Source organism: Xenopus laevis, chromosome 7L (assembly GCF_017654675.1).
Source record: "Xenopus laevis strain J_2021 chromosome 7L, Xenopus_laevis_v10.1, whole genome shotgun sequence".
NCBI classification, from domain to species: domain Eukaryota; kingdom Metazoa; phylum Chordata; class Amphibia; order Anura; family Pipidae; genus Xenopus; species Xenopus laevis.
In genome coordinates, this window is record NC_054383.1 from 16,116,920 (window position 1) to 16,189,008 (window position 72,089).

At 40.8% G+C, this 72,089-nt stretch overlaps 2 protein-coding genes and 1 long non-coding RNA gene across 7 annotated transcripts; 2 read left to right on the top strand and 1 right to left on the bottom strand.

The window, feature by feature from the left end:
- The first annotated feature begins 4,334 nt into the window (after positions 1-4,334).
- Positions 4,335-28,448, top strand: bnip3.L (BCL2/adenovirus E1B 19kDa interacting protein 3 L homeolog). 5 transcript variants are annotated; one of them, XM_041568610.1, is made up of 6 exons: positions 4,335-4,504; positions 9,278-9,458; positions 10,585-10,666; positions 10,995-11,101; positions 11,181-11,330; positions 20,364-20,415. In XM_041568610.1, exons 1-6 carry the CDS (start codon positions 4,480-4,482, stop codon positions 20,398-20,400), a joined length of 582 nt encoding a protein of 193 aa, XP_041424544.1. In that variant the 5' UTR covers positions 4,335-4,479; the 3' UTR covers positions 20,401-20,415. The 5 variants fall into 5 exon arrangements, with proteins under 5 accessions (XP_041424544.1, XP_041424545.1, XP_018080654.1 ...); XM_041568611.1 differs by lacking the exon at positions 20,364-20,415 and adding an exon at positions 28,333-28,448 and having other exon boundaries at positions 4,338-4,504; XM_018225163.2 differs by lacking the exon at positions 20,364-20,415 and adding an exon at positions 17,029-20,334 and having other exon boundaries at positions 4,346-4,504.
- LOC108696111 (serine/threonine-protein phosphatase 2A 55 kDa regulatory subunit B delta isoform) lies at positions 25,124-50,074 on the bottom strand. Its single transcript, XM_018225166.2, has 10 exons — positions 49,818-50,074; positions 48,439-48,513; positions 37,415-37,512; positions 35,802-35,967; positions 32,853-32,965; positions 31,063-31,240; positions 29,544-29,708; positions 28,368-28,537; positions 28,173-28,264; positions 25,124-26,002 (listed from the first exon to the last, which is right to left on the bottom strand). The coding sequence occupies exons 1-10, from the start codon at positions 49,822-49,824 to the stop codon at positions 25,723-25,725; spliced, it is 1,344 nt and encodes a 447-aa protein (XP_018080655.1). The 5' UTR covers positions 49,825-50,074; the 3' UTR covers positions 25,124-25,722.
- Positions 50,075-50,139: 65 nt separating this feature from the next.
- Positions 50,140-56,961, top strand: LOC108696113. The gene is made up of 2 exons (XR_001932189.2): positions 50,140-50,272; positions 54,250-56,961. It is a non-coding gene; the product is annotated as an uncharacterized LOC108696113 (long non-coding RNA).
- The last annotated feature ends 15,128 nt before the right edge of the window (positions 56,962-72,089 follow it).

A 72,089-nucleotide genomic window follows, 5' to 3' on the forward strand; every position in this document is an offset into this window, starting at 1 on the left:
GGTCTGGGCCAGTGTGCCCCAAAAGAGTCAAGGCCCACTACGTTTTTTTCCCTATGTCCTGCCGGCCCAGTCCAACCCTGAGCCAGCACAACTGTTTCAGTTTTTGCACTTTAAACTGAAACCTTCTTTCTTCTAATCTCAGTGAATGCTGTCATGTCTGGTGGGAAGATCTGTGGGTGATTAAAGTATTATTTATACTTAGTTATATCTTCCTATAGGCAGCTTCCATACTCTCATCTTAGTTGCTCTTCCCTGGGCTTAATACATTTCATTAATATTCTTTTTGAGACCTGGAGACTAAACCTACCAAACTTGCTGACACTCAACAAAAATCTCCAGGTATACAGACTGAAAGTCAAAAAAGCACAAAAATGTTTTTATTTCTATAACATTTGCAAAAGAGAGCCTTACGCATTTTGTGCTCATGTGGCCCTTTAGTATTAGGCATCATATAGAACCTGCCTGCCATGCAAATCCAGTAGGTGTGACATGAGAAAGCTGCACAGGATGGTTAACCTGGGGGCTATGGTGCCATTAAAAACGAGTCTCTGAAGACAACGGTCAGACTGGACCAACGGGACACCAGGAAAAAACCCTGTGGGCCCTGCACCATTTACCCCACCACTTCTTGGTATCAGTTTAAATAGAAGGAAACCAAGTGGAAAGGGACAGCAGTACAGAACCAAAAAAAAGTTGTGCGGTTTAAAAAAAGTCTCAGCAAAAATTGCTTGTTGACTTCAATGCACTTTGCAAATTTTAGTCATTTTAGAAATTTTTATGCAAAGCAAAATGGGTCAGATTCTCCCCTCACTAATTATATGTAATACTGTGAGCTCTGCTAGGACAGTAAATGAGGAACAATATCAGAATTCCAGCTGGTTATAAACAGCCTGTGAACTAGAGGAAAGTGCTGGATCCCACGTGATCCTTATATGATACATGATCTTTGGCACAATGTTCCCATCTTCCAACTTCACCCTTGCTAACATTTAATTGTGAAATAAGATAACAAATGTATTGGTTTAGGGCAAAAGGAGAGTAACACATTTCTGTAATTTGCCCTGATAGGAGTTAGTAAAACCTATTTATTGAAGCCTCTGAGCCTAAGGCAAGATCTACAACAACTTTTCTAACATTGATTATATCACTCTTTATTAACAATACAAGCCATTCTGTCCATGAAGGATGATACTGGCAAGGCTGGATGTTGTTTTAGCACTTGGAGATTAACTATAGAATTATATAACATTAAATTTGACGTGCCATCTAGTGGTGAAGGTAAAACACAGTGATGACAGCATTTCTGCCACTGTACAAGTCTTTCCCAGCAGCCTCCCTGACAGATATCTGGAAGAAGTCGACATAAATTTGGGCATGTTTGAAAATCCTGTAGGATGAGGACCACATCGGCATGCTACCCCTGTTATGATCTGATTGAATTGCACCTGAAATATAAAAAAAAAAAATTGTGCATGCATGTGTCTAATACTTGGGGGTGGAATCACTTGTTATGCAGCTTTAAATTGACATTTGTGACTGTGCTATAAACCTCTCACTGAGCCAATAGAATAGAGCCAAGCACAATGATATTTCATTTAAGAATTACATTTCTTCCATTAAGATCTGTCATTGTAAGTCATACTATATAAACAGTGTGTAGCATGCACAATGTTTCATGGGGCTCCTATCTTATGTATGTAATGTATGTATATATAGTTATATTTGTAAAAACTATAATAAGTACAAATAAGTATAAAAATACAATACACATAAATATAGTTACAATACATTTTAAGTGCGTATTGTCAAGAAGACAAAAGGGTGGAGGCCCTTTCCCCAAGGGGCTTGAAGTCTAACAGGGTAACATACAGACACAAATCTGTAGGTTACAGTGGGTGACACTGCCATATAAGTGTCAGTTCCCAGGTCACTTGTTCTGCTAGTGCTCCAAGTGGTAGTCTTTGAGTTTAGATCTGGCAGGCATTGAGGGAGGATTCTCCATTCCTCAGCTTTATATCCATGTTGAGGATGGCAATAGTTCCAGGGTTCCCCAGCATCAATAAGTGCTTAGTGCAACCAGGGTAGCTCCTGCCATGAGGCTGTGAGCGGCCAGTTATCAGGGGCAGTAAAAAGTCACCTCTGATAACTTTAAAGAGATACTGACACCAGAAAATAACCTTTTTTTTTTTTTACATCTATCATAATATTGTCTTTGTATACTATTTATAATTTTGTCATAAAAGTATTCAGGTTTATGAACTTCAACTAACAGTTACTTACAAAAGCAGAACTATCAGTGAAAAACGATCAACATGACCTATAGGTAACTTTTAATGTACATTCATATTTTGAAAAGATTTTTTTTAGCATCAGTATCACTTTAAGAGCCAAATACTTTTTTAAAAACCAGTGCAGAAAGTGCAATAGTGATGCACCTCCCCTTGACCCGCTCTGACATGGAAACTAACACTACCCCTACCTCCCGCCGGGCCCCAAGAAGAAGAAATAAGAATAGTGCTGGTGGTAGTGGAGAGGCGTTATGATTGGGCCAGGGGGGTCTTGGAGCTGGAGCAGGGGCCCAGGGGGTTGTTGCTGGGGGCCCAGGGCAATGTGGGGGCCTTAGGGTTGCCACCTTTCCAGTTTACAGAAGGGGTAGGGTTGCTACCTGGCGGTATTTTACTGGCCTGGCCGGTAAAAATTATGGATGATCCCAATGTTATTAATAGGGAAAAAACATAAATACTGTATAGAGGAAGGCCGGTATTTTTTTCCAGAAAAGGTGGCAACCCTACCTCAGACGTCAGTGATATCAGAGGCAGGCCTGATGATGGCGGAGGAGAAGCTGATGATGTCAGAGCAGGGACTGATGACATTGCAATCAGTGATTGGCTGATCGCCATGTCATTAACGTCAATGTCCTGTCCGGATTCCTAATTTGGAATGCCTTCCAAAAATCTGGATAGGTGGCAACCCTAGAGGGCCTGTCTGATGTGGCAGCCCTGGTGGGCCCCAGAACCCCCTCAGCCTGACGCTGACTACTTCTATACCTGGGCCTAATGCCACCTGATGGTAGGGTTGCCACCTTTTCTGGAAAAAAATACCGGCCTTCCTATATAGTTATCTTTTTTCCCTATTAATAACATTGGGGTCAACCATAATTTTTACTGGCCAGGCCGGTAAAATACCGGCCAGGTGGCAACCTTACCTGATAGTGGTGTCAGATGATAGTGTCAGAGTTCCCTAGAGGGTTGTGTCAATAAGACAAACACAACTGCATACCTCCCAACATTTTGGAAGTAAAAAGAGGGACGAAATTTTTTTTTTTTCACGTGTAGTGCAGCATTTTTTGACCACACCCCTTTCTGTGGCCACACCCCCTAATTACCATGTTTGTTTTACAAAATTTGGCAGGTTATGAAAGTTTGAAAATATTTCTCCTTATCTAAACTGTGTTTTTGTGTCTCAAAATTATTACAAAGTATCTTATTTGCACCTGTTAGCTATTCTGGGCTCTCTGCTAAAAGCCAATTAAGTGAGAAACGTTGTTTCTATTTCTGGCTGTTCAGTGCAGAGAAAAGAGGGACTTTCCAGTACAAATGAGGGACTGCAGGTTGAGCTGTCAAAAGAGGGACTGTCCCTCTGAAAAAGGGACAGTTGGGAGGTATGCAACTGGGCCCAATTTGATTTGGATCTGCAGCAACTTATGTTGTGGTTGCAATGACGCTGCCATTAATTAAGGGCATCCATATGAGCCCTAGTATAATGTTTATTATGTACCCCTTTCTCAGAGTTATATTGCTGAGGTAAAAGATTATTTTGTACAATCAGAGTCTTCGCTACAGACACATTATATAGCAGAAGCAACAAGGGGCAGTTTAAGGTAAAGCTGAGCTCAGGAGCCCTGGGCAGTGGAGTCATTCCTGTTCCCATAAAAAGAATTTTCCATGGTGAGTAAATAATAGGGATCACTTAATCCTCCCCTGTGACTCACCCACTGACAATAGTCAACACAAACTGTCCACCCCCCTATTTTTAGGCTCCATGTGACTACACACAACACTGGTGAGACTTTTATTTTCTTTCTTTAAAAAACAATTTGCGGGTCAAGTTTCCCTTTTTAAAACATGGAGCACACTGGCAACGCCACATAAAACGCAGGCGGCCAATGGCGCGCTTTCTAGCAACAGCCTATCAGCGTTAGGATGACATCATGTTTACACGGCGGGGGGGGGGAAAGCGCTGAGCTGGCTTCACTCAAAGGATGGGCGTAGTGTGCGGGCGCTTATTGGAACGCTGCCTTGGAAGGTGGACCTCCTCCTGGCCAATCAGAAGGCGGCTACGTGTGTAACGTCACGGAGCTGCGTGAGCTAGATGCATAACAATAACAAGGCCAGCGAGAGAGGCAGCTGGAGCTGCGGTGCGCAGGGCAGAGCGGAACCCACAGAGGCTACTGAGCGAATACAAGGGTGAAACACCACCATGTCCCAGGATGAACATTTGCAGGGTAAGAATTAAGTCTCAGTCCCCATCTCCCCAAGTCTCTGTGTCCCCAGATGGTACAGGACTACAGCTCCCAGCATGCACTGTATAACAGTTTAGCAATCACTGGAATGATTGAATATTAACAGGCAGCCAGGGCTCAGGGGTTATGATGATCAAACAGTACATGGCTGATGGGGAGTTATTTCTGCTCGATCCCTGGCAGCCTAAAGCTTCTGGGAGTTGAAATTGAGCGACAGCTACAGGTTCCCTATAAGGTACAGCTCTTGTGCTCTCTGAATATTCTTTGTCTGAGCTGCCAGTGATGGGTCTAGGGGTGACTATCTCTGCTATTATATGGGCTGACTGGGGGTACGGAGAAAGATTTGGGGGTATGTGATTGTGATCCCCCATTTTTGAGACTATGGTGTTAGACCCAGCTTGGCATTGCCCCCTGTCCTACACTGACCCTGTCGAGTGGGTTTGTTCAGGCATAAGAAGGGTCTCATTTCCAAGGTGCCGGGAGTTATGAGGCTTTGTTTACAGTCCCAGGAATGGAGTCTTCCCTTGTGTTTGTTCTTCCTCATCAGCAGATCCCTCACATCAAGAGCGACGTCAGCTCTGCCAGAGATTAGTCTGTACCCGACTCACCAACGGCACATCCCTGCCCGGCAGTTTGCCAACTGCCACCTCATTCTCATCACTGTCGGGAATCCTGGCTCCTCGTATGAACTGCACATCTCATTCCCGTATTTGCCCTTTGTCTGTAATGTTCAGTATTTCTGTATGCTTATATTTAGGGATGCACCGAATCCAGGATTCGGTTTGGGATTCGGCCAGATTCAGCAGATTTGGATTCGTCCGAATCCTTCTGCCTGGCCGAACCGAATCCTAATTTGCATTTGCAAATTAGGGGCAGGAGGGAAATTGCGTGACTTTTTGTCACAGAACAAGGAAGTAAACAGTTTTTCCCCTTTCTAGCCCTAATTTGCATATGCTAATTCGGATTTGGTTCAGTATTCGGCCGAATCTTTCACAAAGGATTCCGGGGTTCGGCCGAATCCAAAATAGTGGATTTGGTGCATCCCTATTTATATTAGGGATGCACCGAATACAGAATTCATCCATTTTCAGCAGGATTCAGCCGGCCGAACCCAATCTGAATTTGCATATGCAAATTAGGGGCAGGGAGGGAAATCGTGTGACTTTTTGTCACAAAACAAGTAAAAAATGTTTTCCCTTCCCACCCCTCATTTGCATATGCAAATTAGAATTCCTTTCGGTATTCGCCATATCTTTCAAAAAGTATTCAGGGGTTCGGCCGAATCCAAAATAGTGGATTCAGTGCATTGCTAATACATATATTATACATAATACAGCGTTTATCATTTCCTTGGACTGTAGGTGATGGGAGTTGTGCAGTTGTAGGTTGGACGGTTCTAGTTTCCATACTGAAGCATCAAGCTGAAAGTTATGTTCATCTGTCACTGGCGTTGAGGCTACAGGGTATTATTACATTTCTGTAAATCCAAAAGAATTTTATATATATATACAGTAGATCCCCCATTTTTACGTTTTTCAGGGAACCAGGAAGAAAATTATGTAAAATCCGGGAAAATGTAAAATCAGGGAAATGCGTTAAAGTAACTTTTTCTTCAAGTACTGAAAATATATAAGCACAGGAGTCTGTTTTACTTTGAGATACAATATTTACTGTGTTAATAACAGGTTAAGCATTGTTAAAGGGGTTGTTCACCTTTAAATTAACTTTAGTATGATGTAGAGAGTGATATTCTCAGACAAATTACAATTGGTTTTTATTTTTTATTATTTGTGGCTTTCAAGTTATTTAGCTTTTTATTAAGTAGCTCTTCAGTTTACAATTTCAGCCGTCTGGTTGCTAGGCGCCAAATAATCGTAGCAACCATCTATTGATTTAAATGAGAGACTGGAATATGAATAGGAGAGGGTCTGAATACAAAGATGAGTAATAAAAAGTAACAGTAATAATATGTAGCCTTTCAGAGCATTTGTTTTTAGATGGGGTCAGTGACCCCCATTTGAAAGCTGGAGAGAGGCAAATTAGGGGCTGGGAGTGAAATCGCGTGACTTTTTGTCACAAAACAAGGACGTAAAACAATTTGCATTTGGTTTTCGTTTTTTATTATATGTAGTAGGGATGCACCGAATCCAGGATTCGGTTCGGGATTCGGCCAGGATTCGGCCTTTTTCAGCAGGATTCGGCCGAATCCTCCTGCCGGCCGAACCAAATCCGAATCCTAATTTGCATATGCAAATTAGGAGCGTGAGGGAAATTGCTTGACTTTTTGTCACAAAACAAGGAAGCATATGCAAATTAGGGTTCGGATTTGGTTCGGTATTCGGCCGAATCTTTCACGAAGGATTTGGGGGTTCGGCCGAATCCAAAAAAGTGGATTGGGTGCATCCCTAATTTGTAGTTTTTGAGTTATTTAGCTTTTTATTCAGCAGCTCTCCAGTTTGCAATTTCAGCAGTCTGATTGCTAGGGTCCAAGTTACCCTAGCAACCATGCATTGGTTTGTATAAGAGACTGGACTATGAATGGGAGAGGGCCTAAATAAAAAGATGAGTAATTATAAGTAAAAATAACAATACATTTGTAGCCTTACGGAGCAGTTGTTTTTCAGATGGGGTCAGTGACCCCCATTTGAAAGCTGCAAAGAGTTAGAAGAAGAAGGAAAATAATTAAAAAATGAAGGGAGTGGGTCACCAAGATCCAAAGAGATTTTTTTTCCTACTAGGGAACTGAAAACTCAAATACTGCTTTGAGGTTTAAACGTCCCTGTACCTTTAACTCCTGCTCTCTCTGAATATTGTTTGGCTGTCGGATGCCAAGTTATTGCAATTAACAGATGTTTGCCGATTGGGCAACGGGCTTTGTTAGTGTTAGTGAAGCTTTGATTGTGTAACACTTCCACCATCGTCTCATTTCTGTGCCCAGTGTGGGTTTCAGTATCCGCCGTCCCCACTTTGTACTATTGATATCCACCGCTTTGTTCCACCAACATTTCCCAGTAATCTGCCGCCCGGTGCCGGGCGTATCGGGTTTCTATTTTTAACTGAACTTTAGAACCGGGGCCGCAGTGTGAGCTGAAAACAAAAGTCATATGACTGCCAGTCACTAGATTGCAACACACGCTCGGCAATGACAAGAAAGGTGGAACAAAGTGCCTTGTGCTCCGGGCGGATATTCCTTCTTTATAAGGGAAAATCTCTATGTATTGCCTGGTTAATGTTTGGGTAATTACTTATTATTGATCGTATACAGGTATAGTATCTGGAAAACCGTTATCCAGAAAGCTCAGAATTACAGAGACTCCATATTATCAAATAATCCAAATTTTTAAAAACGGTTTATTTTTTCTCTGTAATAATAAAACAGTAGCTTGTACTTGATCCCAACTAAGATATAATTAATCCTTATTGGAAGCAGAACAATCCTACTGAGTTTAACTCATGTTTAGAACTTATTTAAGTAGACTTAAAGGAGAACTAATCCCCCCCAATAAAAAAAACCCTACTACTACTACCCCAGATAGTCCCCCTCCCTACTTCCCCCCCGCATAGTTCATTACCCCTAGTTGCATCAGCCTGATTTTGTCAAACTGGTCACCTTATTAATATATATTTTTAAACACAATTCGCTGCCATAAAGTAAGATAGAGTCCTGCACGGAATCAATTTGTTAAACCCGAACCGCACCCGGACCCGCAAACTTACCAGCTTGAACCAACTATCCGACCCACAAGTACCTTATCCGCAAACCGTGACCCGCTGACCATCAAGAAACAGGAAGTGCTGTCATTATAAAAAAAAAAGGAGTAAAACTCGCTATTGAGAAGACCCGGAGAACCGCCGACCCGCATCTATACACGGTCCCGAAACTTCTACCTGTAACCCGCAGGGTACTGCAGATTTTTGCGGGTACCTAATCCGCTGTAGGACTCTAAAGGGAAGTAAAAAGAGACAATAGTACACATATAATGAAATACACTGACCTTTTAAAGGACAACTAAAGTCTGTTTAATACCTTGACCCCCCCCTCCAGAGCCCTCATTCTCTCTTCCCAAACTGAACCACTGGTGAGCCCTAATCATGCCCATTTACTGGACCTGACCCCAGCTGCACATAACTCTGTGACTGACCAAAATGGTGCCCGCCAACCCTGCTGCCGTACTTTGCTTTTCCAGTTCAGTCGGAAGGGTTGGGCTCTAAGGGCAGGGGCACATGAAGCTACTGGGGGAGATTAGTCACCCAGCAACAAATCGTTTATTCTTTGAGAACTGCCTCCCCGCCAGCTAGAATCTAAATCGACCGGCGGTATGGCACTCGGAACTCTTCGTTTTCCAAAGTTGCCTCACGAGGGAACTTAGGGCAACTTCGGAAAACGAAGTGCTCAGAGTGTTATTCCGCCGCCAGTGATTTAGATTGTAGCCGGTGGGAAGGCAATTCGGGGAGATTAGTCGTCTGAAGAAGAGTCGATTTGTTGCCGGGCGTCTAATCTCCCCGAATCTCCACATGTGTCTCTGCCCTAAAAGGGAAGTGCATCTAATGGTATTTACTTTGGCGTTTACTTTAGTTCTTCTTTAAACACAATAAAGCCTTTATCAGTGTATGAAATATAAATACACATTTATAAGTTCCTTCTTTTACACAGTGTTTGTTATGAGACATTATTGTGTCTCCCATTTATTGGAGGCAAGGGCACTACTGACTTTCTACAAAGCTTATGACGTTCTTATTTTGGTTTTTGGCCAGCAGGTTCCTGGGTAGAGCTGCACTTCAGTAACAATGGAAACCTTGCAACGACGCAGCTGCTGGGCCAGGACCAAGGGCCGGCCTCCCTATCTATTCACAACGGCGACATGGAAAAGATTCTACTGGACGCCCAACATGAGTCTGGCCGCAGCAGCTCCAGGGAAAGTTCACACTGTGACAGGTATCTGTTAATGGCAACAGCTCCATTACAATCTCTCTCCCTCTCTCTCTGCCCTCCTCACGGTGAGGGGACGTCACTGGATCACTTGGAAAAATGGGGACACGCCGAACAGATGCAAGTTACTGGGCAGCTCTAATTACAAACTAATGGCATGTACATGAAATACAGAGTTAAGGCTTTCGAGCTGGGTTTGTACCATGATGTGGCTTCTACTAGTGGTCAGATTAATTATGGGATTAGGACACAAATTTGCTATGTTTAAAGGGATACTGTCATGGTATTTATGTTGTAGTTTATATTTCTAAAGGACACTGTTTACACTGCAAATAATTCCCTATAAAATTTTATTCCTGAACCAAGTGTATTATATTGGTGTCTAGGCGCCATCTCAGGTCATTGTGCCTGATCCTGTGCTTTCAGAAAGAACCAGAACTGCACTATGGAACTGCTTTCTGATAAGTGATTCTTTCTCCTACTTGAAGTAAAGGTGGCCTTACACGGGCAGATAAAGCTGCCGATATCGGTCGTTTGGACCAATTTGACAGCTTATCTGCTCGTGTACAGGGGCTTCCAATGGGTCTTCCTGATCGATATCTGGCCACGATATCGACCGGGAAGGTTTGATTTTTAACCGAACGACCCGTCGGAGCCCCTTGGCGTATCGTAATTCGATTGTTCGCCAAACGGCCGAACGTTCGGATTACCCCCGATATAGCCATGTCGTTAGTGGCGTCGCCAAACGAGCGGATCTTTGAGTCTATGGCCATCTTAACTGAAGAAGTCAAAGGATTTTTACTATTGGGTGCTGTTCTCATATTGGCAGCTGTTATCTTGTGTTAGGAAGCTGCTATCTTGTTATCTTCCCATTGTTCTGCTGCTGGGCTCTAACTTGCAGTAAAGAGTCTATCAGAAGATAAGTCACATGACTGAGGGCACCTGTTTGCTCTTTTGAAAAACGGATTTCAGTGCAGAATTCTGCTGGAGCAGCACTATTAACTGACGTGTTTTGTAAAAAGACATGTTTTCGCTTGGCAGAATCCCTCTAATGTACTGGCGACTCGCTGTAGAGTTGATTGGTGCCTAAGGTTGTACTAATCCTTTCTTTGTTGTTGGTTTACATATGAAGCCCACCTCGCTCTCAGACCCCGAGTATCCAGAGATGCAGTGAAAGCGATACTGTGGGGAGCAAGGAAAAGAGCAGCTCACAGGTAGGGGGACTCGCCCAGTGCTGTATAGCACCCTATGCAAGCTGTCCTCTCCGTGCTACCTGGGTGCAACTGACCCTTCTTCCTTTCCTCTTGCTTTTCTTTTTTTTTTTCGTTTTCTTTTCCTCTTCCTTCTCTCTGTGCTGGCAGAATTCCATTATCAGTTACCCCAACCCAAGGCTGAATTGCATTCTCTCTATAAAAGCACATACATTTTGTATTGAAATTGCCCTCAGCAGTCTTTAGGACAGAGGGGTGATCACTGAACTGTGAATACAAATGGGGACCAGTGAAGTAAACGGACATTGCCTGCTATTTTGCCTCTTTGCAGTCAGAAGAAGATTACATCGAGCGGAGGAAAGAGTTGGAAAACCTGCTGAAGAAAAATTCCGACTGGATATGGGACTGGTCTAGCCGGCCTGAAAACATCCCACCAAAGTAAGAGCAGTGGCAGGTGTAGGTGATACAGAGCCAGTGGAGGGATATCAGTGGAAACCCCTTATTGTTTGTTTTTCAGAGAGTTCCTTTTCAAGCACCCAAAGCGCAGTGCCGCTCTCAGTATGAGGAACACCAGTGTCATGAAGAAAGGGGGGATCTTCTCCGCTGAATTTTTAAAAGTTTTCCTCCCGTCACTGCTGCTTTCTCACTTGCTCGCCATTGGACTGGGGTGAGTGCTCGCCATTGGACTGCTTCTTCATTATTACAGGTATGGGACCTGTTATCCGGAAACCCGTTATCCAGAAAGCTCCGTATTACAGAAAGGCCACCTCCTATAGATTCTATCTAAATAATCCAAATTTTTAAAAATGATTTCCTTTTTCTCAACAGTAACTTGCATTTGATCCCAACTAAGATATAATTAATCCTTATTGGAGGCAAAACCAGCCTATTGGGTTTATTTAATGTTTACGTGATTTTCTAATAGACTTAAGGTATGAAGATCCAAATTATGGAAAGTTCCGTTATTCGTAAAACTCCCGGTCCCCATTCTGGATAACCGGTCCTATACCTATACTAGTAAAATAACTTTAAGTGTATGTTGAACTGTATCCCTATAATCGTTACGTTGTGATGTCATAGAGCGATGAGATGAGCATGTAGAGCTGGGCCCAGTGGGATTTTTTCTGGTATCCCGGTGGGTCTACATTGGTATTTATAAAGTGCCAATATATTATTCAGGATGGCACTTGTCATGTTAAAGGAACAGTTCAGTGTAAAAATAAAACCGAAGTAAATAGATAGGGTGGGCAAAATAAATAATGTTTCTAATATAGTTATTTAGGCAAAAATGTAATGTATAAAGACTGGAGTGACTGGATGTCTAACATAATAGCCACAACACTACTTCCTACTTTTCAACTCTCTAACTCTGAGTTACTTAGTGACTATAAGGGTGGCCACATGGGACATATCTGTTCAGTAAGTTTGCAATTGATCCTCAGCATTCAGCTCAGATTCAAAAGCAAACAATTATGACCCATGTGGCCTCCCCTCAAGTCACTGATTGGCTACTGCCTGGTAACCAATCAGTGGAAACCAAGAGAGCTGCAAAGTAGGAAGTAGTGTTCTGGCTATTATGTTACACATCCAGTCACTCCAGCCTTTATACATTACATGTTTGGCTAACTAACTATATTAGAAACATTTTATATTTTGCACAGACTATGTATTTACCCAATTTTTATTTTTATACTGTTAATTTTTTTAAGTCTCTAGCTTAGTACAATAGTGTGAAGAACAATGCCCATCACAGGTGTAACTTAGCCTGTGGATATATAGCCTAGCAAGAGAGGGAAAGCGGTTTGCTGACAAAATATTCTTGTTTAGCCAACCCGAGTCTAGGCCTAATTTTACCTAAGAAAACATATTGACTTGAGTATAAGCCTAGGATGAGAAATGCTCTGCTAGGAAGAACTCACCTCTTACTCAATGATCTGAAGAGGCTCCGGTGACAGCTCCGTGCTGCCCATACTTGCTGTTGTAATCTCCCCCCTCGTGGCTTGGTCCTCCCTCCTTAGCTTATACTGATACTGAAGGAAAAGCTCTGCTCTTGGTTGCAAGTAGGAGTTTGATTTCTGGCTCTTGCTGGGAATTGATGAAGTAGGCGGGAAGGGCAGGTCACTGGGGGGGGGTTTACTGCCGAATGACTCCATTCTGTGCGGGCGTGCATGACAGAGAAACCGATGCATTTCCCTGACCTCAAGCAAGTTTGTTTTAGGCTTACAGAGCATACTTTATCATGTATGGGTGCAGAATATATCCTTATTCACTTAGAGCAGTTCCATGTTACCGTAAATGCACAGTGGGTTCCGCCTGCAATTTCTTTCAGCTGTGTAAACCTGTACCTTGTATTGATTTAGTATGTCGCCTCCCACAATCATTGTCCACAGCAATGTGACGCGACTAATGGTGCAAATAAGGAGCCATCTGTACATTTGCGTCGATCATACATATACACAGGTATGCTGTCGCTGCTGCTCTCCCATTGCTGCTGCATCAGAGCTAAAGCAGCTCCCCTACTGTGTGACTCGAGTATAAGCCAAGGTAGACTTTTTCAGCACATTTTGGGTGCTGAAAAAAATCGGCTTATACGCGAGTATATACAGTATAAATCCAGGATACTTCTGCCGGAGGAGTCCGTCGGTTAAATCTGACAGAATTATTCATGCAGTTGTTTACCCATCAGCGCCTCTGTGAGTATCATTAAAGTGTATGATGCTGATGGAGCGGTCATAACAGGACAGGCTTCCGCATCACTGAATGAAAGCGCCGGGGGCTGGATTGGAAAAATGAAGTTGCAGACCAGTTTCCATTCAGATGTAGGCTATAAATCATATTGTACTACAGAGTAATGGGGCAACCAGATCTAGCAATGTGACTGAGGAACTGTGCCACTTGCTATGGGGCAAAGGAGGGAATCGCTTGGAGCATAAACAGGATCTACAAAACCCTCTCTACTCATATCCATTAAAAGCTGATTGGTCTCACTGTCCCTATTAAAGCTAGCTCCTTGTCATGTCCCAGAAAGACTTTTTGTGGCCTCTAGAATAATTCATTTTTAAATTGTTAAAAATGATTTACTGATTGTCTGTAATAATAAAACAGTACCTTGTTCTTAAAGGAGAACTAATCCCTAAAAATGAATATGGCTTTAAATTACTTACTTTATTGCACTAGCCTAAAGTTTCAGCTTGTCAATAGCAGCAATGATCCACGACTTCAAACTTGTCACAGGGGGTCACCATCTTGGAAAGTGTCTGTGACACTCACATGCTCAGTGGGCTCTGAGCAGCTGATGAGAAGCTAAGCTTAGGGGTCGTCACTAATTATCCATCAGAAAATGAGCTTCCCCTGTAATATAAGCTGATGCTACAGGGCTAATTATTAAATTCTGATGCTAATTACACTGGTTTCTGTGCTGCCATGTAGTAATTATCTGTATTAATTACTAATCAGCCTTATATTGTGACATTTCTATTCTATGTGTACTGTATATTGTGAGTGGGTCCCTAAGCTCAGTAAGTGACAGCAGCACAGAGCATGTGCAGTGAATCAGCAGAAAAGAGGATGGGGAGCTACTGGGGCATCTTTGGAGACACAGATCTTTACTGCTAAAGGGCTGTGGTTGCCTTGGGCTGGTACAGAAGCACAAACCATAATATACAACATTTCTAGCTACTTCTTTAGTTCTCCTTTAATCCCCTGACTAAGGTACAGTTAATCCTTATTGGAGGCAAAACCAGCCTATGGGTTTAATTTGTTTGGTATGGAAATCGAGATTAGGGAAAATGCCCTTATCCATAAATCCCCAGGTCCCAAGCATTCTGGATAACCGGTCTCATAGCTGTACTTACAGACAAGAGTGCTAAGGAATCTAATTAGGGGTGCCCCGAATCCACTATTTTGGATTCGGCCGAACCCCCGAATCCTTTGCGGAAGATTCGTCCGAATACCGAACCAAATCCTAATTTGGGAAGGGGAAATCATTTTTTACTTCCTTGTTTTGTGACAAAAAGTCATGTGATTTCCCTCTCTCCCTAATTTGCATATGCAAATTAGGATGCAAATTTGGTTCGGCCAGGCAGGAGGATTCGGCCAAATCTGAATCCTGACCGAATTCCGAACCGCATCCTTTTCTGTTGAAATGCAAGGCTTTCTCAGTGAGAGTTTAATCAACGTATCTCATAAAATGTTTTTCTGGCAGTTTTGGAAATATCAAGCACACCTTTTTAACGAGTTGCCCTGTCCTTGTGTGAACTTTAAAACACAGGGTGAGAATGGCATGGGTTATTAACTGCCAGTACATTGTCTACATAACCTGAGCTGTGCCCAGAGCAGTGATTGATATGTATACACAGCTGCACTCCTATAAAAGTCATTCAGCTGTTATGAGTGTTGATGGCTGCTCACAATCTGCCTGTGGCGTACGATGAAACGATGGATAGATGGATTGGGTGAGACCAGTGGCGGGTGAAGGGGGATATAAAAACATTTTAAAACACTTAATTTAAGTGGTAGCAAGCACAATATTTCTTGGGATTACTCCTCTCTTATTTAGTTGCAGCTGTGCTTATGAATAACGGTATCGACCCAGGCATGGTGTTCTGTTCTTTGACCTGTAGTCAGTCTACACATGGAGCTCTGTTCTGTTTGACCTGCTGATCTGCACGTGGAGCTCTGTTCAATTCTACATGTTGTTTGTCTACATGTGGAGTTCTGTTCTGGTTAACCTGATGTTGGTCTGCAAACGGAGCTCTGTTCTGATCTACATGTTGTTTGTCTACATGTGGAGTTCTGTTCTGGTTAACCTGATGTTGGTCTGCAAACGGAGCTCTGTTCTGTTTTACCTGTTGGTCTGCACGTGGATATCTGTTATGTTTGACCTGATGTTGGTCTACCAGTGGAGTTCTGTTTAACCTGTTGTTGGACTACACATAGAGCTCTGCTCTGTTTAACCTGTTGGTCTGCACATGGGGATCTGTTCTGCTTGCCCTGGTGTTGGTCTGCACATGGAGCTCTGGTCTGTTTTACCTGTTGGTCTGCACATGGAGATCTGTTCTGTTTGACCTGATGTTGATCTAACAATGGAGTTCCGTTTAACCTGTTGTTGGACTGCACATGGAGATCTGGTCTGTTTGACCTGTTGATCTGCAGATGGAGCTCTGTTCTATTTGTGCTGTTGTTGGTCTGCATGTGGAGTTCTGTTTTGGTTGACCTGATGTTGGTCTACACGTGGAGCTCTGTTCTGTTTCAAATGTTGGTCTGCACGTGCAGATCTGTTCTGTTTGACTTGTCGGTCTGCATGTGGAGATCTGTACTGTTTGACTTGTCGGTCTGCATGTGGAGATCTGTACTGTTTGACCTGATGTTGGTCTACACATGGAATTCTGTTTGACCTGATGTTGGTCTGCTCTTGGAGCTCTATTCTGTTGTCTGACTTGTTGATGAAGCTCCATTCTGTTCAATCTGTTGTGATGCAGATGGAGCTCTGTTCTGTTGATCTGTAGTTGGAGCTCTGTTCTGTTGATCTGTAGTTGGAGCTCTGTTCTGTTAAAGCTGCACATGGTGCTCTGTTCCTTTGAACTGTTTGTGCAGCTCTTTTCTGTTGTTTGACCTATACTTCTGCATGTGGAGCTCTCTTCTGCTGTTTGGAGTTCTGTTCCATTTAGTTCTTTTTGCTAAGGCTATAGAATAGAGCAGGCAGTGGCCAAAGATTTCAGTACTAATGCCTCAGTCCAGTGTTAAGATGGTCATACCGGTACTGATATAATCAGGATTATTATGTGATTAGCCCAACCTGCCACGGGTCAAGGGAATACTATGCATTATCCAGTGACTGCAGCACTCTGATAATTGTAGTGATATTTCAGCGTTGTAATTCTATTGGCTCGTTAGCTCATGTAGACAAAAAAGTGGCAACGTTTCGGTCCTCACAGGGCCCTTTATCAAGCCCCCTAATAAACCATGGAAGCAAAAGTGGCAGGTAACTTGGAGGATTCAGCCTGCTTCTTAGTCCTGAGGAACATGGCAGCTGAGAGATGGCTCAGTTACTATGGGATTACCTAGGACATGAGTTATGACTTTCTTGGAGGTTGTCCTTTAAGCCACCTCTGTGAGATCTGAGATCATGCCTAAAGAACTTTACTTGGGTGATCCCACTGAACCTTCTGTTTGATTACATCAGTGTCACACAAGACTCAAGATAAGTGCCTTTATGTACTAAATTCTGCCTCAAGTCCTAGGCCTCGGGGGCAGTACTTGTTGGTAGACCCTTTGCTTAGTGATCCAACTGTGTTCCAGAAAATAACAGTAATACCTTTAAGTTTGTGCACCATATTAATTTTCTATTCTTTTTCTTTCCAAAGTGTTTACATCGGCAGACGCTTGACCACCTCCACCGGCACCTTTTAAAGGAGAAACTCGCATGAGATAACGTTGAACACCCAAGGGCGCGACTCTTGCACTCAATATACGTTTTAGCCTTTTTTTTTGTTTTGCTCTGTAAATGAATGTTGCTTGTTATGCCTAACATATCAGCAGAAAAGGGGCCGATGGTCCCTGAAACTGAGGTGACATTTTCGTTCCGAATCAACGGGCATGTTTTAACGTAAATATTAATCTACTGTGAACCGTAATGGCTTCTTGCAATCGTGCGAGGTTCCATAAAATACAGACGTGTCATATTCTTGTGCCTACTCCACCTGGAAAGGAATGTCCTTTTAAAGCCCCCCATATGCACCAACCCTTTTATTGTCTCCGCACAGGAGAATTCAGGTTTAAGGAAATGAGATTATATAGAAGCCAATGTAGGTTAGTCCTATGTGGTTCCAAAATAGTATCTCCGTTTTAGTGGGATGTTGGTCATTGGTGCTCCTTTAATCAATTAGGCGTAGTATCAGGTTGCTGGGAATAAAGCTCCCCATAGACGCTAAGATTTCGCTTGGCGTACGTCTGATTTTAGCGAAGTCCGACCAATCCTTCGAAATTATCGTGCAGTTAGTGGGATTGAAACGTTGAAACGATCAAACATCTTACGATTTTTTGCCCGACATCTGTCAGGAAATTGATTGGCCAGGTTAAAAACTCTTTGTCGGCCCCAGTGCAATCTATCTATGTTTGTAGGGCCAAGCAGACAGCTCCCCTTTGTTTTCCTGGCAAATTGGTCTTTTTAGTTGATGGACAATTCGTACGATCGTTCCGAGATAATTGTGGTCTCACGATGAGGATCGGATCTTTTAAAAATCTCAACATCGATGGCCAGCTTTACTGTGTTGTGGTATGAGGTTGCTGGGAATAACTGTGCGTCTCTTCCCACTAACTTAAATGGGTAGCTCTTGACTGCAGGATGAAAGATATCACCTGTTGGAGCCTCTGGGAAGTGCGTTATTCTGATGCCCAACATTTTGTCTTTGCTCCTTTTTCTTGGTAGCTGTGATGGAACCTTCCAATAGCCCATACTTATTGGGATAACATAGCCAAAGAACAGAAAATCTAAAGGCCTGAACATCCAAATTGATATGCTGAATGGAGTTAGAGGGAGCACACCCAAATTAACACGCATCGTGCACATCTACAGGAGGCTACCCATTAATGTCTTCAAAGACAACAATCTCAATAAAGAAAGGAGGTTTGCACCCTCTATCCAAAATAGAAACATTTTTCAAAACATCAGTGAGTGTTTCGCCCACTAGGTGGTCTTTATCAGGGGTAAAAATGTACAGCAACAATATATTTATAACAAAAAGACTATTTTTGCTTTTCGTTGTTTATTTTTTTCCCTGTTGAAGGCCACCTAGTGGTCGAAAGAATAGGTGCATATTGTAGTATGATATTTTTCACATAAACACACGTTTTACTATTTTGGATAGAGTGTGAAGTCCCAATTGATATCTCTGTACAGTGGATATCGGTTGGTTTGTTGATGGTGTACCGACAGATGACATTTTCAGACCTAGCCCAAGTTGGCCAATGTATGGTCCATTGGTGGATGGGGAAATGAAGAGGAATTTGCATTTCCTCTTCACTTACTGATGTTCCGATTGTTTGGGCTGTTGGTCCACGGCAACATAACTAAAGGAATACGACCATACCACGTCAATGGCTCCTCCCGCAGTAGCCTTCTGTTTGGTCCATGGGCCGATCAGCTGGGTATTGTACAGGACTGGCCAATTTATGGCCAACTTTAGATACTATGCATAGTAAGAAAGAGTCAAAGGAGTGGGACAACTTAAACTTGGAACAGAATCCCTCTTCATATACTTGGGCCCCCAAAGCTAAATGTCTATATGTGGAGAAGACATTACTCGGGGGCAGAAGTGGGGCAGGGAAAGGTGAATGGTGTATTCAGTACGCCACATGTCCTTGTAAGTGACCCAGACTGTGAATTCGTCTAGAAAACGAGACATCTAGGCAAATAGAAACACCTACATATCTGGCCGATTTGTAGCAATGGGTGAAGGGATATTTGCCCTTTAATAACTATTGGCAGTGAAGGTGACTGTAATCTATAACAAAATAGAATTTTAATTTATATATATATATATTTTAACAGAGTTTTAAATGTACCAAAATATCTATTATTTTAACCCCAGTTCCTAGAAGTAAAGCTTCTTTAATGTGTTTAAAAATGTCCCAGCACCTTAAGAGGGGAATGTTCTATAGGGTGAGCTGTAATAGATCGAAAACTTAATAGGGTGAGCTGTAATGGATCGACAACTCAATAGGGCGAGCTGTAATGGATCGACAATTCAATAGGGCGAGTTATAATGGATGGATAACTTAATAGGGCGAGCTATAATGGATCTACAAACCAATAGGTTGAGCTTATAGCTGTATTAAACATACAACTCCCAGCATCCCTTATCAGGGGATCGGACATCCCTGTTTGAAGATAAAATGCTCTGTAGGAAACTAAATGTGAAGTTATTTTTTAAGAAAACCTTCTTTAGCCAGTGATCGGTGTAAATACACGGAGATTCATTACTGATTAGGTTAATTTTTAAGCCAAAGTTGATTTTTTTAAAGGGAACATAAATATCTACATAACTTAGTGTAAAATTGGTCAGAGTGCCTAAGTCGCACTTATGCAATGTACATTTTTTTTTTTTTACAGCATTCGCACACTAAGTATATTACTAATATCATGACTGTGTAACGGGAGCGCCCCCTGCTGTTTTGAATGGATGCAAAAGGCTGAAATTACAGATCCAGGAAGCGTCTCCTGACGTTTTTCTGCTGCAGAACTGCCTAAGTAACTGTCGGGTCAGCACATAACAGCAGGGGGCGCCCCCCGCACTCTCGACATGATGAAAACAATAACAAATAATATAAATGACAAAAATTCTCAGAAGAGCAATGTGACATGAAGTTGCATGAGTTTAGGTATATGTCCCCCTTGAGCATCCTTACTTCTACCCCTTGTACTTAGGGATTTATTCACTGTAATATGTTTGTACTGTTTCCCCTTTGTTAGGATGCCGATTTATAATAAGGCGGGTTCCTCTCATCTGCTTTATGGCCATTGTTGGTGCCATAAGTCACTCCTTTGAGTATTGTCGTCAGCCTGCCCTTCCCTCATCCAAACTTTGTATATTTCATAGCCACACAATGAATGTTAATGCAAGTGATTCTGTGAAAAAATAAATAAATAAAGGTTTGTGTTTTAAAAATGATTTTTTTTTATTTTCTACCTCGGCTTTAGCGACAGATTCCTACCTCTACGGGAAATGGTGTTTTAACATTATTAAAGTGGACCTGTCACCCAGATACAAAAATCTGTATAATAAAAGTCCTTTTCAAATTAAAAATGAAATCCAATTTCTATTTTTTATTAAAGCATTCATAGCTGTTGTAAACTCATTTAAAAATCTCAGCTGTCAATCAAATATTGTCTGCCCCTCCTCCATGCACTGGGTATAGAGGCGGGGCAGACAATTACTTTCACTTTCCATTCAGCACTTCCTAGATGTAACTGCTCTCCCCACATTCCCCCAGTTCTCTTCACCATTTAATTGTGTAACCAGGACATGGGGATGGACATCAGGTCCCCCATTCTGGTGCACAAACAAGATTCTGAGATGATACAAGACTTGTCTTAATAACAATGTCCACAAAATGGCTCCTGCCTGCTTGTTATAATTATGAATTCCCAGACTGAAGGAAACAAGATTTAAATAATTGATATAATGTAATTAAAGTTCATTTTGCTTGACTCGTGTGATAAAATATGATTTTGAATAATTTTTGGTGATGGGTCCCCTTTAAACAAACCAAGAATGGTCAGTACAGTTATGGGATCTGGAAACCTGATCCCGCGCCCGACTTCCGGGTTTCTTTTATAGATCGACCCCGCCGATGACATCACAAAAGGGGCGGGCAGATGCAGCATCTATAAAAGAAGAACCCGGAAATCAGAAGACGGCATTTGACCCACAAAGGAGAGTGCAAGGTCCGCCCGCACCTTCATGCACCCGTTACATGAAATTGAAAGTGCATAAAAGAGCACTCTAACTACACGGACATTGTGATATAGCAGAGTATACTTCCCCTTTAATACCCAAGATAACTTTGTTCTCAGTGTCAAAGATCTAGAGACACGGGAACGATCATGAAAATGTTATATAAGCTTCAATCAATTAAAAATGTTGTAATGTTTCTGAAATAATCAAGTTTATCTTCACTATGTCTCTCTCAGCATCTGTTTCTCTTCTTTCATTCATCATGCAGCAGTTGGGTGTCAGATATTTACTGACAGTTATATCCAATAGATATTTTAGTGAGGGAGGGGCTTCCTTTCCTAGCAGATGCATTAGAGCTCACTCAAATAATCGACTCCAGCACAAACAACATCTAATAAAATATCTGACTGGCACAAGCCCTGGATGTAGGGAAACAAGATGTATTTAAAGGGGAAGTAAAGTCTAAAATAGAATAAGGCTAGAAATGCTGTATTTTGTATACTAAACATAAACTTACTTCCACGTCCATTATGTATGATTTGTCTTTTGGTTTTTTGTTGTGTATGTCTATGTGTTTGTGCTGTGTTGTTAAAAACTGCAAAAATAAAAACTTTTAAAAAAAAAAAACAAACTTACTGCTCCACAAGCCTAATGGAATAAATGATTTATGCTTTCAAAGTTGGCCACAGGGGGTCACCATCTTGTAACTTTGTTAAACATCTTTGCACGACCAAGACTGTGCACATGCTCAGTGTGGTCTGGGCTGCTTAGGGATCGTCATAAATTATAAAAACAGCACAAGTCAAATAATATCTGCCAGAAGCCGATACAACAAGACTAATTAATAATCAGAATATACAGACTGCACTGGGTCCTGTGTTGTCATGTAATCTGATGTGGATTTTATAGTTTTTGTATTGTTTAATACAAACTTTCTCCAACTCTACAGAACCAGTGGCTGCAGCAAAATAATCCTCCAAATAGAATCCCAGTTTATCTGTTTAAATCTGGCTCCATAAACTTTGTCCCTGCAGCTGGAGTACTGGAAACAGTAAAGGCAAAAATAAAATCCAATACAAATCTCTACACAGTCGCCGACTGCTCTACAGGGAAAAAAACAAAGCTGCTTGAGTTCTGCATGGCTGGGATGTAAGTCGGGGGCTCCCCCTGTTCATAAGTAAATTGTTTCCCTGCAGAGCAGTTAGGGACCATCTGACAATTCCTATCCACAGCAGTAAATGAAGGGAGAATTTCACTGCATACAGTCAGGTTTCTTATAAAAACGATACACATTTTTTTAATTAAAGTATATTGGAGATAGGTTTCTTTTTTATTGAAGAAAGTAAAAATGGGATTTTATATATATATTTTTTTGAATTTACATGCCCTTTAAGAGTGAGCTCTAAGGTTGGGGGACACGCTAGGATTGCGGGGAGATAAGTTGCCCAGCGACAAATCTCCTCTTCTTTGGGCGATTAATCTCCCAGTCAGCTAGAATGTAAATCGGTGGCGGGATGGCACTCAGAGTGCTTCATTTTCCGTAGTTTCCCCGTGAGGCAACTTCGGGCGTCTTCAGAAAGTGAAGGGTTCCAAGTGCCATCCTGCCGCGATTTACATTCTGGCCTGCGAGGGGGGGGGCAGTTCGGGGACATTAGTCGCCCGAAGAGGCAGTTTGTCGCTGGGCAACGAATATCAACAGAATCTAAGCATGTGTCACCACCACCCTAAAACATCTTCTAGGCAAAATGAGCCCCCCCCCAAAAGGCTATATTAGACTTAACGGTCATTCAAAATCAGAATCCCAACTCCTGCAAGACAGAAAAAAGAGAAACGGATGCTGAGAGGAGGAGAGAAGATTAACATGAATATTTCAGCAACAGGTCAGAATTTTTAATTGATTATATTTAGAGCATTTCTCATTTTAGTATGCTGAAGCTTATATTAAATTTATCATTTTCGCAATAGTTCCCCTTTAAATAATAATGCTGCACATGCTAAAGGGTTTGTTCACCTTTAAATTCACTTTAATGTGTAGAATAATATTGAGACAACTTGCAATTGGTTTTCCTTTTTTATTATGTGTGGTTTTTGAGTTATTTTTAGCTTTTTATTCAGCAGCTCTCCAGTTTGCAATTTCAGCAATCTGGTTGCTAGGGTCCAAGTGACCCTAGCAACCATGCATTGATTTGAATAAGACACAAATATGAATAGGAGAGGCCTGAATAGAATGAGGAGTAATAAAAATTAGCAGTAACCTTTTTAGCTTTACAGAGCATTTAAAGGCTCGCAGTGTCATGACTTCGCAAATAACACACTTCCAAATCAGGTAAACATTTAAAATTTATTAAACTTTTTGGTCAAAATAATTGAACAAATATATACAATCCCGTTTGATAGCTCAGTTTGATTTTTTTTTTTTTTTTTTTAAGTTTTTACGACTCTATGAATGTGGTCGGATTCTCAGTTTTTTTTTTCTTTTCTTAAAATGGCCTTCAAGTTCCACATGTGGAATTAGTGTCACAACCCATATACAGTATAGTCAGATATTCTGCTCTTTTGTGGTTTTATTTGCAGCTAGGCCTAATGCCGAGGGTGGCGCTTGATATAGACAGAAATTAGGGGCCGAGGTACATATTTTGTTCTTGCATATTAACGGCCGGATTTATAATTGACCATCGAGTTCTAGTTAAGACAGGAGCGGGGGGGTGTTGGGTTTCCGCTTGGCACGGGTCTCATGGGAATACCAGACTTTTAGTGTCAAGCAGATGCACAAAAGTTCAATCTATTTGTTCATTGTATGTTCTTCCAACGCTAGGTTTGGCATAATGGAATTTTAAAGGGGAACTATTGGGAAAATTAAAATTTAATATAAAGCATCATACTGAAATAATAAATGTTCTAAATACAATCAATTCAATATTCTGCATCGTTTCTAAAATAATAAAGTTTGTTCACTATCCCTCTCTCAGCATCTGTTTCTCTTCATTCTGTCTTCTTCATTCAGCAGTTGGGTGTCAGATGAATGATCCAATATATCTTATAGGGGAGCTCCTTTTGCCTCGAAGATGTATTAGAGCTCATTCAGTTAAAATCACCAGACATCATGTCTCTCTACATGCAGGATTTGTGCAAAAGGCAGTTATTTTGTTAGATTTTGTTTGTATTGGAATCAGTTATTTGAGTGAGCTCTAATTCATCTTCGAGCCTCTATTAGTGATGTACGGGCCGGCCAGATACCCACAGGTTCGGGCCGACCCAAACTCTTCTGGGTGGGTGCTGGTTCAGCTCTTCTCCTGCTCTCTCCGGCCACCACCGTCAAATGCCGGTTTCCAACTTCCAGGTTAGTCCTTTAAAGGTCTGCGCGGGTCTATAAAGACAACCCGGAAGTCGGATGCGGGCTTGCGCAGCCCAAGGTTTGGGTCGGGGATATCCCAACCCGCACATTATTAGCCTCCCTATAAGATATATTGGATTGTTGGACACCCAACTGCTGCATGAAGAGAGAATGAAGAGAAACAGATGCTGAGAGAGGGATAGTGAAGATAAACTTGATTATTTCAGAAACGATGCAGAATATTTAATTCATTGTATTTAGAAAGTTTCTTATTTCAGTATGCTGAAGCTAATATTCACGATAGATCCCCTTTAAGGATAGATCTTGGGGGGGGGGGTTGAAGTGCAATGGCGGATGGCATGCAAAATGGAGAAAAGGAAAAAAAAAAAAGTCAATAGTAAAAAAAAAAATATATAATGCACATAAGGTATAGTCCGTAAGTTATGTAGCTAAAATATTCCATAATACTGTGCAAAATCCCTGTAGGTTTGAAGCTGAACGAGGCCAACTTCCTATTTCACAGAACCGTAAAATATCCAATTTCATTTCGAGCAACGGACGGAACATTTGATCTCGGTTATCGTTTTCTACGATCGCTCGGCTCAATAACATGCAGTAAGATCATTTGGGGCAAATTCCAATGCGTTTTGGTCAGATCTAAAAAAACACTTTGTTTTTTAAATGTTTTATTTAGCGGTTCCACCACAGGTGGCACTGTCATGAGTACAGCCAGTACAGATACATGGGGGGGGGGGGGGGGGGGGAAACCGACTTGAGTTCTAGCTAAGTGCTTGGATTATAGAAATAAACATTTTGCCAAATAAAGGCCAGAGGAGGAATGTTACAGGCATAACACAGTGTATGTTCTCAAAGGCCCAAATAGAACAGCAGAAAGAAAAATGTGTCAAATTCAATAAAAAAAAAAAAATCACAATCACATTTTTCTGTTTTTTTTTTTGGTCAATGATGTGGAAAGGAAGGCTCAGATTTAAATGGCGGCTTTTTAAGGAGATGTCCGTCACTTCTGCTTCTGGCGGGTGTGCGTTTTTGGGGAGCCTTAACTCCCCCCCCCCCCCGTTTCCTGGAGGACAAACCATGAAATCCTCTTTGTGTGTTTCTATTAAGGGAAGTGCATCCATGTTGTTTCTGGGAGGAGGACAACGAGGCCTGATCTCTTACAGATAAACAACTAGGCTTAACTATGCAAGAACAAGACTCTGTCCTCAAAAACAAAACAAAAAACAAAGTAATAATGCCAATTTTTTTTTTTAGTTAACTTTGTCCTGGAATATATACAAGTTATTGGTGGCGGCGACAGTGATGATGTTGTCTGTAGGGTGCCACGCTGTATGGAGGATCTTTTTGTTGAAGTCTAAGCTGTCAACGTTGATTTCATCTTTCTTCCTTTTGCCGCCTGTACAGACTTTGCGCGGCTTTAGGATGGCACGGGGTTTGCTGCTTTCCCTAGAAGCTTCCAGTGTGATGTCCCGACGTGTGTTGCGGTCGAACATCCGGAAGAAGTTGTTGTAGGAACCGGTCATGATTGCACTGCGGAGGAATCATATACATCAACATATACATTGTTTTTAGATTGACCTATACTAGATGAATGAATGAAAATCTTCATAGTCACATATACATCAAGTTTTATAGATTAACATGGATTCATAGCACCAACATACTCCACAGTGCTGCACAACTGCATGCTGTATACTTACATGAGAGACTGAATAGAAAGAGAGATAGAAAATAAAGAGAGACAGAGATGATAGAGAGAGATGGATGGATAGATAATAAATAGAGAGAGAGACTGAATAGAAAGAGGTATATTAAAAATTAGCAACAACGAAAGAGAGAGAGAGAGAGAGAGAGAGAGAGAGAGAGAGAGAGATGATAAGAGATCGATGGATGGATAGATAAGAGAGAGAGAGACATGATAGATAGATAATAGAGAGAGAGACAGAGAGATAGAGATAGATAGATAGGATAGATAATAGAGAGAGAGACTGAATAGAAAGAGGTATATTTAAAATTAGCAACAATATGAGAGAGAGAGAGAGAGAGAGAGAGAGAGAGAGAGAGAGAGAGAGAGAGAGAGAGAGAGAGAGCGCGCTGAATAGACAGGAATATTAAAAAAATTGCAACAATAATACATTTGAAGCCCTACAGAGCATTTGATTTTTAAATGGGGTAAGTGACCCCCATTTGAAAGCTGAAAGAGTCAAAAGAACAGGGAAATCATTCAAATAATATTTGAAAAGTTGCTTAGAATTTGACATTCATACTAGAAGTTAACTTAAAGGTGAACCACCTCTTTAAATCTCATAGGCAGCCTATGATTAAGCATCCAATCAATACAAAACGCGTTGGGCTGTATCCTAGTAGTGCATTGAAATAAAAATACTTGTTAACTGACAACTCTGCCTGGTAGATTGGTCTTTGGAAGTGCCTGCTCATCTTTTCTATACGGTTATTATCAGCTCCTTCAGCGATATCACTCCAACTTGCAGTACAGCAGTAAAGAGTGACTGAAGTTTATCAGAGCACAAGTCACATGACTGGTGGCAGCTGGGAAACTGACTATGTCTAGCCCCATGTTAATTTCAAAATTAAATATAAAAAACATTTGTTTGCTCTTTTAAAAATGGATTTCAGTGCAGAATTCTGCTGTAGCAGCACTATTAACTGATGTGTTTTGGAGAAAAAAAAAAAATTCCCATGACAGTATCCCTTTAAATCCCAGAATTCATCATTTCCACATGGAACAAGGCAGGGGGTTCATTGACTGCCAGCCCATTAGAGTTGATGCACATGATACAAAATCTGGATGACACTCAGTATCTCATGCAACTGCCATATAGAGCATCCCAGGCTCAGTGCTCCTTGGGCAAATCATTCAGTGTGCAATTTTCTCCCCAGGATTTCCCCTGCTGTCCGGCTCACCCACAGGCACATACTTTTTTTTCAGACTAGCCCAGTCCTACCAGCTTGTGCAAAAACAGAGCTAATATTATGGAAGATATCACGCCTACCCAGTTTTTCCCTGCCCCCCCCCCACTTTATTTCTGGGAAGAACACTGGTATGTGTGCCCCAGCATGGCTGCCTCCACTGGCAGTAGGAATTCAGCACAAGCCGCATTTTTATACATATACAGATCCAGAGTGCTGGCCTCCATCAGTCTGATGGGGTAAACACATTCTCAGTGATAGATGCCCTTTTAAAGTAGAAGGAAAGCTCCGGAGGCATTTAATTGCCAATAGATTAGCTGCAATAGTGCAAGCTATTTAGTGCAGATATTTATTCTGTAGTTTTACCATACCTGAGTAAAAAGCTCTAGAAGCTCTGTTTGTTTAGGATAGCAGCTGCCATATTAGCTTGGTGTGACCACTTCCTGCCCGAGTCTCTCTCTGCTCACTAATAGCTCTTGGCTCAGATTACAGCAGGGAGGGGAGGAGCAAACTGAGCATGCTCAAGCCCTGGAGGTTTAAGCTGAAGACAGGAAGTCTGATACAGAAGCCCATGAGTACACAATAGAAGGAAAGAAATGCTGTGTTTCTTTTGACAGAGGACTCAGAGCAGCATTACTTTGAGGGTTTACTGATACATTTATATAGACCTTTCTGATAAAGCTTACTTGGTTTTAGCCTTTCCTGCTCCTTTAAATCCCCATAACAAAAAATGATCTAATCAGATATTTGGTGACTGAATAACTCTTACCTGTCTGATCCATTCCAACAGCATTCAAACTTGTCAAAAATGCAGTCGTTTTCATACAGTGAGCACAGCTTGCTTCGCAGGTATTCATGAACCTGACGTTCCAACAGGAGGAAAAAAAATATATACAATTCAAAATAAGTTCATTTTTTTTTTTTTTTAGAGGTTAAAAAGAAACTACACTAAACTACTACTGACCTGATAGGTTTCCACTGGCCGGCTTTCCATATTGAGGTCCCACACCTTTACAGATAAGTAATCTCTAGTCATCATGTATCGGCCGCTATGGCTGAACTTGACGTCGGATATTGAGGAGATTATTTCAGAGAAAAACGACCTGCTGCTGGGGTCTTCGGGTTCTTCAAAAACTAAAAAGGACATTTGTTTACTTTTGTGCAGGGACAAAGGGTCATAAAAGGGTGTTGTTTATAAACCTTTATCCAATCTGCAACATTAAAGGGATTGTTCACCTTTAATTGAACTTTTAGTTTGCTGTAGTCATATTGTGAGACAATTTGCAGTTTATTATTTGTGGTTTTTGAGTTATTTAGCTTTTTATCCAGCAGCTCTGCAGTTTGCTATGTCAGCTGTCTGGTTGCTATGTTCAAATTAACCTAGCAACCATGCATTAATTTAAATGAGACACTGGAATATGAATAGGAGAGGCCTGAATAGAAGGATCAGTAAAAAAAAGTAACAACAATACATTTGTAGCCTTACAGAGCATTTGTTTTTTTTAGAGGTCAGTGACCCCCATTTTAAAGCTGGAAAAAGGCAAATAATTTAAAAAAAAACTATAAAATATAAATAATGAAGACCAATTGAAACAATGCTAAGAATTAGCCGTTCTATAACACTTAAAGTTAACTTCAAGGTGAACCATTGGTTTTAATTTTTTATTATTTGTAGTTTTTGAGTTATTTAGCTTTTTATTCAGCAGCTCTCCAGTTTGCAATTTCAGCATTCTGGATGCTAGGGCCCAAATTCCCCTAGCAAACATGCATGGAATCCAGGATTCGGCCGTTTTCAGGACTCGGCAGAATCCTTCTGCTCGGCTGAACCAAATCCAAATCTTTATTTGCATATCAAGTCTGTAGCAATATGTTACAATAATAATTGCTTTTAAGTGCCTTGCTTTTAAAAATTTTTTTTGTGCAAATGTGTTAATGATTTGTTAAATGAGTATAATTTTTAATGGGTATATGATCTACACTCTACAGTGAACTCTTGGGTCTTAAGAAAATACTAAATTTTTATTGTAGAATCACAATAATAATTTTACAAAGGCTGAGACACAGCAGAAACTTTAGCGATTCTACAATAAAAATTTCACAAGCAACAAACGCATCTGTTTTTATGAATTCTGGAACTTACATTTTGAATGTCTATCACAAAGTGCAGCATCTCGCATGTCACAGAGTCTAATTGTTCCTTTGCTACTGCTGTAGACAAACACATTACAATGATGAGGATGGAATTCCGCAGCCGTTATGACTTCTGTCAGCTCCTCCATGTTAGCAGGCTTAATATCTACAATGTCTGGAAATGCAGTTAAGGCGTCTCCAACGATCAAAAGTGAATCAGAAACAAAAGACCAAGAATTACATCCTGTTGGCAAAGGCTATAGCCTCTCCTTTAACAATATTTTGTATAGTACAGGTATTTTATCCAGAATGCTCGGGATGGAGAAGGGATTTTTCCATAATTTGGATCTCCGTACTGTACCTCAAGTCTACGAAAAAAGAAGTCAAATACTAAAACCTAGTAGAATTGTTTTGCCTCCAATAAGGATTAAGTATATCTTAGTTTGGATCAAGTAAACATTACTGTTTTATTATTATATGGGATCTGTTATCCAAAATGTTTGGACATGGGGTTTTCTGGATAATGGCTCTTTCGGTAATTTGGTTCTTCATACCTTAAGTCTACTAGAAAATAATACAAACATTAAATAAACCCAATAGTCTGGTTTTATTTCCAATAAGGGATAATTATATCTTAGTTGGGATCAAGTACAAGCTACTGTTTTATTATTACAGAGAAAAAGGAAGAATTCTTTTCAAAATGTAATTTGAGTCTATGGGAGATGGCTTTGCCTTAATTCGGAGATTTGTGAATAATGGATCCCATCGTTCTACAGATTGTTTTCTAGAACCAGTTATTCAGAAAGCTCCGAATTACGGAAAGGTCGTCTCCCATAGACTACATTTTATCCAAATAATGCACATTTTAAAACAGTATCTTGTACTTGATCCCAAATAAGATATAATTAATCCTTATTGGAGGCATTATTGTTTAAATGTTTTTTTTTTTATTTTTTAGCAGACATAAGGTGCGGAGATCCAAATTAGAGAAAAATCACTTATCTGGAAAACCCCAGGTCCCAAGCATTCTGGATAACAGATCCCATACCTATACCCTATACTAGTACACTGCCTTGCTACAACACATCCAGGATCCCCTGGGGGAATCCTGGATTTGGTGCATCCCTAAAAAGAATTAAATTATGCTTGAATAGAGTACAGTTATGGGATCAGTTATCCTGAAACGTGTTATCCAGAAAGCTCTGGATTAGGGAAAGGTTGTCTTCCATAAACTACATTTTATTCAAATACCTGTAATCCAAATGTTTAAAACCTGATAATAAAACAGTAGCTTGTACTTGACCCCAATTAAGATATAACTAATCCTTATTGGAGGCAAAACCAGCCTATTGGGTTTATTTAATGTTCACATGATTTGCTGGTAGAATTAAGGTATGAAGATCCAAATTACGGAAAGATCCCTTTATCTGGAAAACCCCAGGTCCCGAGTATACTGGATTACAGGTCCCATACATGTACTAGGCTTATATCACACAACACAGTATTTCCAGATATGAATCAAAGGATACTAAAACTTCTATCTGTAATTTCTAAATGCCATAAATTAACTCTCAGATCGTCTGCTGAAAGGTAAGTTTCATGATCGCTATTTACGGAAATTGAGTTTATATGATATGTGTGCGCATTTGCAAATATCCTTCGTGGACTTGCTTCAACCATTAGGTCCATGGGTTTCAATATCGGCACCTGAAATGAGAAGTAAATGCAAAATGATTAAAAGGGGTTGTTCACCTTTAAATTAACTTTTAGCATGATGTAGGGAGTGATATTCTGTGACAATTTGCAATTTGTTTAATTTTTTATTATTTGTGACTTTTGAGTTATTTGGCATTTTATTCAGCGGCTTTCCCGGTTTGCCATTTCAGTAATCTTGTTGCTAAGGCCCAAATTCCATAGCAACCATGCATTTATTTGAATGAGAGACTGGAATATGAATAGGACCCGAGTAGAAGGAAGAGTAATAAAAAGTAGCAATAACAATATTGCCTTATTTGTAGCCTTACAGAGCTTTTGTTTTTTTAGATGGGGTCAATGACCCCTGTTGGAGTCATAATACTATTAAAAAATTAAGGCCAACTGAAATGTTGCTTAGGGTTAATGTTTAGTATGTTATAGAATTGCTAACTTAAAGGGGAACTATAGCGAAAATGAAAATTTAATATAAGCTTCATCATACTGAAATAATACTGTTTCTTCGTCAGGGGCCTGTATGCTCCAAAAGCTTGCAATTGTTACTTATTCGGTTAGCCAATAAAAGATATCACCAAACTTTACATTTGCTGCATTTTTTTCAAATGGCTAACACGGTACTACAAGTACTGTTTCTGAAATAATCAAATTTATCTTCACTATTCCTCTCTCAGCATCTGTTTCTCTTCATTCAGGAGTTGGGTGTCAGATATTCATTGACAGTTAGATCCAATATAATTTATAGGGGGGCTCCTTTTACCTAGAAGATGTATTAGAGCTCACACTATTAAAATCACCAGACATCATGTCTCTCTACATGCAGAATTTGTGCAATAGGCAGTTAAATTGGAATCAACTGACACCCAACTGCTGCATGAAGAAAAATGAAGAGAAACAGATGCTGAAAGAGAGATAGTGAACATAATCTTGATAAATTCAGAAACGATGAAGAATATTTAAGTGATTGTATTTAGAAAGTTTCTTATTTCAGTATGATGAAGCTTATATTAAATTTTCATTTTCGAGATAGTTCCCCTTTAAAGGTGAACTACCTTCTTTAAAGGCAGCATTGGAAATAACACATACAACAGACAATTGCTCCAGCACATCTTGTAGTGCTCATCAAGGTTTGTGTTGGTATTTATTACGGTCACTACTAGGGATGCACCGAATCTACTATTTTGGATTCGGCTGAACCCCCTAATCTTCCCGAAAGCTTCAGCCGAATACCGAACCAAATTAACATATGCAAATTAGGGGTGGAAAGAGGGAAAACATTTTTACTTTCTTGTTTTGTGACAAAAAGTCACACGATTTCCCTCCCCGCCCCTAATTTGCAAATGCAAATTAGGAATCGGTTTGGCCTGATGAAAAAGGCAGAATCCTGGATTCAGTGCATCCCTAGTCACTACACATAGGGTTCTAGTACCGGTACTCAGTATCAACACCCTTCAACTTCAGATTGTACTCAAGAGCTTACCCCCCAGAATAGCCTATGCCCATTGAGAAGGTAAGTGCTACACCCCAATAGAATTACCCTCCGTCATAATGCAACACTTTCCCCCAAATATAATTCAACACAGCTGAAAAAAACAAAAAAAACACATACCCGTAAAGAAGTGATTCTAAATGGATCTCGCATTCTGCCATCGTCGTCCTTTAAGTTGTAGCCTTCAACTCGTTTGTCTCGCTCGCTTATTTTCCACAGTTTTATAGTTTTGTCTGCAGGGAAGATATATTCCTTTTAGCTCATTGAAAGGGGAACTCCACACAAACATAACAAGCTCTTTGAAAAGTAAACAGAATTTCAAGCAACTTTGCAATATACACCAATTAAAATATATGCAGACTCTTCATGATTTTTAATGGTTTCTGACAGTTTCCTAAGCCTAGTCCCCTTGCTCATCTGTCTGACTACTTTGCTGAACTGACTATTGTTACTTTGTATCAACAGCCATCTGTCGTCAGTCTGCATCCTCCAAACCCCACAATTCCCTGCACCTGTGATTTCAATAAGGAACGGAACATCACAGTGCAATGCATTGTGGGTTATGTAGTTCTTGTATGTGAATCACTCATATATTTAAATGGGAACTCCACACAAACATAACTTAGGCCTTTTGAAAAGTAAACATAATTTCAAGCAACTTTGCAATATGCATCAATTAAAAAATATGCAGACTTTTCATGATTTTTAATTGTTTGGAAAAGTTCCCTAAGCCTAGCCCCCCTGCTCTCCTGCTGATCTGTCTGACTACTTTGCTGAGCTGTCTGACTACTATCAGCAGCCATCTGTCCTCCAAACCCCAAAATTCCCTGCACACATGATTTCAATAAGGAAAGGAACATCACTTATGCAATGCATTGTGGGTTCTGTTGTTCCTGCATGCCGTCTGTAAACTGTGGAGAAGTTGTTACAATTTGTAACATCAGTATTTAGTCCCTCCTTCCCTGCCAGGATTTCAAATGATGCAGAAAGAGAAGAACCGTTAAACAGCTGGATTTCAGCATAGAAAATGGCATTTATTCATACGTTTTGAAGAAACTGTGATGGGTACATTAGGGGTTTCTGTGTTATGTGGGCCTCTTATGTTGGAACCCAGAGTTCCCCTTTAAGTAACACAAAGGCACCACTTTAAGGAACTCAAGAAAATAAGATTGATAATTTTCTCATCCCACGGCCGACGTGTATTTAGTAACAAACTAATTGGCAGAGAATAAGATATTGTATCAATATCAGGCCTATCAGAATGCATATTGGAATTTCCATGTTCCTCACCTGCAAAGGTTCCTACTAGTGGTGTTTCACTTACTGGAAATCTGTGCACAAAAACATGTCCCTAAACCTACTGGGAATGATACACAAGGCTTAGGGACTTGTTTTGATTCTATTTGAAAGCAGAGAAAACCCCAGGGAGAGCTAAGAGTATACAGAGTACTTTCTCTCTCTCTCGCTCTGAAGTTGCAACTGGATTTTCATCTCTAAAGACAAGAGAAATTCTACTTGCTTAAATCTTCCTTTGGGACCTTGTGCCTAAACGTTCAATAGAATCAGCCAATGCTTGTTGCCAAAATGCTCGATTTAGCAGTTCAGCCACTGGTGTATGAATACCTATAGAGGTAAGGGATCCAATCCAGAAACCAGTTATCCAAAAAGCTCAACTCGCAGACTCCATTTTATCCAAACATTCCAAGTTTTTAAAAATGATTTCCTTTTTCTCTGTGATAATAAAACAGTCGCTTGTACTTGATCCAAACTAAGATATAATTAATCCTTATTGGAAGCAAAACCAGCCTATTGGGTTTATTTAATGTTTACATGGTTTCCTAGTAGACAGGAAATCAGTAAGGCCAAAAAAATTAAGTGTTTTAAAGTAATGAAAATATAATGCAGTGTTGCCCTGCATTTAATACAACTGGTGTGTTTGCTTCAGAAACTCTACTATAGTTTATATAAAAAAGCTGCTGTGTAGCCATGGGGACAGCCATTCAAGCACAGGATACACAGTAGATAACAGATAAGTACTACTATAGTTTATATAAACAAGCTGCTGTGTAGCCATGGGGGCAGCCATTCAAAGCTGAAAAATAAGAAAAGGCACACGATATACAGTAGTATACAATGGGATTCTTCAAAACGTATCAGTTATCCATTGTGTATCTTGTGCTTTAATGGCTGCCCCCATGGCACAGCTTGTTTATATAAACTATAGTAGTGTTTCTGAAGCAAAAACAGAAGTTTTACCATTGCAGGGCAACACTACATCATATTTTAATTTAATAACTTTCAGTTTTTTTGGTGTTACGGTTCCTTTAATGTAATGAGATCCAAATTACGGAAAGATCCTTTGTCTGGAAAATTACAGGCATGGGCATTCTAGATAACAGGTCCCAAGCATTCTGGATAACAGGTCCCATACATGTACTTTGCTAAAACGTAAAATGGGGCCCAAGTAATGACCTGCGTGGGGTCATTAGACAGGTACAGCACAAACACATAGTACAGGTATGGGGTCCATTATATGGAAAGCTGTGAATTACAGAAAAGCCGTCTCCCATAGACTCCATTTTATTGAAATAATCACTATTTCCCTTTTCTCTGTAATAATAAAACAGTTGCTTGTACTTGATCCCAACTAAGATAAAAGTAATCCTTATTGGAAGCAAAACCAACCTATTGGGTTTATTTAATGTTTACATGATTTTCTTGTACATTTATGGTATGAAGATCCAAATTACGGAAAGATTCATTATCCGGAAAACTTCAGGTCCCAAGCATTCTGGATAACAGGTCCCATACCTGTACTGTGTAGTCAAACAGGACTATTTTCTGACACATAAGCTGACTAGTCAGATATCCGTGAGCTCTACATTAGGTGTGGCTAATGCAGTAAATCAGTGCACAAATTTCTGTGAGCAGGGAAAGCAGTTCACACCTAAACAAATTATACTGCAGACTATCTGACACGCACAATATGTCCTGTTAATAGAAATTCATGCAAATCATGTTCTGAATGCAAACCATTGGGAGGGAGCCAAATGTATAAAAGGTACGTACCGTTGGTAGAGAGTAAAAAATTAGCAGCATTCTGCTGTGGCAACCACCTAATTTTGTTAATTTTTTCTTCGATTTCTAGACTTTTTAAGTAGTCAAATTCGGGTTCATGGCTTTGAAAAGTGCTGTAAACATTATATTCACCCCTCGAATGAGGACGACCCTTATTCTGGGAAATAAAAGCAGAAAACGTTAAATGCTAAAGCGAAATAGGTAAAGACATTTGCAAACCTTTAGGGGGGGAAAAAAAAAAAGTGACAAGAAAGGTTATAAGTAAAGCTACTCTTATTAAAGGGGTGGTTCACCTTTAAGTCAGCTTATAGTATGTTATAGAATGGGCAGTAGTGATGTGTGGGTCGGGGTTTTCCTGACCCGCACCCAACCCTACCGGGTTCCTTTTATAGACCTGCCGACGATGTCACAAAGTAGGCGGGGCGAGCAGGAGCCGGAAGTCAGCATTTGAAGGTGGCGGGTGGGGAGACCAGGAGAAGAAGCTCAATCCGCAACTGCCTGCAAAGAGGAGTGCGGGGTCGGCCCGAACCCGCCGGTAAACCCATGGGTATTAGGCCGGCCCACACATCACTAATGGGCAAGTCTAAGCAGCTTTTCAATTGGTCTTCATTGTTATTTTTTTTTATAGTTTTTTTTTTTTTTAATTATTTGCCTTTTTCTTGATACTTTCAGCTTTCAAGCGAGGGGGGGTTCACTGACCCCATGTAAAAAAAATAAAAGCTCTGTACGGCTTACAAAATGTGTTGTTACTGCTTCTTATTACTCATCTTTCTATTCTACTTTTCTCCAAACACCATTTCATATTCTAGTCTCTTACTCAATTCAATGCATGGCTGCTAGGCTCATTTTGACCCTAGCAACCAGATGGCTGAAATTGCAAGCTGGAGAGCTGCTGAATAAAAAGCTAAATAACTCAAAAACAACAATTAGAAAAAGAAAAACAATTGCAAATTGTCTCAGAATATCCCTCTCTACTACATCATACTAAAAGTTAATTTAAAAGTGAACAACCTTTGTTTCAAGAAAGGGTCAGATGCATTTTATGGGAAGTGAAAAAATACAATCAAATGCATCTGCAATGATCATATCCCCTTAACCATTATAAACAATCCCAACTCGGCCAGCCATTCTTTTCATATCGGAGACCTTTCAGATCAGCTTCATCGCTTCTCTGTTTCAATAATGTCATTTCTAAGCAGTTCCCAAACTGGAGGAGGCCCAGGGTAGTGCTTTGTTCCACCCCCCAATCAATGCTTGATTAAAGGCACATTCTGCTACCATCTACTCCCAAAATCACCTGCAGCTAAAATTAAATTTTTTTTTAAAAAAAAAAATACGCCCAAAATACAGCCTTTTAATATAGCTCCTAATACAATTCTGGCTGTAGTTGCTACTTGTAGCCTGCTAAAATAGATTTCTTTGTTTCCTATAGTAAATAATTCTTACATAGGATGTTTGTTACCCTTGAAACAGGATTAGGAGCCAACTACATGTAGCAGCCAAAAATCTCTGTTCATTTAGACTTAGACAGACAGATAAAAGAGAAGTGATCTGGCTCCGGTAATAGATCAATACTCATATTTTTATTTAAATCCAATACTGACCTCTTGTTCCCTTTGGAATATAACGACTCTCCCGCCTTTGTCGCCTGTAGCTAGCAAATCTCCAGAACAATTGAATTCGACGGTTGAAATAATATCAGCTGTTAAAAGAAAAAAACAAACATCACTTGCGATATAAATTCACATGTATCTTTAGATTTGATGTACAAATGATAAAATACTACATTTTATTTCTTGCGCTAGTTGATACATATCTAGTTTGGGGTGGTAGAACTATACTCCAAAATGGGACCCGGTAACTAGAATTTAGAGCCTAAAGATGGGCTGAGAAAAGTGGCCAAAAAAAGTCAGTACAGGTATGGGACATGTTATCCAAAATGCTTGGGACCTGAGGTTTTACGGATAATGGATGTTTCCATAATTTGGATCTTTATACCTTAAGTCTACTAGGGAATAATGTAAACATTAAATAAACCCAATAAGCTGGTTTTATTTCCAATAAGGATTAATTATATCTTAGTTTGGATCTAGTACAAGATACTAGTTTATTATTACAGAGAAAAAGGAAATGTTGAAAAATTCGGATTATTTTATTATAATGGAGTCTATGGGAGACAGCCTATCCGTAATTCGGAGCATTCTGGTTAATGGGTTTATGGATAAGGGATCCATGGGGCCCTCCGATGGGCTTCCACAATAGATATCTGGCCAAACATTGGCCAGACAATTATCGAGCAACAGGCTTAAAATTCCAGTTGGATTGAGTTGGGCATATCAGTGAAAGATCTGCTTATTTGGCAACCTCTCCAGATCTGCCTTTGTATGGCCACCTTTAAAGGTATATCTTAAAGCAACAGTAACACCAAAAAAAAAAAAAAAATGAAAGTGTTTTAAAGTAATTAAAATATAATGTATTCACTGTATTGGTGTGTTTGCTTCAGAAAATACAATAGCTTATATAAACATGGTGCTGTGTAGCTATTGGCACTGTGTAGAATACAATTGTATTTTGTTACAGAGCTTATCTGTTATCTGCTAAGTATCCTGTGCCTTTTCTCCTTTTTCAGCTTAAATGGCTGCCCCCATGGCTACACAGCAGCCCATTTGAATAAACTATAGCAGCCTTTCCAAAGCAAGCACATAACTTTTGCCAGAGTTTTTGCATGGCCCCTTTATATATTTATAGATGGCGATCATCTCCTTATGGATCTTACCACCAATGAAAATAATCTTGGCCAACCTTTCTTTCATATCCAATAGCTTCCAAACCCTTTGAGTGTCATGGCTTTTATGTGGACCACATGGTTTCTTAAATGTGGGTCCGATACTTCTAGAGGGGTCAGACTGAAGGCCAGTTAAGGTGGCCATAGACGCACCAATATCATACAAAACAAATTTCCATACAATATTCGCTGTGTGTATGGCAAGAGATGAGCCAACCGATATCGGCATAAGACTAGGATATTGGTTGACTATCGGGCCGGCCGGAAAATTTTGATCAGGCGCCTTTGAAGGCAGATACAGGTAGAATTCTATTGTTTCTGTCAATTCAGCTCTACACATGTGTATTGAAATGAACAATCTTTCTTGGAAAGACCTTATCTGGGGAAAGATCCACCAAACTAGCGGAACTTATCGCGTATGGCCACTGTAAACTGTGCATTTTCTCCTTTTTTTTCCAGCTTGAATGGCTGCCCCCATGGCTACACAGCAGCTTGTTTATATAAACTATAGTAGTACTTATCTGTTATCTACTGTGTATCCTGTGCTTGAATGGCTGCCCCCATGGCTACACAGCAGCTTGTTTATATAAACTATAGTAGTGTTTCTGAAGCAAACACGCAGCTTATACCAATACATGCTAACAGTATATTATGTGTTAATTACTCTTTCATTTTTTGGTGTTTTTTAATGTATTTTACATCTTGATTGAAAAAAGTTAAGTACACAACAAAGCTCAAGAATATAAACCACATCCTTTGGTTATTCTAAACCAAAATCAAAGTTACAACTACATAAACCAAACAATTAGAAAACCCAAAACAACCTTTATATTAATTGAGACTGGCACATAGATGTAGAATAGCAGTAGAAAACAATGCAACATTAACTAAAGTATTGTTCTTAAGGTATGGCACCTGAAAAGATCCTCTCGTTTGGCAATTTCGCCAAACAAGCAGATCTCTCTACAATGTGCTCACACTGAGGTTGGCAATATTGGGCTGATCCGATTGTGGGCCCTAGGGCCCAACGATCGGATCATAATGCAGCCAATACGGGTGGGCGGATCGCGGGACCGCATCAACGAACAGATGCGGGTGTGATCCAACGGGATTTTTAATCCTGCCCAACTTTCGCCCAGATATCGATAGAGGAAGCACTTCTGAGGGCCCCATACACAGGCCAATAAGCTGCCGACACAGTCTGTTTTTTGCTTTTATCGGCACGTGTATGGCTGGCTCAAAGGAGAATTCAACCCGTAGTTTAAAAAAACCCTCCCCCTACCCTGTGTAGACTCCCTCTACCTCCTGCCTCCCACCCCGGCAAATGCCCCTAATTTTTTTTCACACCCCCCTCCGTGCAGATTCTGGCCTCGGAGTTCATGGCAGCCATCTTCTTTCTTCGTCTTTTTCGGAAGTTGGAGTGAATTTCCGGTCCCGAACAACTGCGCATGCACCGAAAGTCAGGAAAATTTACGAATTTCCGTGACTTTCGGTACATGCGCAGTTGTTAGTGACTCCATTTACTCCAACTGCGATTGCGCCGAAAATGCCGTCAATACAAGAAGAAGTTGGCTGCCGTGAACTCTGAGGCTAGAATCTGCATGGAGGGGTGTGTAAAAATTTAGGAGCATTTGCCCGGGGGAGGGTTTTTTTCAAACTACGGGTTGAATTCTCCTTTAAGAAACAGAATTGCTTCTGCCAGATCTTCCTTCATAGAAGCTCTTTGATCTGATTTGATTATTTTGACAGATACCCAGATACTCCAGTTACCCAAAATTGCCCCGGACTCCACAGCTGTGAAGGAAAACACACTTGGCACAAGATAAGAGGGTAACACTACAGAGATAACATGAGCTGTATAAAAGTAACCAATTTATACATCACAAGAAGCATTTGTGAACATAGATCAAGCGGGTGGCAGTGGCCCTAAATGAGAGTAGTGGAATGCATTTACTAGACATATTCTAGGTTCACTCTAAGGCATGAACAAACATAGAAGGGTGTGCCGTGCTTATGCCTGCCATCTGCCATTACCTTAGCTCTGGGACTCGGCCCACTGTGACATTCTGGGACATATAGTTCGACAGTTCCCCTTGTTTCCATATACACAAGAGGGTATCATTACCTGTGCAACTGAATCACGGATATCATCAGAACAAACTGAGCCATGAACTCGGAGTCAACAGGGAGAAGCCGGGAATGAAGCACAAATCTCCATAGCAACAGGGAAATCACGGGAAAAAGGGGGCCTACTCCCCAAAAATATGGCTCAGAATTCCACAAGACAAATTCGTTTTTAAGAAGCACAGCATAGCCCAGACACAATGCTCTTTGGGCACCAAAAGATGGAGGGACTATGTAATTTACCGAATGCCACAATCTGCATGTCCAACAGGGATACCGTGTTGAATACCCTGGTGTCGATTGTCTAACATAAATCAGATATTTCCGCAACAGGGTATAAACAGTTAAATTGAAAGTACTTTCAAGTTTCCTGGAGCAGCTATGTAAGGGAAAGGCAGTCAAATTATGTCCCAGTAAAAACTCTGTGCTAAATTCTTCCTTATTTGTAAACCTGAGTGACCAGCGGCACATGCACTAAAATGCAGCAGAGATACAGTATAATCCATATGCAAACTAGTTCCTGCTAGTAATTTAAAGAAAACATACCTGACCTAGAACAAAGATTGCAGAAGAAGAAATGCTCATAAAAAAGATTATGTTTTTATGGCTGTAGGCTGCCCATCCCTGCACTAATCATGCAATCGATGGGCCATGGAGTAGAGCTGTGACGCCATTTAGGATATGCTACTTTAAGCAATCTCTGCACTGCTGCTACCGAATGCATACTCCAGGCTCGTAGCTGATCCCTGTGTGGGAAAGCAGTTACCTACAATACAACACCACAAAGTCACATCACTGGGACACACAAAAAAGAGAAGCAGCCGGGGGTGGAGCCAAGATGTACCCATTGCACCCATTCATTGCCGTAATCCTACAAGCACCCAACACACTGGATATTCCTTAGATATGCAAGGACTGCAGCCCTATTACTGTATAATCCAAGCCTTTATAATGAGTAACATCAGCTGCTTGTGTTGTCAGGCCATTGTTTGAGTGCCACTGACCCTGCACATGCTCAGTGTGTTCAGGGCTGTTGTGGAGAAACTACGTTACCAGAATCGTCAAAATATTAATAAAGGTTAAAAGGTCTCATAGCAACTGATGCCTGAGGGCTGACTGTAACCGCTTTCTGATGCACAACACACTGGTTTCTATGCTGCCATGTGATATGACTAGGAAGTACTAATCTGCCCTGTATCATGACTTTTATATTGTATATAAAGTCCATCATTAAAGTTTAGGGAACCAACAACAGTCGAGAGCACATTGTGAATAAAAAAAATGCACAGAGGGGGTACTGGGGTGTCTTCAGAGACACAGATCTTCACTAAGGCAAAAAGAGGTTTTATTACCTAAAGGGATGCACCGAATCCAGGATTCGGTTCGGGATTCTGCCTTTTTTTTTAGCAGGATTTGGCCGAATCCTAATTTGCGTATGCAAATTAGGGGCTGGGAGGGAAGTTGCATGACTTTTTGTCACAAAACAAGGAAGTAAAAAAGTTTCCCCTTCCCACCCATAATTTGCATATGCAAAATAGGATTCGGTTCAGCATTTGGGCAAATCTTTCGCAAAGGATTCGGGGGTTCGGCCGAATCCAAAATAGTGGATTCAGTGCATCCCTAATTGACTATAAGGGCAGAGACACGCTCAAATTCGGGGAGATTAGTCGCCCGGCAACAAGTCTCTTCTTCAGGGCGACTAATCTCCCCGGACTGCCTTTCCCTGCCTTCGTTTCCGAAGTCACCCAAAGTATCCTCGTGAAGCAACTTCGGAAAATGAAGCGCTCCGAGTGCCATCCCACCGGCGGTTTATATTCTAGCCGACGGGAAGGCAGTTCGGGGAGATTAGTCTCCTCAAAGAAGAGAAGATTTGTTGCCGGACGACTAATCTCCCGAATCTGAGCATCTCTGCTCTAAGGGCAAATAGTTTGTTGGCCGATAGTTGGCTGGAAAGCAAATCACACAAATAAATACACACAATGTTATAAATGATACAAGGTTCACCAAAAAGGTAAAAGAGGAAAAATCAGCCAAATAAAATTTCAGCACATTAATCAGCTGGAAGTCGTATAAACAAACCCTGAACATGGCAATGGATATTCCTCGTTTTAATTCATCAGGCAGGACAGATATCTGGACTCATTTGGGCCTACAAAGCAAGTGGGACACGTGGATTTTTCATTCGTGATTCAGCATTATTTACCGGAATTCAGTAAAGTAGCACATTACTTGCACAGGATTTACCCCAAGCATTGTGTTTTTATCAAGGTAACATTTGTAATTGCTTCTCTGATATTTCACCTTCAGTTTTTTTCAGTTCAGTTGTTTCAGATAAAAATAGACATTTCAGTTATTATCTATTTGTGCCTGTTTATGCAATATTGAAGTTTTAAAGAGATCATTCACCTCTAGGTTAACTTTTAGTATGTTATAGAATGGCTAATTCTAAGCAACTATTCATTTGGTCTTCATTATTTGCATAGGTTTTTTTTAATCATTTGCCTTCTTCTAACTCTTTCCAGTGTTAAAATGGGGGTCACTGACCCCATCTAAAAAGAAATGCTCTTTAAGGACTCTTTGTAAATTTGTATTACTCCTCTTTCTTTTCAGGCCTCACCTATTCATATTCCAGTCTCTCAATCAAATGAATGCATGGTTGCTAGGGTAATTTGGACCCTAGATACAATAGTTGCTAATATCCTACAGATGCAAACTGTAACAGTTCAGAATCTGCACCTGGATCACTGAGCTGCCAGACAAACACCAGAGGCAGGAACACTAAACTAACATTTTGGAAAAATTATCAAATGTAAAACATGGAAAGTGGTAGAAAAAATAGTATATTTCTGGTGAAAAATCCCTAGAATCGTTGTGCCTTGTACTTTGTAGGTATAGTAGTGAATCTGAAGAACTTTTGTGATGAGTACAAACAGATCCAATTTTGCTCTGTTATGCCCCTGTATTTGTAACTAAGCCCTACTCTGTTCAATTCTTAAAGGACCAGCAACATAAATTTTTTTTAAAAAATTTTTTTTTACTTAACGAAAAAAAAAAAAACCAAGACACAACTTTAAATTCGCAGTCTTTATTAAGAAATAAATTACTGATTCTCCGCTTGCGATCCTCTTTAGAAACTGCAACAGGGCGACGATCCATCGTGCGGAGCTCAATTTCTCCTCCCTGGCTATTTCCTATAGAAGGCAGGGAGAATAAATCGAGTCCCGCACCATGAATCGACGACGTTTCTGAAGAGGAACGCAAGTGGAGAATCTGTAACGTATTTCTTAATAAAGACTTTGCAAATTTAAAGTTAAAAGTGTCTTGGTGTTTTTTTTTTAAGTAGAAATTCATTTTTTTAAAAAAAAAATGTTTTTGTTACTGGTCCTTTAAGCTGAGCATAAACACACAGATCCACTGCTTTGACAAGGACACAAATAAGAGTATGTTTGCCCAAATTGCCACCAATGTAGTAGGCCAAATTAGACTCATTCAACCCCCAATGAACGGATTTTAACAGGTGGGCAAGAAAGGCTGTTGGGAGAGTAGAGGTATGGGACCTGTTATCCAGAATAATCGGGACCTGGAGTTTTCCGAAAAACGGATCTTTCCTTAAATTCGATCTTTACACCTTAAAGGGCATGTAAAGTCTAAAATAGAATAAGGCTAGAAATGCTGTATTTTGTATACTAAATATAGACATGAACTTACTGCACCACAAGCCTAATCAAACAAATGATTTATGCTTTCAAAGTTGGCTACAGGGGGTCACCATCTTGTAACTTTGTTAAACATCTTTGCAAGACCAAGACAACGCACATGCTCAGCGTGGTCTGGGCTTCTTCTTAGGGATCGTCATAAACAAAGCAGCATTTTGGATTAAAATGGAGTTTATGGCCTTTCTGTAATTTGGAGCCTGATTCAGTCCTCGCCAAACCTGCTCAACAAATATTTTCCCCATTCCTGGACGGATATTGGTCGGGCAGGCTGTCGGATAACAGGCATCCATGGGTCAATAAACTACAAAGTGGGCAGAAAGTATCAGCCTTTGTATGGTCAGCTTTAGGTTTTTATCTCTACAAGCTACAGACAGCTTTTTCCTTCAAACAGAAAAAACAAAGAAAAGATATACAGTGAAAACTCAATTTTACATAACCTGATTTTGTTTTTCCTCATTTAACATTGTTGTTTTGTGGTCCCTACTATATATTATGCAGAATACGTTCTTTATTTTACACCATTTTTTTTCTGGTCCCCTGGAAAACATAAAATAGTACTGTACTACTGTGTTATTACGTAAGCACACCTGAATGAGGGGGGGGGGGGAGATATATTTTCCAACAACAGTGGCTAGGAGAGCAATGGAATGAATTTCAATGAATATTTAGGGGCACCAGGCATGAAACCCTTACCTCTCTCTTCTGAGGAAAAATGCAATGCAAGTCTCTTTCCAACAGAGACTAATTAAGAGTGAACGTCATTGGTGTTCTAGGGAGAAAGCTTTGCCAAAAATAAACGAGTGTAGCTGTTTTTCATGCGTAGGAAAGTCATAGCAGGATTACCTTAAATAAGCTCTCCCAAGCAAGTAGTGTACTTCACCCAGCACTTCACTACCTTCCCCTGAGTAACGATCTTTGTTCTTCAAGCTTGCACTTCTGTATACTTCTGTATGCTTTATAACAATCTTAATTATTAGAAACCCACTCTCCCAATGCAAATTTTATGTATTTAAAATTAAACCGAACATTAGGTCACTATGTAAAACACCTCTGCACACTAGATTTTATATATAGGATAAATGAAAAAACCCTAATTCTATAGGCAATTATGAGTATCATATGGTGTTGCTTTTACATGGGGCTATAAATTAATATAATCTTTAAAAATAGCCCCTTTATTGGAGCTCCCTATAGATGTTCACAGGTCCCTGTTTCAAATGAGGGGTGGGCGTGTCCTAACGTTCCTGCCAGAAGCACAGTAGGAGGGGGGCAGCCAATCACAGCCCTGCAGTCACTCAAGCAGACAGGTTTCAGTTCCCTATCAGGTCCTGCTTGCTGCTGATTGGTTCCTGTCCTACAGTAGTGAGCGGAGTTCCCCTGCACAGCCTGGGAATTAGAGTTTTTGCAGAAATATTCAATAAATAAACCTGAAACACTACTATTTTAAGCACAATTCTTCTATATCTAAATAAGTATAACACACTGGTACGTTATTATTAGACGAAATGTCTCCTTTAACAGCCGGTGAACTGTGCCAATATAATTCCATAACTGAAGAAAGTGGAGACATGAAGCTCTCCTGCGATGATGAATCATCCAGGTAGCATAATTTGTGCCTAAAAAAACAGGCATCCCCCAGTGACTGGACCTTTTCTTACCCTTTAAAACCCACTACATTGCAATTAAGGGATCCACTATCCAGAAAGCTCCAAATTATGAAAAGGTCGTCTCCCATAGATTCCATTTTATCCCTTTTCTCTGTAATAATAAAACAGTAGCTTGTACTTGATCCCAACTATGATATAATTAATCCTTATTGGAAGAAAACCAATTCTATTGGGTTTATTTAATGTTTATGTGATTTTCTAGTAGACTTAAGATCCACATTACGGAAAACCCCCAGGTCCCGAGAATTCTGGATAACAGGTTCCATACCTGTATAAATGTAATGCAAAGGCAGCAGAAATTCACCGTGTTCAACAACATCCATCAACACAGAACAAAACTACACGGGCTTCATCTAAAAGCCAACAAACTTGATCTGCCTCTGAACTGACTAGTACCAAAGCCAATTATAAACAAGGAGACTGACATGCTACAATCCCAGACATACCATGGTAATTATAAAAACCCCAACCTCTGGTTTGCCATGGTACAGGTATGAACCGGTTATCCAGAATGCTCGGGACCTTGGGTTTTCCAGATAACAGATCTTTCCGTAATTCAGATCTTCATGCCCTAAGTCTACTAGAAAATCATGTAAACATTAAATAAACCCAATAGACTGGTTTTGCTTCTAATAAGGATTAATTATATTTTAGTTGGGATCAAGTACAAGCTACTGTTTTAATATTACAGAGAAAAAGGAAATGGAGTCTATGCAAGACGACCTTTCCGTAAATTGGAGCTATCTGGATAACGGGTTTCCAGATCCTATCTATCTATCTATCTATCTATCTATCTATCTATCTAGTCATATGTTACCAATGTGCAGTTGCTTTCAGTCTAGCAGGCCGATAACATGACACAATTCAATAATCCATTGAAACATTATCATACATAGAAGTCTTTAGGCCACTTGGGCATTCTGCAAGCCTACAAATCACATGCAGGGCTACAGCTTCACTATTGTGAATACATCACTACTTTATATATGGGAAAGTGAAGGTGCTGTCCAAATAGAAGCCTGGCGCACATGCATCCCAAGGGATATGTTTGACATACACCTTATATCTAAGGTTCTTTGGAGAAGTTGCATGACATTTTTCTAGAACTGCCCCAACAATTAAGTTTACTACAAAAGAAAAATGCTTACACTTGTCTGTTATAGGACATTCATGAATATCAAGTAGAAGCTGCTGAAGAGTTAAAGGGATGGTTCACCTATAAGTTTCCCATGGTTGCCACTGCTGTATGTCTATGTGCTGCACATTTATTGTTATTGCTACTTTTTATTACTCATCTTTCTATTCAGGTCCTCTCCTATTCATATTCCAGTCTCTTATTCAAATCAATGCATGGTTGCTAGGGGAATTTGGAGCCTGTTGAAATAGCAAACTGGAGTAGCTGAATAAAAAGCTAAATAACTCAAAACCATAAATAATAAAAACCAATTGCAAATTCTCAGAATATCACTCTCTATATCATACTAAAAGTTAACTCAAATATGAACAACCCCTTTAACATCCATGGCTGTCCACGTGGAGACACATGGGCTGGATGTGACTTTCCAGTAGACCTTTATGACCCCATTCTGCTCAAGGGCTCCATAAACTTTTTTGTTTGGCATTATAATTTTACTATACATCCATGCGTTAAAAGTATTGTATGGCAAATAATCAGCCCACCACATGGACAAATCACTGCCCTTAGGTAATGGATAATTTACAATACAAGACAAACGGTCAACTAGCAGTTGAACTATAAACATTCCCATAGCGAAATGTGGAGGATACAGAAAGTCCTTGTTCAACTAAAACTGGGGCACAGTGGATATTAGGGATTCACCGAATCAACTATTTTGGATTCGGCCGAATCCTTTGTGAAAGATTCTGCCGAATACCGAACTAAATCCTAATTTACAATATGCAAATTAGAGGTGAGAAGGCGGAAAACTTTTTTTACTTCCTTGTTTTGTGACAAAAAGACACACAATTTCCCTCCGTCCCTAATTTGCATATGCAAATTAGGATTTGGTTCGGCCCGGGCAGAAGGATTCGGCCGAATCCAAATCCTGCTGAAAGAGGCAGAATCCCCAACCGAATCCTGGATTCGGTGCATCCCTAGTGGATATACACAGCTTATTGCCTTCTACTTCTGTGTAGGAAGAATATATTTCTTTGTATAAACACATTTATTTTACAGCGCTGCGCAATATGTTGGCACTTTAAAAATATTCTAATAATAATAATAAATTCCTCCTCAGCCCCTAATGGATTTTTAGCAGTGTTGCCCTATCCAAGCCGTGACTCCCGACACCCTTAACCATCGGCGCTGTACAAACCTTCCGCCACATCCTCGTCAATGGCACCTTTCACTTGAGAGAAACACCACTGGAAATCATTCCCTCCGCCCACTCCTGCAAGAGAGAAGCCGAAAAGTGAGAAAAGCACCTTGCCACCTTCTGCTCCATTTACCATCCTTGGCATCACCAGTGGCAAACCACCCAAACCTGTGCCCCCTCCTCCTCCTAAAATGTTGATCTGCTTGATGGCCATGGAGTCTGGGTGTTATATGTAACGTCAGCTCTGTGCCCCTCTCACCCATATAATGTATAGGGCTGAGTGTAAAGGTGGCCATAGACGTAACAATTACGATCTTTCTTGGAAAAGATCTTTCCAATTAAGATTGTTCCTTTCAATACACACGTGTAGAGCTGAATCATCAGATATACAGACAGAAACAATAGAATTCTACCTGTATCTGATGATTCAGCACTAACAATGGCCGATGTTTGGATTCCTTCAAAGGCACCCGATTAAAATTTACCATCCAGCCTGATCGATGAGCCGACCGATATTTTGAGCCGATCCCACCATTCATTTTATTATCTGTGCGTCTATGGCCACCTTAAAGGAGAATTCAACCCTGCTCTAGGGCTTTAGCACACGGGCAGATTCAGTCGCCTGGCGTCTGCTAAAATGAAAACACTCCTGCGGCAGTGCACTCACAGCTCTTCGATTTTCGAAGTCACCCGAAGTTGCCTCACGAGGAAACTACGGGCGACTTCGGAAGCGCCGTGAGTGCACTGCCGCAGGCGTTTTTCATTTTAGCAGGCGGAAGGCAGTTCTGGGAGATTGGCACCGCGAAGAAGAGGCGATCAGTCGCCAGGCAAATAAATCTCTCCGAATCTGCCCGTGTGCTAAAGCCCTTAAAGCTTTTGTGGGTATATTTATCCCATTGTTATGTAGTGTATCATATGCCAGACTGACTGATTTCCTAACCTGCTACTTATTAAAAGAACAGACTTAAACATATTCAAGACAAATAGGGGTCCCCAACAAATTTGGGGTTCTATTAGTAGGGGACACAACTTGGGACTGGGAGGCCCAATTTGTGATCACCCAGTATATTATATGGCCTCTATATAATATAACCCCCCTGTGAAGATGGGGAGCCCTCCCCTCACCCCCACTACCTGCCCTGTAGAAAGGATCCCTAATGTAACACATTTGTGCAAAGCATTATGGGAGGAGTGGCTGCACTACAGCTCCCATCATGCCCTGACAAGCATCACGCAGAGTGAGGCACTTTTCCCTAGGCCGTAATGAATGGCAGCGACAGGGAATGCCGGGATAACCATGCTGATGCAGAACTACGATTCCCAGCGTCCCTGGTTCCGCAGTAGGGATGCCCAACCGCTCTCCTCTCTCTGGTATTTACCTGCCATGGCTGCCCTCTAGGACCAGGCCTTTCCTGAGCCTCCCGCGGACGGGAGGGAGTTTCCGCCCTTCAGACTCTCGCTGCCCTCCCTCCCCCGGTGGCGCGGCTGCTCGGATAGTCACGTGTGGAAGTCCCTGTCTGTGTGGGAGGGAGGGGACTGGGGGAGGAAGGAAGGAAAAAGACGGGAAGCGCTTCGGGAAAAGGGGACGCAGCGCTCAGTATCCGCCACTCTCGGCTTCTCCGGGACGGGGTTTCAAAATGGCGCCCATGACCCGTCGACATGATTAGGTGACGTCATTTAACCCTGCAGGCGCCGGGCGCGGCACTGAGGCAAAAAGAGTGAGAGTGAACGATGCGGTCGCCCCTCCCCCTCTCTGACCGGCACCAAAGGTGGGCGTGGCGCTTGCGGCTGGCCCCGTGCGATTGGTCGGCTGAGGCTGAGCGTATAGGCATAGGTGTGTATTTATATATCGGCAGAGATATTTATAGCGACTGTGGTTCACTTGTGCGCATTTACTGCTCAGGAGGGAGGGGGCTGATTGTGTACAAGGTGTGAGCTCTGGGCTTTTATCAATCGGAGAGGAGGGACGGACAGATGTGACTGGTCTGAGGGACAGGGTTGGTCTAGTGAAGAAAAAGCATTTGCCCTGGGTCTAGGGTTGTCACCTGACCTGTATATTTTACTGGCGGCCTGTGGAAATGATGGTTCATCCCAATGTTATTAATATGGAAAAATCATAAATACATAGGAAGTAGGGTTGTCACAGGGGTGCTTGGCCAATCAGGCGACCTGAGAATATCGCTTCAGGCGCCAGCGCCCCACTGGGTATCAAGACCAAAAATGCCGCTCCTGGTACTTTAAGAGTCAAATTTCCGTTTTTTCAAACCGGAAATTTGGCTTTTCTAACGCAGAGGGCGTGATTATTTTCTGCGCTAGCGTCTCAGCCCTCTCTGCCGCCCTCGTGGGACGGCAGCAACTGCAAACTGCTTCAGGGGGCGGAGGGGCCAGAATCTCCCCTGGTTGCCACCTGATTTGGTTTTGACCCGATTAGTTGGGTTTTTCTAAGGCCTGTTCGGGTCTCAACATTCTGTTCGGTTTTCAGCCTTGAGAAACCCGGACATTAATCTGGCCTGAACTGAAAACCAATTAAATACCAAGATCACTCGCCATGACGTGGCTTCGTTATGCAACTGCTGTTCATTTCTTGTTATTAAAGAAACAGAAATAAGGACATCCATCAAAAATAAGAAATGTTTTTTCTAAATGAGCATTGCTGTATTTCAGAGCTTTCTGGATAACTGATTTCTGTATAATAGATCCCATACCTGTAATTAAAGGATTGGACGTACTTCTCAGGAAGAATAGGCAGAGTGTAGGGTTTCAACTGGACATCTCAGTTTGTCAAAGGGCTGTCCGTTCAAAACTTTCTGTTCCATTTAAAACATTGTGAAAACTGGACAGAAATCCATCCATTTGCATATAAGTGATGTAATAACCCTGACCCAGCATCATAGCTCCACGTCATCATTGTGCCAGCCTCTGATGTCATCATGCCCCCCCAAGACACTCTGATGAAGTGTCAATTCTTTTGACACGAAATGCGTTAGATGTAAATCCCCTCCTTTGTCATTTTTAAAAGTGCATAAATAAAGCCGATATATTGATTAATATCAGACTCCAAGAATGCTTTGATCAGCGCTCTGCAGCGGTAACAGTAATAATCTGGCCAATACATAAAAAACATGTAAATACTGAGATACTCACCTCAACATGGCTTAGTTACTATCAAGTGCAGTTCATTTCTTATTATTACAGATACAAAAAAAAATACTTTTTTTCTAATTTAACATTACAGTATTTCAGAGCTTTCTGGATAACTGATTTCTGTATAATACCAGTAATGAAAGGATTGGGCTTACTCAACAAGCAGAATATAGCTAGAGATTGCCACCTGTGTGGTTTTGAGCTGGGCATCAACACTTTAAAACATTGCAAAAACTGTATAGAAATCCAGCCTCGCACGGGTGTCATAACTCCACCAACATTATTGTGCCCTCCTCTGATGTCATCATGCCTGTTCCTACATCACTGCCCCACCCCCAATGCCCCATCTGCCCTGCCCCCCGTGTTCAGTTTAGCCATCAGCAAAGGTGGCAACCCCAACTATTTTTTTCCAGAAAAGGCGGCGCCCCTAGAGTATCAGGAGCCCCCATTATCTATTGTATTATATACACATCAGTAATGTGCAACCTGGGGCCCCTCAGCTGGGACAATCATCAGCATCACTGGTTACAGTGGCATCCAGGCTGGAAAGTGAGGATGCTGGTGCTGTTGAGGGCAGGGTTTGCCAGCCCAAAACTAGCCTAAACCTGGCTAAACATGAGCAAAGGGGGCAGGGCAGATAGCATTGTGGTGGGCATGATGACATCAGAAAAAGGCACATTGATGTCAGTGGAGTTATGAGACCAGGGCGGGATTAGTGCATCACTAATGGCTTGATTTGTGTTCAGTTTGCTGAATGTTTTAAACCGGACAGAAAGTTTTGAACAGACAGACGGAGATATCAAGTTCAAAACCACAGGGCTGGCAACCCTATCTCTATCGATATTCTGCCCGATGAGTAAGCCCAAACCTCTAACTACAGGTACGCGATCTATTATACAGAAATCGGTTATCAAGAAAGCTCTGAAATACAGAAATGCTAATTTAGAAAAGCAATTTCTTATTTTTGATTGATTGGAGAGTCTTTTTTTTTTCAACCCAACTTAACTATGTATCAATGATTTCCTTTTTTTTTGTTTCTGTAATAGTAAGAAGTTAACTGTACTTGATAAAAACTAAGCCATGTTAAGGCAAAGATCTTAGTATTTCATTTTTTTTTTTTATTATTCACCAGATTATTGTTCGAGTTTTACAAGGCTGAAAACCGAACAGAAAGTTGAGACCCGGACAGGCCTTAGAAAAAAAGAACTGTTCGGGTCAAAATCGAAATAGGTGACAACCCTAGCCAAGAGTCACTTCAAAAGTAGCCCAAAAATGGCACATGTGCAGTGAAAAAGAATCTAAAATATAAATATGTGAAAATACGCCTTTTTCAAATTTTCACTGAATTCTTCCATGAAGTAAAATGGGACAGATACGCCCATCACCAGGGAAAGTAACTACAGAGGGGGACCTAGGAGGTATAGGGACCCCATAAGGCCCTAAAGGTGGCCATAGACGTGCAGATTTACCTTCACATCGGACGAATGATCGTTCGGTGCCATCTCTCCACCTGCCACTAACAATTCCGATCAAATAAAGTAGTAAAAGAACAGATCAGACGATGTTCTGCCCTGACAGCAATCGTACGAAAGTTATGTCTGACCAAAGCTAGTGACAGTCTCCCACTGAAATCATCATATCAGCAAAACATGCAGTGATATTATCGGTAGCCGACGGAAATTTTGTAACCTGTCTGATCGACTGAACGACTGATCGCCCTAGCACGGAAAATGTCGGGACACGCAACACATGGCCGAAAGTCATGCAAAACGGAGATTTGTACAATCGGATCTTTGAGTCTATGGCCAATATTGGTAAAAAAGGTCAAAGTCTAGACATTTTGGTGGGCCCCAAAATTGTCTGAAATTGAGAAAAGTAACCAGAAAACAACAGAATGCTTTAGATGGACGGGAGAGTGGGATACAGAGCCCAAAATCTGGTAACTCCTGACTTCTACACAAGTCCCATTGCATGCTGGGTAGTCTTATATTAAACTTGGCAGCCTGCAAAACTACATTACCCGACATGCATTGGGAGACGCACACTTGGCACATTAGGACAGCAAAAAACTTTGGCTGGTTTCCAAAGTACAAACCAGCTTTTTATTCAGCAGCTCTCCAGTTTGCAGTTTCAGCAATCTGGTTGCTAGGGTCCAAATTACTATATAAGTAAATGATGATAAAATGATGATAAATTAAATTAGCAACCATGCACTGATTTGAATTAGAGACTGGAATATGAATGGGAGAGGTCTGAATAGAAAGTTGAGTAATAAAAAGTAGCAATAACAATACGTGTAGCCTTACAGAGCATTTGTTTCTAGATGGGGGTCAATGACCCTCGTTTCAAAGCTGGAAAGAGTCGGAAGATGAAGGCAAATAATCCAAAAACTATACAAAATAAATAATGAAGACCAATTGAAAAGTTGCTTAGAATTAGCCATTCTAAATGTAAAGGTGAACCATCCCTTTTATTTATAGACATATGATTAATGCTTTGCTATTTAGGTTCTGTGTTATAATTGACGGTGTAATTTCATTTTACTGGTATAAATCCTAACCAGAATAGAGTAGCAGATGCGCCAGTGATAGTATTTGTGACAGCTGATCTCTCAATAAAATGTGCTATCTCCAAAAATAGCTCCCACTTTTTCTCTTTTTTTTTCAGATGAATAACACACTTCTCCTTATTTATATTCACATCCTTGCCAAAGGCTGCTGCTTATTTCCAGAGGAAAAGAGAAACTATGACAACAGGATGAGATGTCCAAATTATGTACACACAGAACAGAGTGTAGAGACATGGAATTACTTGATGTAATTTTTAGAGTGACAAGAAAACTGTGAATGGATCAGCCATACCTGTCAGCTCCACAAAGCCGCATGGGACCAAATAGGGAAGGCGTTTTAATAGGAAACATGCTTTATATATAAGCATTTATTTTCCCTTAAAAGAGAATATTAGGACATTTACGACCAGTCTCTTCATATTGTATTTTTACATATAGGGGGTAATTTACATGGTGAGCAAAATGCATATATACACTGTATTTTACACAGCAATTTTAGGCATTCATATTGATTTGTGGTTTCCTTGGAATATGCCTTCTCAGCAGTGATGTGCAGGTCAGGAAAACCCTAACCTGCACCCGACCCTAATCTGCACACGACCCTAACCAGCAAATGTTGTCATTGTAGGACCTGCACCTGACTGTAACCTATGAAATTTTGCCATCATAGGACCCGCACCTCAAAATGTTGCAATTGTAGGACTTGGAAATGTTGCCATAGCAGGACCCATACCCGATTTTAACCCATAACATGTCATCGTAGGACCCACACCCAACCATAACCCCGCAAAATGTTGCCATTGTACGACCCACACCCGAGCCTAAACCTCAAAATGTTGCAATTGTAGGACTTGCAGTCAATCCTAACCCACGAAATGTTGCCATAGCAGGACCGGCACCCGATTCTAACCCATAAAATGTTGTCATTGTAGGACCCACAACCAACCCTAACCCCACAAAATGTTGCCATCATAGGACCCGCACCTGACCCTAACCTGCAAAATGCTGCCATAGTAGGACCCAACCCTAACCTGCAAAATGTTGTCATTGTTGGACCCATAACCAACCCTAACCCACAATATGTTGCCATTGTAGGACCAGCACCCTACACTAACCTGCCATTGTAGGACCCATAATGACCCATACCGCACAAAATGTTGCCATTGTAGGATCCTCATACAACCCTAGCCCTCAAAATGTTGCCATTATAGGACCTGCAACCAACCCTAATGTGCAAAATGTTGACATTAAAGGACCTGCACCAGACCTGCACCAGCAAATCAGGGGCACCAGCATATTCTAATGAGCAAGTGGAGGCATTTTGCAGAGTAAGTGTCTAGACAGAGTGGCAGGGTGGGCATGATGCTCTCCCGATGACGTCCCTCTGCTAGTGTAAGCCGGCTGCTCATGTGTTCATGGGGAGGTGGAACTCTTGGCACAATAAACTTAAAAATTAACAAGTTACTGTGTGCACTGGAGGAACAGTTTAACTCACACCCAACCTGAATCTGTTAAATGTACCGATAGTTTATCTCAAACCCACCCGATCTACAGGTTTTGGGCTATCCCGCACATCACTCTCAGACCTTGCGGAGAGATTACTTCAGGGAATAATAATTAAACCAAGTCTTGCCTCTGGTTTAGATATAATAAATATCCTTTTAGTGTTCCATTCCATTACTGAAGACAAGATTGAAAGAGCAATTACTGCTTCTGCAGCACCAGTAACTGTGCCAATCAACACAGCATGTTTCGGACACCTGACAAAGGAGGGCCAGCCCTGAAACATGTGTGGATCTGCACCATAAACGGCATTGCAGAAGCAGTTATTGCTCTTTCAGTATAGTTTTTAGATTAGATGTGCCACTAGAGTGCTAATTCATTGGTGGAACCTGACTGCTCAGCGTTTACAGCATTGTCTTTTCTTGTGCTACTCCACTAGCCTTTACAAGCAGGGTGTCAGGCTCTTTTCCATTGTGACCCTAAAATGAATCAAGTATATTCAAGTTACACCACTCCTCCTCAGTCTAAAGGAAAGCCACTTTGGTGAGAATGCTTTTCACCACCACTCTTCCTGTATTCCTGAAAGATTCCTGGGAATGTCAGCATAGGTAGCATGATTCCCACTGAAACTGAAATGTGATAATTTTGTCCTCCTCAACTCTTCTTGAGAGAGCCTTGAAGGTCAAGGCACTCATTGTAACATTAACCTATAGAGTAGTCTACTGGCTTATACTCATGTACAAACAAAATGTACAGGCACCCAATCCCATTGAGTTCCAAAGACCATTAGAAGTAGCCTTCAAGATGTTGTTCTACAGTTTGCACATTACAGAGTAGTTTGGTCTTCACCAGAACAAGTTCTTGGTCAGAACAGGCCTATTGCTTGGTCCTGAGAAGATCATGTTACCATTTCCTAATTAAGTCATGGACCATCATTTATAATTCCGCTGACTGACTAGTGGTTGTTTTGAAAGCTCTCTGTTGAAATATTCTTTTATAGGGCAAGATGCCACTTCCAGTGAAGAAGGTGAGCAGTCAGCTGTATACTGGACTAGGTGTGGAGAGCAACGCCAAAGCCTCTATTGACAGTCTTCCAAGAATAAAAGTAGCATCAATTAATGCTGATGCAATGTTGCAGAACATGTTTGTGCTTTGGAAACGCTCTTAATACAGCAGTGAAATATTTTTCAAATAAGATCAGAAAGTGACTCATTGCTTTCGTCTGTAAATGGATGCCTGGATGAATGAGTCTCCGATGTGCTTTGAAATGTTGGCAAACTGCATGAATTAAATTGATGCCTCTATGACTCTTCTGCTTTGCTCATAAATGTGTTGTTATCTGCCAATATTTTCCTGGCTACTCATAATATGCTATAGCACTGGAATAAAAACTCATTTAAACTTAATTCCAATATCCCATAATTCCCCTTGAGTGAGTGTTAAAAATCTGTAATTTTGCTCATTAGTGAGCATTTTCCCACCCGCCAGGCTGGAGGTGCCATAGGCAGCAAAACAAATTCTATCACATATTGTGCCACCTGAGCATGTTGCATCTTGTATGCCTAATGAAGGCACATCCGGCAAACAGGTTAAAGAATGACAAACCCAATATCCACTTCTTGAGAAAAGGGAAATATAGTTGCTTTACCAGGATTGTCTGAGGTCTCCTTTGCTTCTCCAGGTGCCAAGGCACCACATTCCTTAAGTGGCACATTTACTAAGGGTCGAAGTGAATTTCAAAATCAAAAACTTTGAATTTCGAAGTAATTTTTGGGTACTTCGACCATCGAATAGGCCAAATTCGACTTTGATTCGAATTGAAAATACTTAAAATATTCGACCATTCGAAAATCGAAGTACTGTCTCTTTAAAAAACTTTGACCTCAACACTTCGCCACCTTAAACCTGCCGAATTGCTATTTTAGCCTATGGGGACCTCCTAGAACCTATAGCCAATTTTTTAGAAGTCAAAGTTTCTTTTTTTGAAAATCATTCGATTGATCGATTAAATCGTTCGAACTCTACGATCGAGCGAACGATTAATCAAAAAAAAAACCTTAGACTATCGAATTTTTTCAATTCAATGGTCAAATTTCGAAGTTTTAGCACTTCAAAATTCGACCCTTAGTAACATAGTAAGTAAGGTTGAAAAAAGACACATCAAGTTCAACCTTTTAATCAAGTTCAACCTTTAGTAAATGTGCCCCTAAGTGTTCAGAAACAAAGTTAATAAGGCTAAGGTATGCAAGGTATGCAAGGTAAGGCTAAGGTATGCAATATTTTGGCTGCTAGAACAATGGTTATGATAAGTTGTCTGCTGAAGGGACATGTCTCACTCATTGGGGCAAATTTACTAAAGGGCGAACTTTTGCAGGGTAAGCCTCTGCCATACTTCGTGCAACTTTGTCAGAGAAGTTTTGTCTCTGCAAATGAATGCTGGCGTACTTTCGCCAGCGAAACTTTATCAGCACGATCGTTTCCAAATTCATTTTCTCTAGCATTACTTTCTTCCCAGTGAAACTTCGTTAACATACATCAATTTAAAGATGGTGAATACACACAGGTCATATATATGTCTTTATTTAATTGCTTGAAGTGGCCACTTATGTCCAAGGAAGCAAAATAAAGACAAAAGAGATCCTATATTGTCTTAGACATGAGCCCACCCTAAAACAAATGTGGCATGAGCTTCAAATGATTTAAAAAAGTGTTAATAACATATTATACACAAAAGCTGTGAATATCTTGTAAATTATATCCATATAAACGGTGAGTAGTGATGTAATTTCTGTCACATGACTCACTGAAACTTGTGTATTATAATTAATAAAGTACCCCCAGTTGTAAAATATGAGGATATTAGAAGTTACCTCGGAGTTCCATGACCTGTATAAAAACACTCGGCCTTCGGCCTCGTGTTTTTATATGGTCATGAAACTCCTCGGTAACTTATAATATCCTTATATTTTACAAGAGGGGGTACTTTATTCACTATATAATACACAAAAGCCAAGAATATCTTGTAAATTATATCCTTATAAACGGTGACTAGTAATGTCATCAGTTATAAACGGTGAGTAGTGATGTCATTTCTCAAACCCCTCTAATTATTTGCAATTAATTGGAAATGATTAAAGGCGAATAATCTGTGTCTGTAAATATGAAGTAAAGGCTTTTTTCTTTTATCCACAGTAAGATTCTCTATCTTCAATGAAGAGAGCTTTGCATCATTTAAGTATGAATAAGAGCCAAAGGAAAAAGCTGTGCTGAGATGTGGGAGAATTGATTTGTGCTGAGCCTTGCCAGGATACCTTTGCCAAGGGATTAGTCCTGACATTTTATCTGAGCTCTCACTATTGTGTGACCGTTTCCATTCCACTAATGTATTCCTCCCTAATACACTTTTCTTTCCTCCTTCGTTCCTCTACGTATTAATTGCTCCGGCTTACATACAATTTGCGCTTCTATTGACGCACAAGGCTTTAAAGGATTCCTGCAGGTTGATGTGATTATTTGGTGTGGCAGCAGCGTGGATAGGTGCAGGAAAAATATGAAAAAAAAGCAGAAGACTTTATACCTGTATTAAAAGCAAAGGAAGGAATCCATTTCAGTGTTTATGTAGACAGTGGGGTCACTTACTAAGTGCAAAAACACTGAGATTTGCAAAACTGTACAAATTAGTGTCCGCAAATGTTTCTGCGAAACTGTGTCAAAATTTCGCCTCGACAAAAAAAAAAATTGTTGCATCGAAAAATTGGTGCGCGCGAAAAAAATGTGTGTGTTATTCGGGCGCCCGTTGACTAATGCATTTGGACAAAATAATAGCGTGTATAAAAATTGTCACTCGCATCAGAATTATTTTGACACCCATTGACTTTAATATGTTTCGCAAATTTTCGCATTTTCGCGATTTTTTTTTGCTGTTTCGCAAATTCGCGAAACGGGATAGATTCACCCATCACTACTTCTGTCTTAAAAGGATCCTGTAAGCTAGAGCTATCTGGCCTGGTCTTCCTGGCTATTCTATAATTGATCTTCTGATGCTGTCTCTTTGTCTTGCTTGCTGTTGCCTTAACCCTTGCCTGTTGTTGACTTTACTTGAACTTCTTGCCTCATCCTATCATGGCTTGCCTCTTGGACCTTTTGCTGTCCTGATTCTGTCCCAATTCTCTCTTTTATATCACCTACTGACGTGCGTGCGGGGAGCTGCAGGACACTTGATTCACGGAGCACCAGTGAATAAATAAATGAGACATTGGACAGTAATGTGATGACCAATTTATTGGCCAAACATATTGCTTACAATCAGAGACGTGGATGAAGTGATTTTTTGCTCTTACAACATCGTTCAAGTCTCATTGCGTGAGACTCTATTTGGCATTTGACAGATATCTAGAAGGGAGTATTTCCAGGTTGCTTGTTTCATATTTTTTTGTTAGAGTTTCCAAGTTTTAGGGAATAAAATAGAAATGCACGCATGTACACCATTCAACAGTAGTACTAAAGCACGTTTCCTTGTCTTCTGTGTGAATAGTTTTTAATCTTCTTCCTGAGGAAGTTGGGCTGAAACCATAGAATATGTCAAGGATCCAAGTTTCTCTAAACAAAAGGTTGCATTTAAGAGTTCTGCCTCTATGAAATTGTGCTGGGATTTTAATTCTTTTGGATTTGGCAAATGCGTTATCTCACAGGAAGGCCTTGGTGTGACGTTCATGTTGCCTGTTTTGAGAGTTTGTTTAAGGTCTCAACAAAATGATGTGAATTTCATGATTTTCAGCTGAACAGGTTCCAGCACTGATGAGTTCTCTAGTTTTTTTTTTACATCTTAACAGTGCCACTGTGCTTCTATATAAGTTGTTTGTAATAGGAGTAACCCCTATTTCAGTGCACACTATGTTATGGTTAATGTGGTTTCCTGGTTTGAACACCAGATGTTACCAGATGGAAGGCTGGGCCATGGTCTGTAATATAATGGTGGTGACAGATAGGTAAGGAGTTTTTGGTTTGATCATCTTGGATTGACACCAGGAGCCAAGCTGCAAGGTACTTGGCAAAGCCCTGTGGGTGCAGGTTGGACTGTAGATATAGCTAGCTGGCAAGGTAGTCTTATAGCTTGGTTCATAGGTTATTGGCAGTTTGATTTGGTAGCAAAGGCAGCTGTAATCCCCAAGAGGTGGGATAGTGATCCCGGCAAGCATCCTAGGACATTCCAGAGCATGGTTTACATTAGGTACCTTGAAACTAAGGCTTATATATGGTAGAGAATAACATTGTGAGTCTATCAAAAGCTTCAAGAGTACCCCAGAGGACCATAAGTACAAATCATACTGGATATGGGAAGATCACTATGTACTTTGTGGACTCTGTGGAGACATGTGACAATTGTGGACCAAAATTGTTGGGAAGGCTAAACCAAGTGTTACACAACTACAAAGAAGTTCTACAATAAAAGTTAAGTATTGCAACATATGTTCTGACAACAGTAAAGGCTTGAACTTAAAGAGGAATTGAAGCTCAACATAAAATTAGCCTAGAAATGGTATACCTTATTATTAGGCTTCTGTACCAGCCCAAGAACTTCACAGCCCTTAAGAAGGGAAGATCTGTGCCTCTGAAGATGCCCTAAACCACGTAGCATCAGCTTTCATGGGCAGGCAAACCTCATTTTGCTTGGTGGCTTCTGATGACCTCTAAGCTTAGTCCAGAGCACCCTGAGCATGTGCAGTGTCATTGACACTCTAAAGACAGCTTAACATGGTAGCTGATGTGGACAACTTTGAAGGCTGGTAAGACTGTAAATTCAGTGAATTCAAAACAACATTTCTAGCCATAATCTTTTTAAGACTTTAATCCTCCTTCTCCGAAAGGGGTGTTCCCTTTCTAAGGGTGACCCAATTCCAAATTCCAGAGTCCATTTTACCAACCAGCCCCATCAAATCCCCATCCAGGTGGTGACCCTCCAGTCCAGAGCCAAAACAGTTAATCCATCCCTTGGACTGACTGGAAACAAGGAGCCAAATCTCAGCTTGAGAAGGAAGAGAGGGAGGGGAGAGAGCATTCTCAGAACATTCTCCTGGTGCTATAAATAAACACTCCCATTATCTGTGTACTCAGCATTTAGGAGAGCTTTGTGAGCGACTCGTACAAACAGCTTGAAAAGTCATGAAATTCCGACATGAAATATCATGCCCAGGCAATATACATAAAGATTTCTCTGCATGGTGCTCTTTTCTCATCTTGTTTTTTTTTTATCATTTGCATTAGGATCTATATATTAGCATACATGAGTCAGTAACTCCTGCAGTACCTTATTAAGAAGATACATCCAATAGGGATACACCCAATACACAATATTTGGACCAATACTGAATTTGTCTCTTGAGCTTTGGCTGAATAACAACAAACTCAACATTAATATGTGAGAAAAATCCCCCAAACTTTATCTTGAGCTGTCAATTGTATTGTCAGACTTGGCTTTGCACATCCTCAAAGTTTGGACTAATCAGAAATAATGGTGATATGTGGTAATATGTAATATGAGTCATGTATCCTGTGCATCCTTAAACCAGGTCTCATATACAATGTCAGCTGTGCTCCAGTTAGGATTGGATGTCAAGCCCCCACCCATTAGAGAAGGGGAGCAAAACACTGTAGAAACATAGGATACAAAGGATTGCACTCAACCATAAACCCCTGGATGCCCAGTTGCACTTGGCTACAGTCGGCAGTTGGAAAAGTCCCATATATTAGGTAAAGCCAAATGCAGTCCTTGCACTTCCATAGAAACATACAAGACTTGCACTCACCCAAAGACTCCAATGCACAGGTCAAAAGTACAAAAGTTTTTATTTAGATAACATGTACAAAGACAGCCTTATGTGTTTAGTGCCGGGTCTCACAAGCTCATGGCTATGTGCCAGGTAGGCACGAAATGTGCAAGGCCTGTGCATTAGAGTTTTTGCTAAAAAATCATCCAACCCTTTCTTGAAGCTATCTAATGTATCTGCCAGTACAACTGATTCAGGGAGAGAATTCCACATGTATGGTCCCCTTATATATTTGTATACAGTGTACGATATGTGCGTGAAAAGGGCATGATATTGTGTATATTTCACCAGTGTTAGACTGGTGAATATAAAACCCCAAGGAAAAGTGTGTGTTTCTGAAGCAAGCATGGCTGCTGGGTAATGGGTCCCTGGAGAATGGAGGAGAGCAGGATGGGCTTCCATTCCATGCTCCATTAAGGGTTTTTAGCTGTCAAGCTAGAGGTAGCTAAGTAATTAGACTGCAAGTGAGCTGCAGATAAAATGAGTTGTGAAATTACAACTCTGAGCTTCTCCCTAGAAACCTCCTTGAGTGGAGGAGGGTGAGGAGCTGTGAAAATCTCCTTGAGTGGAGGAAGAAGATTTATGTGTAGCTCGGAAAAGAGCTTGATTCCCTCTGAGTTACAGAGTTCGAAAGAGCTCCAAAAAGGACTGTAGAGAGGAAGAGCGAAACCCCTCCCAGGAGACAGAGTGTCTAGTGTGAGCCTCAGAGAGGATTCTGGGAGTTGTGTACGGCCACACCTGTGAGTGCTGGAAACGTCTGTGTGAACACCAGTGAGGGTGTTGAGTTGGGACTGTCAATGCTTATGTGAAACTAGTATGGTAAGAAGATGTGATTTTATTAAAATTAAAGCCACAGGTGGTGTCAGTCTTCATTTCTGTGCTGAAAACTGTGCCGTGGCGATGGTCTTCACTACCTGAAGGTCACAATAGGTATCATGTGCCTCTTCTCCAACTCCAACTTGGTCAGGTTTTCTTTATAACCGAGACTTTCCATATCCTCTACCAGCTTAGTTGCCCTTTTGGACTGAGCGCTGGAAGTGGGACCTTACCAGCACTTTGTAAAGTGGAAGGATGACCCCCCCTCCTCCTGTGAATCAATTACCCTTTTAATACAGCTCAAGACGTTATTTACCCTTGATGCTGCTGACTGGCATTGCTTGCTACAGGCAAGTGTATTATCTACAAGGACTCCAAGGTCCTTTTCCATTATGGATTTGCCTAGTGCAGTCCCATTAAAGTTACAAGTGGTTGCATAATTTTGCACCCCAGATGCAATCCCTTACTAACCTCTCTGGTCACTCTGCATTAGAGGTTGACATTTAATATATATAAATACAGTAAAAGCTTAGTGCTTGTGTTGACTCTGCCTAAGCTTAACTAACTCATTCTTCTCCTTGTTAAAGGCTCAGTATAGATGCCCTGTGTTTGACAGAAATATTAAAAGCCGTATATATATATATATATATCGATTTAACATTCTCTAAAGGTTTTGAGAAGGTGTTACTCTTATGGGTGTCAGTGCTCCATTTAAATATTTTCTACTTTTTCCTCTGTAATAATAAAATAGAACCTTGTACTTGATGGTAACTGAGCTGCATGGATCCATATTGGGGGCATAACAATCCTAATGGGTTTATTTAAATGATTTTTAGCAGACTGGAGATTCACATTACAAAAAGATCCCTTATCTGGAAAGCCCCAGGTCCCGAGCATACCATATTTAAAATCCCATACCTGTACCTGACTACTTGGCATGTACTTTGAGTATTTACCAGCAGAGTGCACTGTTACGATATTTTTGGAGTGACTTCATTCTTGCATGTGTATAGAAAATGAGAATTGAATTTCAGGAATCCTGCAGGCTTTTCCATATGTTCCTAATAATCAATGGTTTACATTCCTTTTTATCTTCTCAAGGTGCATAGCTTACAAAAGACATGAGAGCATTGCATCTTCCATTAACTTTGTACCCGAAGCTCTTACAGCCAAAAGGAAGGAAGAATTTTGAATGAAACGGGAAAAGTAATTATTGTGTTCCAATTTTATTGCTAGCAAGAAATGATATGGACGGAAAAGGTGAGCAAATTAAAGTTACGGAGGCATTTTATTGCCAATATATTAGCTGCAATAGTACAAGCTAGAATGCTATATTTATTCTGTAGAATGCTTTACCATACCTGAGTAAAAAGCTCTATAAACTCTGTGTGTTTAGGATAGCAGCTGCAGTATTAGCTTGGTGTGACATCACTTCCTGCCTGAGTCTCTCCCTGCTCACTTATAGCTCTGGGCTCAGATTACAGCAGAGAAGGGGAGGGGAAGGGAAGAGGAGCAAACTGAGCATGCTCAAGCCCGGGGCAAGGAGGTTTAAAAAAGGAAATCATTTTAAAAAATGTAAATTATTTGATCAAAAATTAAGACAGCCTTCCTGTAATTCAGAGCTTTCTGGATAATGGGTTTCTGGATAACAGATCCAATACCTGTAATTACAAATGGACACTGGGGCCCCTGGGAATGTTAGGAGGAATACAATTAGAGCCTATACATAGTTGCGTATTTGTTTTTTTTTTCTCTCTCTCTTATGAAACCTGGTGAAAGGTGCCTATAAATACCAATATTATCATCATCCTTTTATTTATATATCTCTGAAATATTCTGCCGTTTTACCAGAGATTATACATCATTCCCATCAGCCCCTGCTCCAGTGGAGCTGACAATCTAATGTCCTTTAATTCTATAAACAAGAGAAAAAAGAACCCCAATTGCCTCCCACTCGTACAGCAGTTCCTCAAATGTTAAACTACCTATAAAGTATTTTGTGATTGCTGAAGGCAATCACTAACCAATAAAATTAATAATGTGCTAGGTTTAAACAAAATAAGATTACAATAAAGTGCAAGTGCTATAAGAATTTATTCTATTGATTATACTTTAACTTAAGGGTTAATAAATACTTGATACAATTAATACTCCGCACAAATTAATAGCCTTATGATACAGTGTATTATCAGGTACCTTATGTTTTCACCCACAATCAATCCGACCAAGGAATTAATTAGAATAAGGAGACTAAAGTGCTTAAAGTGCTAATTAGATTATTATAAGATGGCAATTACCATAAATTCATAATTGCTTCCAAATTAATTGATTATAAAGTGCTAGACAGTGCCAAGTAATTAATAATAAATAGTGTAGTTGATATAAGGAGGACCACAATTGATGGGATAAATAAATGTTAAAAACACACACAGAATGCTCAGGTTAAAAAGGTTTTAAGCAAGAAATGGAAAAATGCAGACGCCTTGATAAAGCTATCACTGCGAAACGCGCGTCGGCGTTTGGAATCCTTTTAACTTTAAATTTTAGAATAATTTCGGTCTTTGGGAAACGGAATAGAAGGGGTGGGAAAGAAATCTACTTCTACCTAGTGCTCGGGTATCTCTCTCTTCTCTGCTACTAAAGCTCACAAGAGCCCGTGGATTTGTGTTTTTTTAGGCTCATTTAGTTTCTTCTCAGAATAGGATTTAGATTAACAAACAAGACCACAAGTCCCGGATACTCTGCCTCCTTATCTTTGTGGTGTCCCAGGGATAGAAAACAATTTAGGTAGCAGTTTTTGGGACAACTCCACCCTCTGCATTTTTCCATTTCTTGCTTAAAACCTTTTTAACCTGAGCATTCTGTGTGTGTTTTTAACATTTATTTATCCCATCAATTGTGGTCCTCCTTATATCAACTACACTATTTATTATCTATTTATTATTAATTACTTGGCACTGTCTAGCAATTTATAATCAATTAATTTGGAAGCAATTATGAATTTATGGTAATTGCCATCTTATAATAATCTAATTAGCACTTTAAGCACTTTAGTATCCTTATTCTAATTGATTGTGGGTGAAAACATAAGGTACCTGATAATACACTGTATCATAAGGCTATTAATTTGTGCGGAGTATTAATTGTATCAAGTATTTATTAACCCTTAAGTTAAAGTATAATCAATAGAATAAATTCTTATAGCACTTGCACTTTATTGTAATCTTATTTTGTTTAAACCTAGCACATTATTAATTTTATTGGTTAGTGATTGCCTTCAGCAATCACAAAATACTTTATAGGTAGTTTAACATTTGAGGAACTGCTGTACGAGTGGGAGGCAATTGGGGTTCTTTTTTCTCTTGTTTATAGAATTAAATGAAATCACTGACTTAGGTCAGACCTCTGCCTCTGCCGTGGGTTTAAATTAAGTTTAAAAGGATCACCTTGTTTTTGAATCTAATGTCCTTATCACATTCACACACACACACTAGGATCAGTGTTTTCCAGTGGTATCAGAAGAAAGACTACAGCAGATATCAGAGGGAAGGGAGCAACATATAAAGCCTGATATCCTTCACCTTTGTTATGTATAAAATATACATCTGACAAGAGTGAAAATATTTGATTGGAAATTAGAAGCAAAGTTCATATGCAGTTGTGGCAGATGTTAAAAAAATTTTTCACCAGCAGATGGCGCTACCCATCACATTAAAAGAGAAAAGTGTCCATCCAGTGAATGATTTGAGGAGATCAGAGGGCTCATTTACTTACAAGTAAGCTAAGTGCAATTTTATTCTACAATGGTCGTTAGTTTTGTCCACAATGCATCGTTGTTTTTTTTTTTAACCACAATTCCAGCGTCACTGCACTCAACACGGAAGCTGCACCAAACACAAGTGTGGCCAGTGAATTAAAGGGGTGGTTATACAGCGGCCAACTCTATTTTAAGCAATATTTTAATTGACCTTCATTATTTATTTTTATAGTTTTTAATTATTTGCTTTTTTCTTTTGACTCTTTCCAGCTTTCAAATCTAAAAAAAAACAAAACAAATGCCTGTAAGGCTACGAATGTATGGTTATTGCTACTTTTTATTAATCATCTTTCTATCCATGTTCTCTCCTATTAATATTACAGTCTCTTGTTCAAATCAGTGCATGGTTGCTAGGGTAATTTGGACCTGGAGAGCCGCTGAATAAAAAGCAGTAAAACCACAAATAATAAAAAAATACAAACCAATTGCAGATTGGCTTAAGGTCCCCATACATGGGCCGGTAAAAGCTGCCGACAGACCGAGTATTGGCCTGTGTGTGGGGCCATCCGATGGGATTCCCCGATCGATATCTGGGCGAAAGTCGGGCAGATTCCAATCGGGCAGGTTAAAAAATCCCGTTGGATCCCGCGATCCGCCCGCCCGTATCAGATGCATTGTGATCGGATCTTTTGCAGGTGCCACTCCATGTTTCGCAAAGGAGAAGGTATTGGCGGCGTTTCTTTCCCCTTGTGGTGTTTTGCCTGCAGCTTACTATGATGTCACTTCCGCCCAGGCTGCGGTAAGCTCCGGGCAAAACACCACGAGGGGAAAAAAACGCTGGCAATACCTTCTCCTTTGCAAAACACCGAGTGGCACCTGCAAAAGATCGGATCACAATTGCATCCGATACGGGCGGCGGATCGCGGGATCCGACGGGATTTTAGCACCTGCAAAAGACTTACATATATATGACTATTAACTCATGGAGTGACATTTTTTAATATTTTGAATTTTTTTAATAAAACAGTATTATACTATAATATCTCTATACCCTTGTGTCGGAGCCTGAACATGGACCTGGGGAGGATACTGACCACTGTACCGTTTGGGGAAGATATTGATTACCATTACTACACGTGATAATCCTACTGCCATCTTGTAAGTAGGCATTTTAGCCAAAGTTGGTGAAGATTGGTTTTTGGAAACCTGAGTATACATGGCACCAGAAGAAAGTTTGGTTTAAAGGGAAACCCACATAAGAACTTTCCTAACACCGGGTGCTTCAGAAAGAATCAGAAATACTACACCATATTTCCTGTTTTTTGTTTTTTTACTCTCTCCATTTGCTTTAGGCGCTGATCCAAAAACATCTTTGTTTTTATACATAATATTTTCTATGCAGACTGAAAAGGAACGGCAGGAGAAAGTCTCTCTAAGAGTTGGGGCAGACGAGCAGATTCGGGGAAATTTAGTCGCCTGGCGACTAATCGCCTCTTCTACGTGGCGACAATCTCCCCGAACTGCCTTCTGTCTGCCTTCCGTATGCTTGAATGAAGAATCGCCTGCGCTAATACACTTGCGGCGCTTTTATTTCCGAAGTCGCCCAAAGTTTCCTTGTGAGGCAACTTCGGAAATCGAAGCGTCGTGAGTGTATTAGCGCAGGCGATTCTTCATTAAAGCATACGGAAGGCAGTTCGGGGAGATTGTCGCCACGCAGAAGAGGCGATTAGACGCCAGGCGACTTAATCCCCCCCAAATCTGCTCGTCTGCCTCAACCCTCAAGGACTACGTTATTCCTAAATGTTGTCATATTTTACTGTTGTATTAGCTTTCTGAGGGTGTTGTTACCCTTTAAACCTGTTACTTAGTGATCATTTGAATGCAGTGTCTTTGTTTCATCTTTCAAAGCATCGAGCAGGCCCCAGTCAGTGTGTGACGCTTCTTTCTGTTGCCGCATGTCATTAGCAGGGAGCGACGGGGCTCGGAATCGTCTAATTAAAGCGAATGAAAGGGAAAAGCCAGTGTTGGTTTTGACAGGGGCATTTAATTCCCACTCTAATTATCCGACAAATACAAGAGATCCCAGAAAAACACTTATCTTGGGAGCCAACGCGCTTTGCACAGACACGTTAATGGTATCTATCAAGTTGTTATTACCAGTCAGTGATAAGAAAAGAAAACTTATGTTGTTAGAATTCATGTATTCCGAGATCCGTGCTCTCACTTTATCAGAACGAGACACAATCGAGCAACCTCGAAACCAACCGCGTGCTTGGGCTGCAAAAGCACTAATGTTAAAAGATCGGCCAATATCTGGGAGAGTCGCGTGTTTTCTAATGAGAGCAGGGCTCTCGGACGCAGGCGATAAGTGACGCTCATGCAATGCCGACGCCTGCCAATTATATTTAGAAGTAAACGAGCAAAATACTTAATGATCAAGGCTTTAGCGCATAAACTCTCCTCTGTCATTACTCTCCTTCTATGGGGAACAGGATTTTTTTTCTTCTCGCTTTCCCGCTATGGAAAAATAATGGTTATAATGAGGCTTTTGTTGCCAGTAGATAAAGCCGACATTTATCACAGGACGTGAGGGTTTTGCGAGATTGCGGGTGATTTCCAGCTACTGATCTCTTGCACTGGAACGCCGTCTACCTTCCCAGATACTTTAATCTCATCAGTGGCTGCACGGAGCTGCCGACTCTCAACGCTGGGAGAGAATAAATATCGGCAATAATTGTAGCCTTATGTCTCTTCAGGAAAAACAAATTGTAGAGAATATGTATCCACAATAGACGTACGGCACTGGCAGGGCTTAATCTGTTTATCTTGGTAATTACGCCCGCGTGTAACGTGGAAGATGACTTTGTGCGCTCGATGAGAACGATTTATTGGGTTGTGGAATCGATGGGAATGGCTTGTTCTTTGGTGTAACGTGCGTTAGATTAGACAGAATCTTGAATGGAGGTATCATTGTACTTCTTTGTGTTACAACTAAAGGGTATTAAATGTCCAAGGTTTGTAAATTGCAGTCAGAAATCAAGACAGGAGGTCAGGAATTGAAGAATTAAGTCAAAATAGCAACTTTACCAAGAAAGACCTATATTCAGGCATTGAACCTGGGTCTCTGGCATCCTTTTATTTTGAATTTTCACACCAAAACTCAGTGTGATGATGTCACATGCTACTGTGGTCATACTGTGGTATGATGATGTCACTATGTGGCCATGGGTGCTGCCATCTTGGCCACGATGCAGAAGCGCTCTACAGCCAGCGTCGGACTGTGCCCCCCACTGCCTTGGGCCCCCCATCCCTGATGTGAAGTGCTCTCTGGTCCCCCTCCCCGAACTGCAACCCGGCCCCCCTCTTGCATCGGCGCCTACCTTCTTCGTCTTTCTGCTGTGCTGGGGGCTAGGGAGGAAGGAATCGGCTTCCATGAAAAGGCCGGTACCCACCGGGTTTTTTTTCCGGTGTCCCACCGGCCCAGTCAAACACTGTCTACAGCTGAGAGCTCCTGACAGCTTTATATTTACTTCATAGGACACAAACCCATGCCCACCATGCTTGCTTGTCTTGCTCACTAGGTCCCTGGGCTGACCGGGCTTCTCCCAGTGTCCCGGTGGGCCAGTCCAGTGCTGCTCTTTGTTCATTCTCTTCTGCTTATGAAAGTTAAATGGGAACTGATGACCCTAACATGAAAACTCGTTCACCATTTGGCATACTTCCCAACATCTGAAATAATGATTGAGAGACACAATAAACCACAGTCTGTTCCACCCCCAGCCATGCTTAGTTATCACTAGGGTTGTAGTTGTAGGAGATTCTACTGTAACTAAAGTATACTTCTCAATGGTGTAAGTCCTGCCTTATGAATCCAGAATGGTCGGGGCTTAGAGGGAAAGGTCTGAGGTAAACAGATTGGTTTCTAGGTTTGAATAGACATGGTTGGGGGGTTGGGGATGGAACGGGCTGTGGTTTATTGTGTCTCTCAATTGTTATTTCAATTGTGGGGTATTATGCCAAACGGTGAATGAGTTTTCATGTTAGGATCATCACTTCCCATGTAATTTCCATAAACAGAGAATGACCAAAGAGCAGCACTGGACTGGACTGGAGGAATGGCTACTAGCTAGGAACTGGGGACTCAAGTGCTTTCTTTTGGTTCCTTCCTTATTCGTTGTTACCCCACCACAGGGCACTGGCATAGGGTGCCCAAGGCTTGATAGTTTTAAAGGGTTAGCTCACCATTGAATTCACTTTTAGAATGATGTAGACCGTGATATTCTGAGACATTGATATTTTTTTTAAAAAAAGTTTTTCAGAATTTCAGCAGCTATCTGGTTGCTAGGGTCCAATTTACCAAAGCAACCAGGCAGTGGTTTGAATGAGAGACCGGAAGATGAACAGATGATGGCCTGGATAGATGATAGATATAATTATATCAACAGAATAACAGATTTATTTTTTAAAATAAGATTTAAAATTAGTTTTTACTGCTCTTTTTACTGCCCCCTCTCCCCCCATTATTTGAAAACTGGAAAGAGGCAGAAGACGTTTAAATTAAAAAACAATATAAAAAAAGAAATAAGGAAGACCAGTTGAAAAGTTACCAAGGATAGAACTTATTTTTAAAAACATAAAAGTTGACAAAGGTATCTTTAGCACCTGTGTTAGCACTTTGAAAAATAAGAACCACTGTTCCCTGATTGCTCCTTGAGTAGTCAACCTGGCACAAGTCATGCAATAATAATAAGGAAAGAAATTCTATATCGGCCCTGCCTGTTACGTTCAACATCTGTATCCATGGCAGGAATTGTGCCTGGCTTGGTAGCCCATTGAATAAAACAGAATAACACCTCCCATGACATCTCCATCCCTGCCTTGCACATACAGGCTAATGCCCTGCCATCTGTGAGCTTGTGTCTGGCTGTATTTGCTGGGACAGGAGAGGCTGAAGACAGATGCCAATAAGTGAATTGTTTCTGGTTATGAGCCAACTGTAGCCATTCCTAAAGCTATTATAATAGTCTGTGCCTTG

What these genes read in the sequence shown, in the direction of transcription:
- bnip3.L (XM_018225163.2), top strand. Translation starts at nt 4,480, where the DNA reads ATGTCCCAGGATGAACATTTGCAGG. An exon ending in CCAGGATGAACATTTGCAGG is followed by an intron (nt 4,505 to 9,277) that starts GTAAGAATTAAG and finishes GTTTTTGGCCAG; the next exon opens with CAGGTTCCTGGGTAGAGCTG. An exon ending in AGGAAAAGAGCAGCTCACAG is followed by an intron (nt 10,667 to 10,994) that starts GTAGGGGGACTC and finishes GCCTCTTTGCAG; the next exon opens with TCAGAAGAAGATTACATCGA.
- LOC108696111 (XM_018225166.2), bottom strand. An exon ending in TATTCCAAAGGGAACAAGAG is followed by an intron (nt 35,968 to 37,414) that starts GTCAGTATTGGA and finishes TTTATTTCCCAG; the next exon opens with AATAAGGGTCGTCCTCATTC. An exon ending in GGCCAGTGGAAACCTATCAG is followed by an intron (nt 28,265 to 28,367) that starts GTCAGTAGTAGT and finishes TTGGAACGTCAG; the next exon opens with GTTCATGAATACCTGCGAAG.